Source organism: Coptis chinensis, chromosome 4, assembly GCF_015680905.1.
Source record: "Coptis chinensis isolate HL-2020 chromosome 4, ASM1568090v1, whole genome shotgun sequence".
NCBI lineage: Eukaryota > Viridiplantae > Streptophyta > Magnoliopsida > Ranunculales > Ranunculaceae > Coptis > Coptis chinensis.
Genome location: NC_141459.1, coordinates 49,526,231 through 49,598,319, shown reverse-complemented (window position 1 = coordinate 49,598,319; position 72,089 = coordinate 49,526,231). Strand labels below are relative to the sequence as shown.

The 72,089-nt window shown below is 37.9% G+C and overlaps 1 protein-coding gene across 1 annotated transcript; it reads left to right on the top strand.

Moving 5' to 3' along the window:
* The first annotated feature begins 32,013 nt into the window (after positions 1-32,013).
* Positions 32,014-65,054, top strand: LOC147503833 (condensin complex subunit 2-like). The gene is given in 10 exon segments (XM_086604973.1): positions 32,014-32,406; positions 32,494-32,611; positions 33,674-33,786; positions 33,858-33,918; positions 34,002-34,202; positions 34,307-34,599; positions 34,700-34,844; positions 35,307-35,563; positions 35,655-35,685; positions 64,921-65,054. Coding segments are annotated over 10 exon segments (1,551 nt in total). The 5' UTR covers positions 32,014-32,115; the 3' UTR covers positions 64,962-65,054.
* The last annotated feature ends 7,035 nt before the right edge of the window (positions 65,055-72,089 follow it).

Here is a 72,089-nt window from a genome sequence, read left to right as displayed (position 1 = left end):
TGATAAACAAGAAATACTCCTTTCTCACTCTTAATAATAATGTGAATTACTGCTAGGAATAAGAAAGATGGATTCTACAATTATATCAAAGTTTTACTCTCAAGTATCATGCAATATTATGGAGTAAAGAATTCGTTCCACTCTTAGTTGTTTAGACGTAACAATTCACTAGTTTTAACAATTCTACGTATATCAGTGAGAGCAATGGATTGTAGATGTGAATTTTACTAATATGATAAAAAGAACTAATTAAGAAGATTTAATGGTCTAGTTTATACTAAGGCAAATTACTACAAAGATTTTAAATGGGAAGAAGGGATTAGGGGGATTTGATTCCACCTAGATAAATTCCTAATATGCTAGTGTAGATTATTGCAACTTTAACCAATAAAGATTAAGTATTTGATCCCTAACTATTCATGACATCTCTAACCAACTAATAATTAGCATGAGAGCAAGTTTAATCCGTTCTCATGGTGAATAAACTAACTTCTAGATTAAAACTCTTTAAAAAGCAATAAATCTAACTAACACATTAAGTCTTCATCAAAGCTTCATCAAACCCCTCTAATGGAGGTTTAGCTAAGATTCATTAGACTATCATTAAAAGAAGAAAAGTAAGACATCATGAAGCTAAGAACAATAACTTGGTTTTATTAATAATGGAGGATAGGGTTTAAAACATAAAATAGGTTAAAACTAAAGAGAGAGAGAGAGAGAGACTAATTTAATTAAGATAGTTCTAATTAATGGGAATGAATCTAAAAAATAAAAACTATATATTTTGAGTTATGCCTTAGTCCTTTTTATATAGGAGAAGGCTAGGTTTATAATTTCGTGCAGGTCTTTGGAGACATGTTTTGGGCCATTAAATTAAGCCCCAAACCTAATTACTTAAGTCCAAAAAGGGTTTCTCTATTGGAAATTACTGCAACAACCTTTTCATCCACTTTTATTCCTCCGATTGGACCAAGGCCTAGACCATTAGAAATCTCTTTCCGAGCCGGTCGTTTTAACATATAGTAGGCCCAATTTCGAGGTCTGAGTCCAAAGATACGGTCTACGAAAGTTCTGTTGACTTTTATGTTCTATTACTGCCACGTTGACTTTGACTTTTCTTCTTTAACTGGGCTTTACAAAGGCTTTTCCTCCTTAAAACTTGGCATTTAATCATAGACCTTCTTAGCAACCAACCTTTGCTCCTTTCTCTTGCAAAAATGACATATTTCATCACATGTTTGACTCCAATACCTAAAATACACAAAAGTACGTAAACAGTACTAACTCTTATTTATTATACACATAATTGGTCTAAATGTAGTATTATTAAGGGGTTATAACTACAGTTTTGGGTTCTTATCAGCTATTTAAAATTAGGTCTTTATATTCTACTATTCAACAAGCGTGAATCGATGAACGCACTTAACGGGTGTTTAAAGTTTTAATTCATATATTTGATGGCTATTAAGGGCATATTCGACATTTCATCAAGGGAGTTTGTGATTATTATTATTATTATTTTATTGGAAGAAAGTAGAAAACATGGACTAACGGTTAATGATAGTCAAACCTAATTGACCAGCATCAAGCGTTAAAGTGGGGGGAATGTCTAAAGAAAATTAGAGTGAGGGAGTTATGTCTAATTCCTAATTATAAATGGGGAGGGGGGGGGGGGGGTGGGGTATTGTCGGAAAATCTAAGTGTGAATAGAAAGTAGTCCCATATATGAAAGATGATGTACTTGAACAACTTTAAGAAGTTAGTCTAGTGGTACACATTTTGGATTCCAAATTGGATGTGAAGGGTTCTGATAAAAGGGAAAACGATAGTTTTACCTACGAATAAGTAACGAAACTCAAACGTAAGTAAAACTAAAACTATTACGTGCTTATATTATCAAAGTTTTCTACTCTCGATGCTATTACAATATAGTTGGAATAGAAGATTCGTTCCACTCCTAGTTCTTTAGAATTCTAAGTTAACTACGATTATCAGTCTATCAAAATCAATGAGAGTAACGACAAAAATATACTACGATGGGAAACTACTACTCAATATGCGAATAATGAAAGGACAGAATTCAAATACTAACTTGACAATAGAGAATGAATTAGGAGAATTCGATTCCACCTTGATTCGACTTAATCAACTAATAAAGAAATGTCGTAATCCAAATTTCAATACTTTCGCATAACAAACTGGTATTTCTAATCCCTAATTATTCATGGCAATCTCTACCGAATAATAACTAGCATGTGAAGCAATCAAACCCATTCTCATGGTGAACTAATTACTTTCTAGAATTAAATAGATTATCATGACGATTTCTTAGCTAACAAAATCAAGTTTTCATCAAGGCTTCCTCAAACCCCTCTAATAGAGGTTTTAGCCTTGAGTCATTAAACTATCATTTCTATATGAATTTAAGTAAGACATGATATAAAGATTATAAATTTACTATAATGATCTAATCAAGAATTCAAAACTAAATTAACAACTAAGAAATGATTAATAACTGAATGATCGAAATTAGATCTAAGTTGATTTAATAATTAAAACTAGGTTATGAGTAACAATCTAACTTTATTGATCTAATGAAATAAAAGAGTATTGATTCAACAACTGAATTAAGAACAAGTAAATAAAACTAATTAATGGAGTCTAAGGTAATTTATTTTCTAATCTAGGTCTAGTTAATGAGTCTGCCTCCTTTCCCCTTTTCAAGAAGAGAAAGAGATTCCCAATTTCGTGCATGGGCTTGGAGCCATGTTTTAGGCCGGAAAATCGAGCCCAAAACCCAATTTCTTCAGTCCACAGAGGTTTTTCCAGTTGGATTTGACTTCAACAGAGTTTTCATCCATTTTTGCTCCTCTGATTGGGTCAAGGTTTGGACCATTGGAAAGCTCTTTCCAAGACGGTCGTTTTGACATTAGGTAGGCCCACTTCTGAGGTCTAAGTCCAAAGATACAGTCTTCGGAAGTTCTGCTGACTTTTGTGTGCTATTTCTGCTCATGTTGACATTGAGTTTTCAGCTTTGACTGGGCTTTAAAAAGGCTTTTTCTCCTTGAATCTTGGCCTTTATTCATAAAACTTCTTAGCAACCAACCCTTGCTCCTTTATCTCGCAAAAGTGAGACATTTCTGCACATAATTGACTCCAATGCCTGAAATACATAAAAACACGTAATCAACATTAACTCTTATTTATTACTCGCATAATTGGTCTAAAAGTATTATTGTTAAAGGGTTAAAACTATAGTTTTGGGCTCTTATCAAACCAGCCCCAAACAGCATTTTGCTTGTCCTCAAGCAAATATGAGAAATTAGAATAAGTGACAAAAAATGGAGTTCTAACTAATCTTGTTTCGCCGAGTGTGATTGCATTGACCATATGCAACAAGGCCTTAAACCACTAGGAATTCCCTAGTGGACGAGTTATAGCCTAGTGAGAGTTTTCCAGTGAAGGTACTCACAAACTTCATCTATACTACAACAATTAAGAAATAAAACTATTGTTTCCTTATTTATGTCTCAATTATCTATACATCTCACTAGTAATGAATATAGAATAATCAAGTCGAAACCTAAGATAATATATGCATAATAATCAATCATCTACGAATAAACATATATACAATGAGTAATACTATGAAATGCACTAGCAGGTCCGTTTCTGAAACTTTGAAATAGCGTCCTTAAGTAGGCCCTCACAAAAATATCAAGACAAAAACACTCGATTTTTCCGCTCAAGTTTAGCTACTCGGTTAATGCAGTGTGGGCACACTTTACCTTACAATCTCAATGACACACAAGGAAGCCAAAGTCGATCAAACACATCTGCCACTTACTATCACACTAACCTATTCCTAATTGAGCTAGAGGTCTTATTTAGGTGTTGCGGAGATTAGGAGATGGTTTAAGAAGGAAGGAAATGGATATTCAAAAAGGACAAGTCTGAGTTAATTGGGTTTTCATATTACGTAACTAGAGAAACACTTGTTCTTTTGCTTCTACACTTTGTTTCCATCCTTAGCCTTTTTATTTTGGCTTTTTGACTCATTTTATTCTATTTTTGGAGTTTTTATTTTGTTTTTAATTTTATTTTTATTTTCTTTTCTTTGGATGGAAACTTCTTTTCTTTTTCTTTTCTGAAGCAACTAACTAATTTTTGTTTACATAGATTTTTCCTTTCTCTTTTCTTCATTCATCCTATTCTCAGACTCATTCTATAATGGGTAGGTTGATTTTTTTTTGTTTTGTTTTTGTAAAAGGGTAAAGGATTTGCAGTTTATGAAAGGCAAAAGAAAGGCTCAGAGGGGGGACTAGCAGAAAATAATTCATAGGTTTGAATTTCTGGCTATATCGATCTAAAGAGGGCCTAAATTCTCACTTAGGATATGGTATAGTGATCAAGCAAGTGGACGTGTGATTTCTCTATCCGGATTTTACTTCTCCCTTGTGTTATTTCTCAATTTTTTCACTCATATAATGCTTTAGGCTATATTCTCACAGGATTTGTAGAATAGAAACTTACAGCCAAACAATTATAGATGCTCATGCAATATATTTATAGATTGATGCAAAGATTATTACCTACATATGAACCTAAGTTTCTAAAAACTATTCTAATGCAAAAGCTTTGTGAGACTCTAGATTATTAAAAGCATAGAGAAAGGAAACAATACCAATATTCCTAAGTGTATAACATAAAATTTTTATTTATATTTTTTGAATTTTTGAAATTTTACTAGAAAACAAGTGCATATTGTACATATCTATATGCTAACAGATGCCTTAATTACACGTGTTTCTATGCCACCCCCAAATAAGAAGCATGCTTTGTCCTTAAAGTATTGAAATAAAAAAGGTAGAAAAATACCATGGAAACGCGTGAAATTCTGGAACATCTGCAAAACAAGGTTAAAACATACTAATATAGAAAAGAAAAATAGACGTAACTCTATATGAGTTCCACCCGTTATGGGGTTACAAGAAGGAAAGTGCTTGGGACGTAAGTAGACACTAACTGAAACTAAAAACTTACCTTATCTCCTGCGTTTAAGCTTCATCCTCATCCTTATCTTCATCCTCATCCTCTTCATAGGACCAAGGCTCTTTTGCGTCCTGCCACACTATAATAACTTGCCAATCCCTTCTCCGTGTGTCATCCACCCGTGCTAACCTGTCGAGTGCTACTCAGTCTGATAGGGTGTAAGGAGCAACCAAATGAGGTTGCACCTGCCATCCCGGCCAAGTCATAACCCGAAATGAACGAACCACGCAATTGGTGGGTCTCATGACTTCAACCCTTTTCCAATCCGTGAACTGGGTACATAATATAGGTAAACAACCGCGCATGATGCGACAAACCAAAACATGCATAAGAAGATACTTATGCCTCATGCTATGGGCTCTTTTTAGACTAGCCACTAAAACTCAGGGAATGTCATATAGGCGACGTCCCTCAGCTAAAGCAAGGAAAACATCACCAATGGTACTATTTGCCGAAGTAAACTGCCACTCCCGTAAAATATTCATCAGGATGAATAACATGGTGGTGCTTACATTCAGGGACAGGCTACCAAGGGCTATGTTATATCGCCCTTGGTCTATTATACGAAACACCCGTCCCCCATAATACTCGTGGAAATATGCATAGTCATAGAGATATGTATTATCAGTCATATATCCCCACGTGTGTGTAGGATTATGCAAAGGCAATCCCAAAACTAAAGCTACCAAATTCTTAATGAATTCTAGTGGCGTGTCATCAACTATGATGGAGAATTGTTGTTCTCCATCTTGGTTACAGTAGAATTTAACATTATTGTAAAAATAAGCAGTAAGCTGAGGTGAGTACGAGTTGTCGTCACTTACCAGTAGATGCCTCCATCCTAACTGCAAGATCCTGTCGCGGAAGCAACCTCCATAGGTTTCGCTTTCCAACAAGTCTTCGAAAGATTGATCAGGTATGACTATAGGAGATGTCATCACAAAACTACTCTCAAGAAAAGCTGCAACCGATCCTGGAACAACCCACAAAAAATTGGAATTTTTTGTGCCTACGGAGGTCAGAGCGCGGGTGGCGCTCAAATTATGCCTTGTATGGGCGCGGGTCGCGCTCAGGTGCAAATGGAGTAACAGGCGTGTCAGCGCTAGGCGCGCTCACAATTTGTCTTGGGAGGGCGCGGGTCGCGCTACATGTGTTCTGAGCAGGGTGAAGTGAAAAATAAAAGGAAAAATTGGAGGTTTAAGGTGAGAGATGAAAGTGAGATGTGTGGGTTTTGTGTGGAGAATGAAGGAAGTTTATATAGGGTTTTAGTTCAGAATTTAAGGCAATTGCTGGAAACAAAATATTTCCAAAACCTAAAATAGAAACAACCCATATTCCTTATTCCAAAACAAACCTAATATCTTTTAGGTTGAATTTAGAATAGCAACTTTCTAACTCATTGAAATTTCATCCTACCACAATATCTAATCATAGCCATGCCAATATCGGCAACATTCCCAACACTCATCGCAAAATTACTTCTAAATTTGTGGATTATATAAAAACAATGCTAAAAGAAATAATACCACCCCCAAACAATTCGGGAAGGTGGGATTAATGTTAAAATTATCGCATACGTAGAAAAGAATCACATTAACTTAAATCAAAATTCAAAATACAATTAACTACCGAATTCAAATTTAACTACTGAATTTAACAACTTAACATCCGAACTAATAAAAAACAATAAAAATTAACATCAAAATAACAATTTTTTCTAAACAGCTAGCCACGAGAAGAAGATGGACCATGAGATGAAGATTGGGCCTAGGATGAAGATGGGCCTGAGCCATCCGTCCTTTAGCAATGACGCTCATGCCTCATAGATGCCTCCTCAGAAGAAGAACCCCCCCATGGGTGGCATGCGTTCTAGAATCTTTACTCAGAATCGGTGTTGTGCTTCCATCTTTGCCTTCATTTCTACCCAATGCGCATCCTGATGTTGAACTAGAGTCTCCATGTTATATTGGGGATCCTTCCCACCATCGTTGAGCTGTTCATAACTCATCTGAAGGTTCTTTTGTTTATTTCAAATTATAATCTGCCTAGCTCGTAAATCTTCACAAATACCATAAATGCAACGCAAGCCACTATGCAGCACTGACATGCGTTCTAAATAAGAAGTATACCTCTCCAAGGCATTTTCATCCAAACATGTCATATCCTCCATTTTCTCATCCAAATCAACCACCCTATCCTCCGGCAACTTCCAAGTCTTTTGGATACACTCCATATAAATAATTGCATTTGAATGCAATTTTATCATAATACGAACAGATTTTGTAACAGCTCTAAAAGACAGCATGATCTTAGTGATCAATACCGAAAAGGGCGCAACACTCTTTCCAACGCCTCTAATCATATTTAAAATAATTTCGAGGATGCAGAAGTTATACCTCTTCCAGAGAACGTGCAGACATGTCAGACTGATGTCGCTGACTTTTTTTTTCCCGATGATGTTGATATTTTCATTGAGACATGTAAATTTGGTTAATTATGTGTTTAATAATCATGAAATAAGTATATTTTCATACTTTTGTAGGTCTTCGCAGTAAACATGAAAATATTGGTTAAACCTGCTTTAAAGTACAGGGAACGATGTATATATGAATTCTTCCAAATCAGCCATGTGAACCTAAACAAAGACGGATCAAAGCCGGGAACTCAGACATGACAAAATCGAGTCAGAACGGGACTATGTAAAGAAAAGTGTAAACTTTCGGAGCTCATATCTCGTTAACCTGGACTCTGATTTCGGCAATTAAGCTGCCCTGATGATCAACATGAGTTGCTCTACCTTAGGCTAAAAATTATAGAAATTGAAGTCCGGACCCACCAATGGAGATAGCACATGGACCCACCTTTCGGGCCCACAAGAAGAGATGAGTCATAAATCATGAAGCATGTCAAGACAAAAGTGCCAAATTATTGGTGCAAAGTTGACACCTTACATGTAATTAATAATATTAGGTGTTAATAGTGAAAAAAAAGCAAGGTGTCACTTTGTTTTAATGTGGTGGATAAAAGTGAATTAAATGTGTGTGTATGTTTTCACATGGGATGAGGGGGAGAATTCCAAAAGGAAGGAAAAAAACAAAACAAGGGGGGATGCACTCCATTTACACCCTTGACTTCTTTTCCTTTATCATGCATTATTTTTTTTAGTTCCTTAGTAGTGAGCAGGAGTAGGAGAAGTATAACTTCTTAGTTTAGTTTAGTTATGGAGTTTTTATGAAAAAGCTTGTAATAGTTTTAATGGTAGAACTTTTTATGCTCTTGTTCTAAATAAAAATCTAAACTTCTTAATGCAAGTGAGTTACTTTATTATTATTCTTCTTTTTCTTTCTCATTTTACATATCTATTTGCTTCTTTCATTTATATCCCTAGGTTCATGAGTTAAAACCTTCCCTTTGTGGGGGGTTAATGATGCTCATGTGAGAGATAACCTTTGTGATGTGATTTTAGCAAGTTGTTTAGGAAGAACAACTAGACCTACATCCCATCCCAAAATGGTAGTTGGTGTAGAGTCTAGTTAGGAATCAAGGTGATGATTTTAGAGATAAGTCATTGCTTTGGTTCTATATGCTAGCAATATGAGCTTAGAGATGAGTCAGAGTGCTAGGGATCAAGTTAATCTTATTTAGGACTTGTCTATGAGTTCTAGGAAGGTTAAGATGCAAGAACCTAAAATCATACAATAGATGTTATCTTCACATGAGGAGAACTAACTCTCCACACCTATCTAGAAGTAAATTTTTATCTTTGTTTAGTTGCATGATTACGTAACTTAAAGTTTTTAGTTTTTGCATTAAAAGAAACCAAGTAGTTAGTATCAATTAAACTATAGCTTAAAACTTACTCACTAGTTTCCTAAAAGAGCAAAAACAAGTTGTAAGTTGTCTTAGATTTAGGATGGTTCGAAATCCCTACTCAAAGCTATACACACGAATATCGTGAGTAAAGAAAAATCTTTGTATTCGCACTTTGTCAAATTAGAGAATCAAATCTCTAACATACGCAAAAGGTGAACATCAAAATGGCGTCGCTGCCATCCTAAGGACCAAAAGACATTCCATTACAAGATGGAATTTGCTCCAAGGGGAAACCCCCTCTCTCATTCCTATCCATCATTTTTTTTTTTCGTTTTCATCTTTTTTTTAAAAAAAAAATATTTCCCGCGTTTCGCTACTGATTCGAGTTTGAATTTTTGGTTGCACTTACACGAACAAAATGTTAGGACTTGGAATAGAATCTATACACTAATATAAGATTGTTGTGAAAATTTAGGCTGACTGCGGAAGACTACTACGCGTGTGTGATACTGGACACGCGTCCGCTGGTTGAACTCGCGTGCACGGGTGTTTACTCTCTGTTGGTACTCCTGTTTCATCTCCAGCATCCACTGTGAAATCTTGTTCCATTATCAGGCCTAATTATCTGGAACTGTAACAAATACTTCAAATATCTTCTGGGATTAAGGACGTCGACGGGTTGAAACGTCTGTTTCATTTCTTTGGAAGACTTACGGGGCGTTACAGGTTCCAAATTTTATACTATTTTGGCATGAATACCATGTATGTAGTTACTATGTACTAGTTTATAGATTATTATTTACGTATTAGGCTAGAAATATGCATGAATCATGTTAATACGCCTATAAATATATATATGCGATTAAGTGGGTATGAATTGCATATTAATGTATATATACATACAAATGGTATTGTTTTGCATGGTTATCTCTATCTATACATATAAGTGTCTATTGTTGCATGTTTAGTATTTCTCTACGTATAAGTACACGGTCTTGTTTAATAAGTTGATTTTGTCAAGAAAGAGGAGAACATTCCAACGAGGGTTAAAATCTGAGTTGGGTAAGTTATTTCTAAACCCTACGGGGTGAAGCTGCTCTCTATATGACACTTACAATCTCAATGAGTATTGACGAAATCGAATTATTATGCAATACAAGAGTCGTATTTTAGTTTAGGTATAATACGTTGCATGTTTAGTTTACATTTTTGTATCATCGTATTTATCCCGTATAGTATCTTCGCATGCTAATGTATCTAGATACATATGAGTGATTACAATTTGCCTGTTAGTGTAGATATATGTATACGAAATATATATCTACCTATTTGTCTACTTGTACATATTACTGATGTGTATTTGCCTATATGTATCGAAGTATTTATTGATGATACAACCTTGCCTATTCGTATTGCTATACGTATTCGTATTGCTATACGTATGAGTAGAGTATCTTTACATGTTACTGCATCTAGTATTATATGAGTAGGTCATATTTGCATGCTTCTACTTTCTCCCTTGCATAAATCCTTTAAAAAATATATATATATATATAAAATAAAATAAAATAAAATAAAATAAAAATTAATTAGGACCTTGTATAAACTTTAATTCCATAAATCTTAATCATATTCCAACAGTGTCTAGGAAACTTGAAAGATTGAGGTTACTTAATTAGAACCGTGCTTGCACGGCAAGCCTCCCTCATATCTCTCTTGTGACCTGGCTGTTGGTTTATGCACACGTATTCCTAGCTTCACTGCTACGTTAGCAGCAGCTTAGGCCTACGTTGTTCAACTCTAATGCTTGAAGATAATCATAAAATTCAAGAAATAATAAGTTCCTTCTGTCAATTAGATCTAATTTTATGCTTGCATGAGATTAAGGTCTGGTTCTACTAAACAATTTGAACATACTTATCGTAGGAGAAAATACGATAAGCATTTGCGTAAGTTTTCACCTCCACAAAGTTCTTCATCTATTAATCCAAATCAAAAAGATTCGTCACCATTCCCATCATTCATTATGGCTGACAAAAATCCACCAGCTGAGAAGCCCCTTTTGGACTTCTATATAGCATTACAAGAAGGACCTTCTTCCTGCATCAAACTAGAGGACATTGTCGGTGATTTTCGAATTCCGCCAAACGTTTTTAGTTTGTTACCTGTGTATCATGGTTTGGATCATGAAAAACCGTAAAACCATCTTCGTAAGCTTCAACAAGTGGCCACAACATTTCACCATCCAGCTGTCTCTAAGGAACAACTCTTGTTGCGGCTGTTTCCATTCACTTTAGCAGAAAAAGCGTCAATTTGGCTAGCAGGACAACAACAACAATCCATAGATACATAGAATAAACTTGTTCAAGCTTTTATGCTTCAATTTTATACTCAGAAAAAAAACTACTGAAATGCTTCAGAAAATTCAATTCTTACGTCAAAATCCTCATGAATCCTTTACGGAAGCATGGAGTCACTTTACTGATCTTCTTTTAGAATGTCCTCATCACCAACTAGACAAAGATGTCCTTGTTCATTCATTCTTTAATGGACTTTCTGATCATCAAAAAGAAACTCTTGATATAATGAATGACGGTTGCTTCATGGACAAAGGAACTACTGAAGCATATACTTTTCTAGAAAAACAAGCGAAAAAAGTTACATATTGGGGTAACACTAATTCTTCTAGGTCATCAAAGGATACTGTTACAAAAGCTAAGTCTATTTTTAAGGTAAAACCGGATCCCTAATTAAAAAATTTGATAGAATCCCTCACTAAAAAAGTAGATTCCCTTGCAGTTCAAGTAAACGATCAACTCCCAAAACAGGTCATGAACGTTGACACATCCCCATGTGTGCTTTGTCTCAGTCCTAAACATCATGATGCTTATTGTCCCTTGTTATATGCCTCCCCTTCTCAACCATCAGAAGAGGCATGTGCATTCAACATTCCTAATGCACATTGGCAACAACATTCGAATTTCGCTTGGCCCCCACATCCACCACAGATGGCTCCTCCAGGTTTCGCTAATCTGCCTGTTCGACCACCCAACAACTTTATTCCATACCGCCAAGGAAATAATCAGCAATACCAGCAAAGTCAAAATCAATTTCAAAATAATTCCAATGCTAACTATCAAACCAACCGCAGTCTTGTTCCAGCCAGTCCAAATCCCAGCTATAATTAACAACTTCTAAGCAATAATCGTGAACTAGTACCTATTGCACAACCTGCGCCACTCGTTACGGATAGGACAAGCGAGACATTCTTAGCTTACATAAACCAACAATCTCAAATTTTAACGTCTATCCAACAATCACTTCAACAATTGGCGCAAGAAAAGAGTCAGAAAGGCGTGTTTCCTGGACAAGCAGCTCCAAACCCGAAGCCAGCAAACACTACCTTTGAACTCACCAATGCACCTGGTACAAGTACTCCAAACTAAGGTGATGTGCACGCAATCACTACTCTTCGATCTGGCAAAACTATTGACAATCAAATACGTATGCCAGATGATCAACCAAAGGTATCCGAAGGTTCCAATGAATCTATTTCCAATAATGAACCTATGGAGGATTCACCAAATCCAACAAAGTCAACATCTCAGAAATTAGGAAACGAGCAAGTAGACACCTATGCCAAATTTCGGCCTAAGGCACCATTTCCTGCACGCTTGGTAAAGAATAAACCTGATGAGAATTTTGATGAAATTCGAGAAAGTTTTCAAAATTTGACAATCAACTTACCTTTTCTCAATGCCCTAAAGCTATTGCCCAAACAAGCAAAATTTCTGAAAGATATCTGCACCACAAAAAGGAGAACTAATATTCCTCAACAAGCATTCCTCACCGAATAGTTTCCATCCATCACTGAACACAATGGTATAGTCAAATACAAGGACCCTGGTCGACCAATAGTTCCATGCACTTTAGATGACAAATATACGGCTACTACACTACTAGACCTAGGTGCTAGTGTGAACTTACTTCCATATTACTTATTTAAACAGCTAGGTCTTCATGAGCTTAAACCAACCACCATGACTTTACAGTTAGTTGATCGTTCTATTAAGTATCCAAAAGGAATTGTGGAAAACTTCTTGTAAAAGTCTAAGATTTTTTCTATCCTGTAGACTTTGTTATTTTGGATACATAAGTTGTATGTGATTCCATTCCTATCTTCTTAGGACATCCGTTCCTAGCAACTGCTAATGCTTTCATTAACTGTAGGGATGGTTCTATGACCATGTCCTTCAGAAATCTTTCGGTCGAGGTGAATGTGTTCAAGTTGCTGAAACAAATTCCAGAGCTTGACATTGATGGTGAAGTGAACAGGGTTGACAGCATTGCGCAAGAGTATTTAACAAAATCTTTTCCTGAAGATGAAGTATACCAATTTCTTTCCTTTAGCGATTCTAAATTTGAGGACAATGATTATACACAAGAAGTAAACGAGTTATTAGAGTCAATACCACTATTTAACCCTACGACCGTGATGTCCAGTGACATGGATGAACATCAATCTGTTTACTCCATGGAAAACGACTTTCCTCAAGAATCTTTAATACCCACTCCACCCTCCCTTGATTTAAAATTGCTTCCTTCGGAATTAAAATACGTACATCTTGATCCAGATGGTAGTCATCCAATTATCATATCATCACAATTGACTGACGATCAAGAATCCCATTTAATAGATGTCATTCAACAACACCGTTCTGCTATTGGATGGTCCCTCGATGACATTAAGGGCATTGACCCTAGTGTATGCACCCATCACATACATCTTGAAGAAAATGCTAAGACGTCGCGTGAACCGCAGCGTCGTCTAAACCCAACCATGAAAGATGTGGTACGGGAGAAAGTTTTAAGATTACTCGATGCGGGTATTATTTACCCTATCTCCGATAGTGTTTGGGTGAGTCCAGTACACGTTGTTCCAAAGTAATCTGGCATTATAGTTGTGTGCAATGATAAGATGAATGCATCTCCGCTCGTTTTCCAGTGAAATGGCGAATACGCATTGACTATCGCAAAATTAATGCAGTCACTCGTAAGGATCACTTTCCACTGCCCTTCATCGATCAGATGCTTGAACGGTTAGCCGGTCATGCATATTACTGTTTTCTTAATGGTTATTCAGGATATTTTCAGATAGTCATAGATCCTGCTAATCAAGAAAAGACTACGTTCACCTGTCCTTTTGGTACATTTGCTTATAAACGAATGCCTTTCGGCCTTTGCAATACACCTGGTACTTTCCAACACTGCATGCTTCACATTTTCAGTGATATGGTTGAACGTTTTATGGAAGTATTCATGGACGACTTCTCAATATATGGAGATTCTTTTGATAGCTGTCTATCAAATATGGAAAAAGTTTTCACACGCTGTGAGGAGAAAAACCTCGTTCTTAATTGGGAAAAATGTCATTTTATGGTTACAAAAGGAATAGTTCTAGGACATATTGTTTCAAAGGACGGAATCGAAGTCGATAAAGCTAAGATTGAAAAAATTGCTTCACTTCCTATACCAAAAATAGTTCGCGACATTCGCGCATTTGTAGGACACGCAGGTTTCTATAGAAGATTTATTCAAGATTTCTCAAAGGTTGCTCGACCTTTAACCAATCTCCTGCTTAAAGATGCCGCTTTTGACTTCACTTTCAATTGCAAACAAGCTTTTGAGACCTTAAAATCTGCCCTAACTACCGCTCCCATAATTCAACCACCTGATTGTTCTAAACCTTTTGAATTAATGTGTGACGCGAGCGACTATGCTATTGGAGCTGTACTAGGGCAACGCCGAGAAGATAAGCCAATTGTCATTTACTACCGAGTAAAACCCTTAATGAAGCTCAACGTAACTATACCACTACTAAGAAGAGTTTCTCGCCGTTGTATATGCCTTGGATAAGTTTCGTCCGTACCTAGTGGGTTCTTCCACAATTGTCTACACCGACCATGCGACTCTTCGTTACCTATTAGCGAAAAAAGATGCAAAACAGAGGTTGATCCGCTGGATTCTCCTTTTGCAAGAATTTACTCTAGAAATTAGAGATAAAAAGGGTTGCAAAAATGTGGTTGCAGACCATTAATCAAGACTTATCAGTGAGGTCGATAATGATACCGAACCCATCTGTGATTCCTTTCCTGATGAACACTTGTATTCTGTCTTTTCGTCTCCTTGGTACACTGACATAGTAAATTACTTAGTTACCGAGGAAGTTCCTTCATCTTGGTCTCGTAATGACCAAAAAAAGTTCTTCTCCACTATGAAATTTTATTTCTGGGATGATCCTTACCTCTTCAAGTATTATTCCGACCAACTAATCTGCGGTTGCATTCCCGACTGGGAACACAATGATGTGTTATCCTTCTACCATGAATAATCTTGTGGTGGTCATTTCAGTGGAAAGAAAACAGCGGCCAAGGTTCTACAATGTGGATTTTATTGGCCAACACTATTTCGAGATGCACATGAGCATTGCAAAGCATGCAACCGCTGCCAGCAGCTAGGACGCATTACTCAACGTAATATGATGCCTTTAAATCCCATTTTAATTATGGAAATATTTGATGTATGGGGCATCGACTTCATGGGTCCCTTTCCAAATTCTCATGGCTTCCTATACATACTAGTAGCCGTTGACTACGTGTCCAAATGGATTGAGGCTTTGCCATGTCGTTCTAATGTTCATAAAACGGTCGTTCTGTTCGTAAAGGAAAATATTTTCTCACGATTTGGTGTTCCCAAAGCTATAATTAGTAATGGGGAAAAATATTTCTGTAATAAAATTTTTGAATCATTAGTAAAGAAATATGGAGTCACGCACAAAGTGGCAACTTCGTATCATCCTCAGACCAGTGCCCAAGTAGAAGTCTCTAATAGAGAGATCAAATCCATTTTGGAAAAAAATGTTAATCCATCTAGAAAAGACTGGTCTCTAAGATTATCTGATGCCTTGTGGGCAACTTTTAAGACACCTATAGGGATGTCTCCTTATCTGTTCGTTTTTGGAAAACATTGTCATCTGCAAGTTGAACTTGAGCATCGTGTTCCATGGGCCATCAAAAACCTCAATTATAATACCAATGCGGCAGGCGAGAAGCAAAAATTGTAGTTAAATGAGCTTGAGGAAATTTGGAGCGATGCCTATGATCTCTCGACGACCTATAAAGTCAACATGAAAAGAGTGCATGACAAGCACATATTGAGAAAATATTTCAAAGTTGGTAAAAAAGTTTTGTTGTACAACTCGAGATTACATATTTTTCCAGGAAAATCTTGATGGTCTGGTCCTTTCACTGTCTCTGCTGTCACCCCTTATGGGGCTATATCGTTGAAAAATTTAAACGATAACAGCGAATTTGAAGTAAATGGCCAACGTCTAACACATTATCATGAGTTGCATTCTCTAGATGTTGAAAAGACTTTTCTCCAAGATCCAGTCTACACAGACTAACAGATTCGCTGGTGTACTTCCTTCCATGTGATTTAAACAGGGAAAGTACGCCATTAGTGTAGCCGGGCCCTCTTCTATTTTCTTTTCTAAAAATCCCTAGAGTGTGTGGTTGCAAGCGCCGGAACCTTAGTCCACGAAAACTCTAATCAGAACTGAGTATAAATGTCTTCTGTTAATCGAGCAAACATGCCTTCTGGTAAACAATGGGTACCCAAAATTTCCCCTCCTTCCTTCTCTTCCCTTTTCTATTCTCTTCCTCGCGAACTTCAACTAATCATTTGGTGTAAGTCTCACCCATCTTGAATAGATAATGGTCGTAGTACTTTTACTCGAAAGCGACGTGCACGAAAGATGGGGTAGTGTATAAATTGTCAAACACCTTTCTGTCCAGGTCTTGAATTACTATCCGATATGAGCCGGAGCCGGTATAAGGTATATTATTACCTGACACCAGCTCAGCAGGACAAACTTCGACATCGTCCCGTTGCTCCCACAGGTTGGGATTCATCTTGAGGATCTGACGTTAAAAGACTCACATTCGTCTTGAGGATCTGACGTTAAAAGACTCAACATATATATACTCGTGTCTTTTATTTTCACCTTTGCACTAAGTGTTGTGCACAAAGAGAGTCGTGATATGCAACATCGGATGGTCCCTCGTTCGCACAGGCAATGGATTTCACCAGGCCAACCCCGAATAGTTTTCTATTTGATGACAGTTCGGGGCGGTTTGAGGCTCTACCATATGTACTAAGGAATATTATTATTAAACCATTGCACATTGGTCAGGGATGGTACTGTCCTGAACCCTAGGCCCCCAAAACATAAAGGTTAAGCCACAGTCTGGCTAGATTGGGTTCGCCCCAGAGCCGACATGACAGTTGCCTGATTTTACAGTAATGGTTTTCTTTTTGAAGTCCGAGGTTGTTGACACGTTCATCTCCCTTTGTAAATTTCAAAAAAAAAAAAGTGGGGGGGGGGGGGGGGGTTGCGTTCTGTTTTTACAAATTCAACCCCCCAACAATAAAAATAAATATAAAAAAGGATTGGATGTGCCTTAGCCATATTCAATTGGATGGTATTTTTAATGCCGATCGTTTTGACATCTCGCTCGTTCAATTTGGAGTTAAAATGAATAGAAATTTCGCATTTGAAATTTCGGGACATAAGGGGAATTTCTGGAAATCATTTGGGCTTGGGCCAAAAATTAGAACCCGACCCAAACCACATGTCCAGTCACAAAACCCAACACGCGAGGCAATCCACCCGTCAGCCTCTCCCATTTCTTCCCCCCGAAATTTTGGATCTTGCTCACACTCAAACCACCCTCGCGCACGCGGTATCCCAGGTCTAAAATCGACCAGCGCACGCGGCCAATTCACCACCGATTCGACCAAATTTTTAACAGCACCATCCCCTCACTTAGCGAAACCAATATAGGCCCTCAGAAATTCATTTCGATCACTCTATGGCTGGAAATCGGAGAATCACAGTTGAGCGAAATTTTACAAATCTCTATAATTTCAGAATGTTCCATCCATTTTTCGATGAGGAAATTGCTAGTAGAGAGTGGGAATACCTTTTGCATCGAATTCCAGCTCATTACTCCGAAGATTTAGTGTTGAAGTTCTATAACAATGGAGGTTTTCGAGGGAATGAGTATTAGATTACGGAGGATGGGTTGGAACGTGAACTCATGTTAGAGTTGATATCGACTACGGCGAATATCCCAATCAACTCCGATAGTCCGAGACTACTGATATCGGAGTATCCGAATACAATGGAGTTGATGTTTGACACACTTCTCGAGGGCAAATACAATGATGGCTCGAGATGCGTGTACCAACATTTCCTCCGACGGAACTAACTGGCAGTCACGCAATGGCTGGCCTACAACGTTATCGGTACATCAAAGACTTCTGACGTCAACAAGACATTCTTGCATCTTCTCTGGATACTTTAGGAGAAGAAGGAAACTTTCTGCATGGTCCATTTCCTTGGCCATGTACTTACGACTATTTCTGACAGGTCAGCTCCTCTTGTTGTACTTGTTACACAGATTATGATAAATTTAGGGTTCCAGTCCGCTAGTCCTTTAATTCAAACAAGGTCTTTCGAAAATTTTGCGATTTTCGAGACTTGTGTCATGGACCACTAGGAACCTATAGTGAGAGATGATATTAAGCATGATAACATACCACCTCCTCCTCCTTCACCACCCAACTATTTTAATGAGGATAACATGCGCCGAATCAGCACTCCCATGGAAGCTTTGAGACACATAAACTCGGGAATGCGTAACATGTTTGACCGCCAGGATAAGTTTCAGTAGGAATTACGTGATCGTCAGGGCCATTTCCAGCACATGATGATGGCTAATCAGCAACAGTGTCAAGAACAGGTGGTTAGGTCTTTGGCAACCATACAGGAACAATTATCTCAACCAGGAGTTCGCAGTACTCATCGTCATCGGAACCCTAGTTCATCATCAGCTAACCCTGAGGATTCACAGTAGCAGCTTGTTCCTCTTAGTCTAAAAAATGAGTGTCATTTATTTCCCTTATACACTGTATTTTTATTTTTCTAGTGATGAAAAATGATATATCATTTGATTTCTCATAATTTTGTATCTCCATCCGGTTTGAATGAGAAATTATTTATGATTTGCGATTATTGTCATTCCTAAAATGGTAGCTTGTTCCTTGATGCATTGGGCCTACTCTCTAAGCCCAACGGTCAATACCCAACAAATTGATCCAAACGGTCAGATACCCAATGGTCAGATACCCAACGGTTAGATTTTCCATTATAAATCCAACTTTCCTCTTCAACCTTCACTCATCCCCTTCTCTCACTCTCCTCAAATTCATCTTCACAAATTCTCATTTTCTTCAACATAATGAATCCAATCGAGCGATCGGAAATGGAGCAACACGAATGGGCTATCACATTATTCATAATAACAGTGTTAATCATTGTTCTATTGTCGCTCATGCATAACATGCTCCAAAATATCTATATCTATATAACCGACATCTCTATTTCCCTATGTCATTTTGTATATTAGTATGGTGTGTTAAATAATTCTCACACATTTGTACGGTTTACGTATTAAATGGAGAAGTTCCCTATTTTATATTTGTGTATATTAGTTGTATTTTTAAACTTCTAAAAAAAAAAAAAAAAAAAACAAATAAGAAAAATTAATAACTCACCAAAATAATTCAATCTCAACTCATGGTGTTCATAGAAGATCGCACACGCTACACGATACACCTAAAAACCATTGAGCACGCTGCTCGATTATTCTTTTCATCTTCCATTATTGAGGTATGATCAACAATTCAGAAATTACCTGTAGGTCTAACAACACTGTGAAACCTTCATCCGTATTTTCTAACAATGAAACATCTCATTAATTGTTTTTGGAAATTTGACATGAAAAGACTTACTATGGATACCTATATTGGCTGTTCATAAAGGTATGTGTCACAACAACACATGAGTCACTTGTGTTTTCACGTATTAATTCCGGATTTAACTACACTTGGAATCTGGATTGGTATAGACTCATAGATTGGCTATAAATCTCTTATTTTCAGCCATTCTCATTTCAAGCATTCTTCACTATCCTTCCCTCCGTAATACTTCCAAATGGATCACCCAAGAAAAATAATACCTGAGAAAGACTACCTGAAAAATGTTTGATGATGGCCGATTTTCTCCTTATTTTGACACAGAAATTGTACGTCAAGGATGGATGCCTCTTCTATATCATTCAGCAGCTGATTATTCCCGAGAATTGGTTTTGATATTCTACCAATTTAGCGGTCCTGAAGATGGAAAATTCTACTTCAATGCCTATAGACAACGATTTGAATTGACTAGGGAAATTATCTCTGACATACTTCAAATTCCAATGAATACACAAGAGTTCCTTTTTCCAGAGTCAACATTTGATTCCGTCAAAACTTTACTACGAGCTACCGTATCTCGTGGTGAAGTCAGAAATAGACATCATGTTGTTCTTCAACGCTCTTTGAAACAGAATCAACGAGTTGTGCTCCACTGGTTGGGACACAATGTGGTAGGTACGTCACACCAATCAGAAGTCACAAAGCCTCAACTTCACTACTTTGGATTTTGTAGACTCAAAGGGATGATTTTTGTCTAATCCAACATCTCTGGAACGCGATCACTAGGAAAACGAGAAGGTTAGCACCTCTACCTACTTTAGTCACGAAAATTATGATGATCCAGTAATTTCTCTTGAGACACCCCTTCAAAGAGCAAATATTAGTGCATTCCACACAGACTACTCTGTTGGTTATTGGACTCTTGATACTTTGACAGATGAACAGAATGACCCAAGCTTAAACTCTGAACATTTCTTTGATGAACATGTTATGCTAAACATTTTTAATCCCATGGAAGGCATTCAATTTCTTCATCAAGGCATGCGGGAACTACACGCTCGTCAGGAAATAATCATTAAAACTCTTAAGGATTTCCAAGAACGTCAAGCAATGCATAATGTTGAACAGGAGGAAATCTTGGAAAATCACTCTCAGTCCTTGTAATATCACGCTCTCCTAATGGAGAATCAAACTACACTCTCTGCCAGCCAAGGGGACATTCAGATGCAGCTCAGCCAACAAATTGAAGAACTAAACAGTGTGGCACGATATGCGTCCCCAGAATCATCATAATAATCCATGATTTTCTTATTGAATAAAAATAGAATAATAATATTAAGTCAATAAATAAATAATCGAATATATCATTACATTTTTCGTCATATTATGAATTTTGTTGTTATCTTTGTGTATTCTTTTGTAAGAAATGCCTACTAGACTTGTCATAATTCATGTTGTGACAAGAACAATTTTAACATGTGATTTTCAATGTCATTACAGGAGGGTCTATTTTCTTCCATACTCATTTATCCATCCATTTTGCCATTATCCTTACCCATTTCTTTACTTCATCCAACATGGCATCTTCATCAAACATGGCATCTTCATCAAACATGGCATATTCATCAAACATGACACCTTCGAAACTTATTCCTGAGCAATCCTTTCAGTCTATGATGGATTCCAATACTTATGGGCATATCTTCCATGACTACATCACTAACATTGGGTTGTCTTCCCTAGTTCTTCAACCTGACCAAACTTATTTACAAAGTTTGGCTGCATACTTTTATGCTAATATGGAAGACACACCAGCTTTCAACCATGTGCATGGCATTTTTTTAGATGGGTTCACAATCATAGTTGGTGGCACACGTTATATTTTTTCTAAATAACAGCTTGCCCTAACTTTGGATCTTCCCTATCCGGATCCAGCAGAAGCATGGTATTACAACTTCCATAATTCTCACATGTCCTTTCGTTGGCCAGCTTTTCGCGTAGCATACGGTGATGGTCTTGGAATTAAACAAGTAGGAACTGGACCGATACAATGGCGAGCCATCACCATTCCCTTAGCAAGCATGACCATGAACAAGGGGACTGCGATGTTGTTTATACTCCTGAACATCATGGGAGATTGGCATTTTTCTGCGGCCAATGAGGCTGCCTACGTAGTATTCAATGCACTTGCTCAGCGTCATTCACTATTTGATATTTCAGGTCGTGTCATCTCCAATATGAAGCAAGCACGCGCCGCTCGGGGATCGATATATCCGTTATTACCGAATCGCTTGTCGAATTATGAGGACACATTTCCCGCAGTTTTCAGCTACATTTCATGACTGGGTTAAGGTTGATTCTATGTGCCCAGCAAACAAAATCATTCGGTCATTGAGGTTTCGACAATGGAAACGTCCTGCTAGGTACCTAAGGCATGTTCGTTGTTACACGAGCGACGAAAAATTGTTTGCACATTTGAACAACTCCGGAGAACAACGATGGGTAGAAATTTGGCAGCAAATTATCTTTTGGCATGATGCTAAGGAAATGCATTTCATTCAAGAAGACGCCAGACCAACAAGTCCTACTGGATGGTGACTTTGTAGGACATTGTACATATATCTAGCTATAAATAGTTATGTTTCGTGTGCTATTGTTTTTCATTTTTTTTCTGAATAATATATTATGTTCTCCAACCTTTCTGTTCCAGCAATCCAGCCCTAATTTTGCTCAAGGTTCTCAGGTACTTTCTTTCTTTATCTATTGATATTTCGAGGACTAAGCATCATTCAGTTTGGGGGTGCTTTAAACCTGTAGCAAAAATTAGGCAACTTGTAGGTTGTATATAATTTTTATTTTCTTGTTAATAATTGTACTTAGTGACAAAGTCTTGTTTCCTTTTCAATGATGAAAATTGTCTAGAAATCTCACATTAATATCTGAATTAGGATTGTTTTTAAGAAACTTAAGATAATACATATTCAATAGTTTATACATCTTTTCATGAACATTTATGCACTGAGTATCATCGATTGTACATAGTCGTAAGTTTCTGGAACCCACGGTTAGTTGCTTAAACGATCAATCCTGTGATAATCTAACAAAAAAGGCTCGATATATGTGATATGTGAGTAATGACATAGAGGAGTAGTTTTTCCGAATAGAGAAAATCACGCGTTAAAACGTCTGAACCCTAGGTGAGCATTCAGGCCATCTTTGGATCGACATAGCCAAAAATTCATATCTGTTAAAATTTTTACCACTAGTCAATCTACTGTACCTTTCATCAAACCTTTAATTTTCACCAAAAATCCCTTACCCGTCTAGTAACCCTAAATAAATTAAACCTACCCAAATAAGGAGTATGAGAAATATAATGAAATGTAGAAAAATAAAGAGAAAGACTTGTTCCAAATAAAAGTCAGTTACCTGCTTCAAAAAAAAATCATCATCAGTATCCATAGGCTTAAGAGCAAGGTTGGGAAACTCAGTTAGAAGCAGGAAAGAAAACAAGGATTTCTCTAGTGTAAATATCTTGAAGACCCTATTCTCTCATACTTGTCAATTTTGATTATCCATTTCCATTTTCTTCTACACCATCACCTAAGCCCTAAAATACCTAATAAAAACCTCTAGCTCAATTAGGAGTAGGAAGGTGTGATAATAAGTAGTAGACGTGATTGATCGACCTCGGCTCCTCTGTCTGTCATTGTGTATGTGAGGAAATGTGTGCCCACTGCACACTGGAGTTAGCAAAACCTAAGTGGAAAAATTATGAGCGAATTTGTGTTTCTACACACACCTGTGAGAACCCATTTAGGTACGCTCTCCAAAGGATCCAGAAACGGCCTTGCTTGTATATTTCAATAAAGAGTTCACTGTATGCATGATCATATGTAGATGTTTTAATTATTGAATGCATATTAACTTGAGTTTCAAAGTAATTAATACTCGTTCCCTGCTAAAGAGATGTATGGATATCTGAGATTAATTTGGGAAATGAGTTTTTGTCACTGAGTCATTGTAGTATAAATGAAGTTTGTGAGTATCTTTTCTAGAAAACTCTCATGAGGCTATAACTCGTCCACTAGGGAATTCCTAGTGGTTTAAGGCTTTGTTGCATATGGTCAATGCAACCGCACTCTGCGAAATGAGAATTAGTTAGGACTACATATTTTTGGCCACTTATCTGTTTTAGTGTCTCTTATTTGCTTGAGGACAAGCAAAGTGTTGTTTGGGGGTAGTGTGATAAACACCCAAAACTGTAATATTAAACCCCATTGAGACATGTAAATTTGGTTAATTATGTATTTAATAATCATGAAATAAGTATATTTTCATACTTTTGCAGGTCTTTGCAGTAAACATAAAAATATTGGTTAAACCTGCGTTAAAGCACCTGGAATGATGTATATATGAATTCTTCCAAATCAGCCATGTGACAGAATCGAGTCAGAACGGGACTATGTAAAGAAAAGTGTAAACTTTTGGAGCTCATATCTCGTTAACCTGGACTCCGATTTCAGCAAGTAAGCTGCCCTGATGATCAGCACGACTAGCTCTACCTTAGGCCAGAAATTGCATAAATTGAAGTCCGGACCCACCAATGGACATAGCACATGGACCCACCTTTCGGGCCCACAAAAAGAGTTGAGTCATCAATCATGGAGCATGTCAAGACAAAAGTGCCAAATTATTGGAGCAAAGTTGACACCTTGCATGTAATTAATAATATTAGGTGTTAATAGTGAAAAAAATCAAGGTGTCACATTATTTTAATGTGGTGGATAAAAGTAAATTAAATGTGTGTGTATGTTTTCACGTGGGATGAGGGGGAGAATTCTAAAAGAAAGGAAAAAAAACAAAACAAGGGGGGATGCACTCCATTTACTCGCTTGACTTCTTTTCCTTTATCATGCATTATTTTTTTAGTTCCTTAGTAGGAGTAGGAGTAGGAGTAGTAGAACTTCTTAGTTTAGTTTAGTTTTGGAGTTTTTATGAAAAAGCTTGTAATAGTTTTAATGGTAGAACTTTTTGTGCACTTGTTCTAAATAAAAATCTAAACTTCTTAATGCAAGTGAGTTACTTTATTATTCTTCTTCTTCTTCTTTCTCATTTTACATATCTATTTTCTTTTTTCATTTATATCCCTAGGATCATGAGCTAAAACCTTTCCTTTGTGGGGGGTTAATGATGCTCATGTGAGGGATAACCTTTGTGATGGGATTTTAGTAAGCTGTTTAGGAAGAACAACTAGACCTACATCCTATCCCAAAATGGTAGTTGGTGTAGAGTCTAGTTATGAATCAAGGTGATGATCTTAGAGATAAGTTATTGCTTTGGTTCTACATGCTAGCAATATGAGCTTAGAGATGAGTCATAGTGTTAGGGATCAAGTTAACCTTATTTAGGACTTGTCTATGAGTTCTAGGAAGGTTAAGATGCAAGAACCTAAAATCATACAATAGAGGTTATCTTCACATGAGGAGAACTAACTCTCCACACCTATCTAGAATTAAATTTTTATCTTTGTTTAGTTGCATGATTATGTAACTTAAAGTTTTTAGTTTTTGCATTAAAAGAAACCAAGTAGTTAGTATCAATTAAACCATAGCTTAAAACTTACTCACTAGTTTCCTAAAAGAGCAAAAACAAGTTGTAAGTTGTCTTAGACTTAGGATGGTTCGAAATCCCTACTCAAAGCTATACACACGAATATCGTGAGTAAGGAAAAATCTTTATATTCACACTTTGTCAAATTAGAGAATCAAATCTCTAACATACGCAAAAGGTGAACATCAAATGTTCTTACCAATCCACCGAAGCTCTGACCCGGTTGGTTGGTTCATAAAAGACGATCGAAACACAATGAGAATTCGGATTGTATTGACCCTCCATGACAGTGTCTTTCATCAATGCAGGAACTCCAGTATACTGGGATTCCTGCAAGGTGGCTTCGAGGTGGCGTTCAGGCGTAATGCCTAAAATCTCAGCCAACAACTCTCTCGATACTTCTCTCATCGTCCCAGCCACCTTCACAAAAAATTTCTGACCCTCCAACTCCCTCTTCTTATAGAATTGTTCAACCAAATCGGAGTGGTAGAAATCATCTGTCGAATACCACAACCTATTCCAATCCCTCCTAATGATCTCGTCACGAAAAAACGGCGTAAAGCGGGCGGCAGTAAAAGCTTGTTCTGGCAAAATTCTTCGTCTTTGAGCCATTGAAGTTTTGAAACGATTTGTGGATAAAGACAATGTAGGGAACGAGTTTGAAGCAAACTCACTAAATATTTGGGAGGTGGCATGGTGGTGGCAGTGGTGGTTCAAAATTTTTATAGTTTTGGAATTTTTTTTTTTTATGTTTTGGGGGTGCAAAAGGTTGGAAATGGTGGTGGAGATGTTGTGGAGAAGTTTTGGAGTGGTTTAAAACTGTTGGCATGGTGGTATTTATGTTTTTTTTTTTATTATGGTTAGGGTTTAAAATTTGGTAATGGCGGAAGTGAGAAGATGAAGAAGAAGAACGCGATGCGTTCTTGCGTTGTACTGTTGACTTGGGCCCAAGCCCAATTCGATTTCTGAAATTTTTCGATTTTTTTTCGCGCAACTTCAAACTAAATTTTTTGATTCGTTACAGGTCCGATTTTTGTGAATGAAATATGGAAACGATCAGGAGAGAATTTCCAATCCAATGATCCATAAAACACTCTATTCTAACCGTGGGTGGCATATAAAAAGATGGAAAATGCCTCGAAGTGCGTGCGTGATGTACGTTATGTGATCAAATGAAATCTAAATTCATAGATAATGTCAACCCGAATCAAAATACGATTAAACAACATAAGCAACACAAATGGAAAGTTTAGCAATCACTAATGGAAAGACCGACACCCCACCCCCAAACAAATTTTAGACAACAGAGTTTAGAAAATTTGCTTTAAACGTGGGTCTTTTAAAGTCAGATTCCCAAGACTTCCTAGATTATTATTTTTATGATTTTAATATATTAGAAACTTCTACTTGTCTGCTAGTTTGTGGATGATATAGAGTTACTATCTTATGTGTAACTCCATACTTTTTCACTAGAGATGCAACAACTCTATTGCAAAAATATGTTCCACCATCACTAATGATAGTTTTAGGAATGCCAAATCGACAAAAAATATACTCCTTAACAAAAAAAACAACTGTCTTTTGGTCATTGCTATGGCAAGCTATGGCCTCTATCCATTTAGACACGTAGTCCACGACAACTAGAATATATATAAAATAGTGGGAAACAGGAAAAGGACCCATGAAATCAATGCCCCATACGTCAAAAACTTCTACCACCATGATTGGATATAATGGCATCATATTATGCTTCTTGATTCGCCCAAGTTGTTGGCAACGAACACACGTCTTGCAATGCACTTGGGCATCTTTAAAAAGAGTAGGCCAATAAACCAACATTGAAGAATTTTAGCAGCTATTTTCATACCACTAAAATGGCCACCACACTCTTTGTCATGGCAGAATGATAGAACCTCATTATATTCCCACTGGGGAATGAATACAACGACGAATAATCTGATCCGCACAATACTTAAAAAGGTAGGGCTCATCCTAGTAATATAGCTTAACTCTGGCCAAGAACTTCTTACGTTTATTTCTTGACCAATAATCAGGAAGAATATCATACGCTAAATAATTCACAATGTCAGCATACCATGGTGCAGAAAAAATAGCATACAGATGCTCATTAGGAAAAGAGTCCGATATGGACTCACAATCACTATCATCGTCATTTGTTAGTCTAGATAAATGGTCGGCAACTACATTTTCGACCCCTCTTTTGTCCTTTATTTCTAATGTGAACTCTTATAGGAGGAGAATCTATCGGATTAATCTCTGCTTAATATCCTTCTTTGCGAGAAGGTACCTAAGGGCTGCATAGTCCGTGTAAACTAAAGTCTTCGAACCAACCATATAAGGATGAAACTTATCTAAAGCATAAACGACAGCTAAGAATTCTTTTTCCGTAGTTGTATAATTTTTTTGAGCATCGTTTAGAGTTTTACTAGCATAATAAATAACAGTGTACTTATTATCTAGTTTATGTCCCAAGACAGCACCAACAACATAATCACTAGCATCACACATGAGTTCGAAAGGTTTAGACCAATCGGGAGGCTGTATAATGGGTGCAGAGGTTAAGGTGGCTTTTAAAGTTTCAAAAGCCTGTTTACAGATAAAATTAAAATCAAAGATGGCATCCTTTAAAAGCAGTTTAGTTAAAGGCCTAGCTATTTTTGAAAAATCTTTGATAAAACGCCTATAAAAACCTGCATGGCCTAGAAAAGCTCTAATATCACGGACAGTCCGTGGTATAGGTAAAGATGCTATCTTATCTAGTTTGGCCTTATCTACTTCGATGCCATCACTAGATACAATGGGCCCTAGCACTATTTTTTTTTTCACCATGAAATGACATTTTTCCCAATTTAAAACCAGACTCTTCTCTTCACACCATGTCAAAACCTTAGTCAAAACCTTAGACATGCAGTCAGTGAAACAGTCTCCATAGATAGAAAATTCATCCATGAATACTTCCATGAAGTGTTCTACCATGTCACTAAATATATGAAGCATACACCGCTGGAAGGTATTAGGAGTGTTACAAAGGCCAAAAGGCATTCGTTTATAGGCATATGTTCCAAACGGACATGTGAAGGTAGTGTTTTCTTGGTCATCAATATCAATAATAATATGAATATAGCCAGAGTAGCCATAAAAAAAAACAATAAAAAGCATGACCAGCTAGACGTTCAAGCATCTGATCTATAAATGGTAAAGGAAAATGATCATTTCGTGTCATGGCATTTAAACGTCTGTAATCGATACAGATTCTCCATTTCATAGGACCATGCGTTGAAACATATTCATCCTTGATTTCTTAGGAACTACATGAATGGGACTTACCCATTGGCTATCAAAGATTGGGTATATGATACCCACATCGAGTAACCGTAAGACTTCTTCCCTGACCACCTCTTTCATGGCAGGGTTCAAGCGACACGGAGGTTCGCGAGAAGTCTTTGCGTTATCCTTCAAATGGATACGATGAGTGCAAACATTAGGGTCAATACCCTTAATGTCGTCTAGAGACCAACCAATCGCAGAACGATGTTCCCTAATTACCCTAATCAAACGTGTTTCTTCCTCATCAGATAATAAAGAAGATATAATTACCGGATGACTACCATACGGATATAGTTGAATATACTTTAACTCAGAAGGAAGAGGTTTAAGCACCAGGGTGGAAGAAATGTCGATAAATGCTTCTGGAGGCAAAGACCAAAATATCGCCGATATATATCATTTTTTTGGTACACTGACATTGATATTTCCAACATATATCCACCGAATATTGAACCCTTTTTTTTCGGATATATATCGGAATTTCCGATATAAAACTTTATGTCGCCAATATAATCGATATATACGATATTTACGATATATATCATTTGACTTTTTGACCATTTTTAATATAAATCTGATATTTCCAATATATTTTTGATATTTTTGATATTATATTTCAGATATATCCGATATTTTTGATATTTTAAATAGTTTGGACTGGTCACAAAAAACTTGGATATATCTGATATATCCGATATATATCAGTTTTTTGGTACACCGATATATTCACTGATATCGATATTTTGGTCCTTGTCTAGAGGGTCCTCATCTTGAGTAGTGAAAACTTGCTTAGGCAGCAAGTCTTCAAACTCAGTAGATGGAGCAACAGAAAGGTCTACGATAGTGTAGACTCGAAGATGGTGTTGACTTCCTCTAAGTAGGAGTCATCGGCAAAATCTGAACTTCCAAAAGAAAGGAATTTATGCATCTAGTTTTCGGGAAACGTGCTATTAAAATAGACTTGAGCTAAGCTCTCGATCATGCTAACCTCCCCATCTATAGACTAATCTGGTAACTGTTTCATCATTTTAAAAACATTTACCTCAACAGAAAGATGGCCAAAAGACAAGGACATCGAACCATTGCAGCAATTTATAAGTGCGTTGGCAGTTGCCAAGAAGGGACGCCCTAAGATGATCGGAACAGAGTTGTTAATGACTTCCATATCAAGGATAACAAAATCAGCAGGATAGTAGAAATCCTGAACCTTAACAAGCATGTGTTCAACCACACCCTTAGGTTACTTAATAGACCGATCCGCTAATTGCAACGTCATTTTAGTAGGTTGCATCTCTTGTAGACCTATTTGTTTGTATAGATAATACGGGAGTAAGTTAACACTCGCCCCCAAGTCTAATAAAGCGGTGGTCGTGTGGGAATCTCCTAAGGTGAATTGTACAGTAGGACGACCAGGGTCCTTCTACTTAACGATTCCATTATGTTTTGATAAAGTTGGAAACTATTCAATTAGAAAGGCGTCTTTAGGAATATTTGTCTTACGCCTAGTAGTGCACAACTCTTTAAGAAACTTAGCATGGTGAGGTAATTTTCTGGCTATATCGATCTAAAGAGGGCCTAAATTCTCGCTTAGGATATGGTATAGTGATAAAGCAAGTGGACGTGTGATTTGTCTATCCGGATTTTACTTCTCCCTTGTGTCATTTCTCAATTTTTTCACTCATATAAGGCTTTAGGCTATATGCTCACAGGATTTGTAGAATAGAAACTTACTACCAAACAATCATAGATACTCATGCAATATATTTATAGATTGATGCAAAGAATATTACCTACATATTAACCTAAGTTTCTAAAAACTATTCTAATGCAAAAGCTACATGAGACTCTAGATTATTAAAAGCATAGAGAAAGGAAACTATACCAATATTCCTAAGCGTATAGCATAAACTTTTTTATTTATATTTTTTGAATTTTTGAAATTTTAATAGAAAATAAGTACATATTGTACATATCTATATGCTAACAGATGCCTTAATTACACGTGTTTCTATGCCACCCACAAATAAGAAACATGCTTTGTCCTCAAAGTATTGAAATAAAAAGGGTAGAAAAATACCATGGAAACGCGTGAAATTCTAGAACATCTGCAAAACAAAGGTTAAAACATACTAATATAGAAAAAAAAAACAGACACAACTCTATATGAGTTCCACCCGTTATGGGGTTACAAGAAGTAAAGTGCTTGGGTCGTAAGCAGACACTAACTGAAACTAAAAACTTACCTTATCTCCCGCGTTTAAGCATCATCCTCATCCTCATCTTCATCTTCATCCTCTTCATTGGACCAAGGCTCTTTTGGGTCCTGCCACGTTATAATAACTTGCAAAGCCCTTCATCGTGTGTCATCAACCCGTGCTAACTTGTCGAGTGTTACTCGGCCTGATGGGGTGTAAGGAGCAACCAAATGAGGTTGCACCTACCATCCCAGCTGATAAAACGTAAAAAATGAATAATTCTACTCACGAATAAAAGATTAAACTTCTAAACGAAAGTAATACTATTTCTTTACGAAGACAGTGTTTATCAAAGATTTCTACTCTCGAATCTATTGAAATAGAGTGGAGTAAAAGATTTATTCCACTCCTAGTTCTTTAACATTCAAAGTTTTCTACAACTATCAATCATATCAATGCTAATGAGAGTTTTACAAAGGGAATTATACTACCATGTCAATTCAAATACTAAACAAGATATGAATAACGAAAATGACGGAAATGCTAATTTGATACTAGATAAAGAATTAGAGGGATTGATTCCACCTTAATTCGACTTAATTCACTAATGAAGAATAGTCGTAATCCGAATTGAATTGCTTTCGCATAGCAATTGGTTCTTCCTAATCCCTAGTTCACTACTACAGAATGACATATATACCACGGTCAATAAGAACATTTATACCACGGTTCTTTCAAAAACCGTGGGAAATACTTATATACCACGGCGGAAATTTCTTTGGTCATTGGTTTACTAGTATATGCCGCAGTTACATGAAAACCGTGGGATAAGTTGGGCCATATACCATGGTTAGTTTTTTTTTCAGCATGAGAGTACTCCACATCCCCACTACCTTAAACATAAACAGTGGTATATAAATTTTTCACTTTCTACCGTGGTTTATGACTTTATGCCAAATAGTCAAATACGAAAAAAAAAATACACAGTTAATGGATTTAATCCATTGTCTATTAAATTGGGCCTCCAACTCGCAAGCCCAACCCGAAAAGCTTCTCATATTCAATTTTTGAGGAGGGAAAAAAAACACACACTGAAAAAACTCAAAATCATTTCCTCTTCTCTCTCTTGAAAAAACGAGACCACACCTCAAAATCAAAAGCAATGACAGAAACCCAAAAAACCACCCCAACACGAGGAGGAGGATGAGGACCAATGAGTCCATTATTATTCTCAAACAACGACCAACTCGAACGTGCACGTGCAGCAGCCATTCGTCGCAAATCCATTCTTGTCGTTTCTCCTCCTCCACTTCAATCTCAATCCGACCCTTTATGTTTCAGTAAAGAGCAAATTACTGAACTTTTCACAAACTGTATTAAATTAGCAAGTGAGAATAAGATTAATCAGAAGAATACTTGGGAGTTAAGGTTGATTGATCATATTTGTGAGATTATTAGAATTGATACTCAAGATGATAATGACGTAGAAACTAATTTCCAAAAGGTGCGCCCCACTCAAGTTTTTTTTTTTTTTTTTTTTTATTAAATGTTGGGTCTTTTTTTTATTGTTTTGTTTTGTTTTTGTGTGTAGGCAAGTTGTACATTGGAGGCTGGTGTTAAGATATATGCTTCGAGAGTTGATTCGGTGCATTCGGAAGCGTATAAGGTTCTTGGTGGGATTAATCGGGCCGGGCGAGATGATGTACAAGGTATGATTGTTGTTGTTTAATATGGTTAACTACAAAGAAGCCTGCTTTGCTTTTATACTTAGGAGAGAAAAATGATTTTAAAATAACTAGAGGGATACTGACTTAAATCCTCACTTAGACAATTGTAGAATGCTTGTTTTTCCAGATAAAAGAACTTTGATCTTCTGTAGTTTCCTTGAGTAGGGATCAAATTGTCAAAATCATGTCTTTTTAATATTATGATTTTATGAGATCAAGATTTATTTGGGGGTCAAATTTATTATGTATTAAAAAGTGCAAAAGTTTTACTCGTAAAATTGATTGCCCACTGGCTTCCTTTTGGAACACAATGCTTTTGCAACTATTCCCAATCAGAACTTGCCAATTTCCATGACTGAAAGAATAAAAATTCTTAACAAGCTAAGGATCAAAGTGCAACTGGACAATATGAACCTTTGCCGATGCTGAAACACCTCATGTATATCAAACAAATGAAATGAGACACAACAGTTTACAAACCTAGCAGTGAGAAACAAACAAGGACCACAAGACATGATTAAAGGTATACTCTTCTTTTTTAAGGAGTTTTTATGTGGTTTGACAATTTTGCTTAGTGCATTATTGAAATTTCAATAGATGGGACTCGAGAGAAAATAAGTATAGTATAATCTCATAAAGCTTAATAGTCTCTCCAAGGAACTCCAGGAAGCATACATCTGTTTATGACTGTTGCAAACCTCCAAGTTTTATTTAGGTGAGACCTAAAAATAGAGGACGTAGATTTAAACAGAGAAGAAATTACGCTCAAACTCTAATCTTGACATCATTGAATTGTGTTTGATCCAAGCCAAAAATCTAGAACATCTCATATCCTGGATTGACATTTAAAAATTCCACGTTAACTTTGTAAGCCCATCTAAAACTTGTAACAACTCCAAAAACATGGTTTCTTAACTGTGCCACTCTGGTAACCAATCCAGGCCTTAGGAGCCTCTAATATTAGTTATTTTGCAATGATGACTAACACCATCCATAAAGACACCTCTTAAAGTATTGGCATATTGTGCATGAGTTATTTCCTAGTTCATACTCCTGAGGTACCTGATCTTTATATTATCACCACAGAAAATATCCTGGACGGTGATCAAAGGAGCGGACAAGGCGAAGGACATTCTAAGAAGGATGTCGACAGGAAGGTTGGTACTTCTTTAAGCTATGAAGATGTTGATACATGAGACTTCTGGCTAACAGGATACACCATTTGCAGATGTCACCTTTATCAACTTTGGAGTCTTCTTTCGAGGCTCTTAATGTAAAAAAGTTTGATGGTAATATAAACTTATACTTTTATTTCCTTTTTGCAGTGATTAAAGTATAAATGGTAAAATGGTTTGTTTCTTTTGTGCCCTAGTTGTATTTGTAGTAGATCCTTTGTATCATCAAACATCTGCACAATTTGACGAAGGTGGTGCCAAGGGTCTCCTCTTGAATAACCTTGGAGTATATGGTGGTTGCCGCGTAGTTTTTGATTCGTTTGAAGTACCAGGGAAGAGTATGTACTGGGATGGTCAAAGTGATACATCAGATAAGATTGATGTATCTTTTGCGAAAGGTGTGTTGCATTCACAGACTCAATATTTTCTGACATTTGCGTTAGCATACACAGAAATGTTAAAAACACCTCCCTTGCCCTCTTATTCCCTCCCCTGTATACAGATTACATTGAGCAGATGGTTATCAATGTCCGTGCAAAGGATGAGATATCACCGACTCTCAGGAGTATAATTAATCAGTTTGATGAAGATAACAGAAGGCCATTGAATACATTTTGCATTGACCAGAGAGAAAGAGGACAAGATGATGCAGCCAATCAAAACCATGCTAATTCAGATGGTAATGCTGATGCATTTGACAATTTTGGGGACTCGGGCCTTGATCAAGATGATCAGTCAAGTGTGGTTGATGAAAGCTCTAACTATGGAGAACCTGTTTTTCCGAATCATCAAGAGGTAGTATAAGTTGCATGTTTAAGTATATTTATCATCAAATATTCTTATAAAAAATAGCAATCGCCTTTCATGAATTATATATACAAGTTTACATTTTCAGGAGAATTATTCCCATGCATTTCATGAATCTGAGATTGTTGATAACTCTTAAAATGTAGCGGAATTCCTATTTCTAGGCTTGGGCTTTAGTTCAAACAGAAATGCCTGGGCTGGTCCTGATCATTGGAAGTTTCGCAAGGTTAAAGGTATGTATCTAAGCATAAATTGTTGATGGGCTGATTTTTCCATTTTTTTAATCCTTCCATGTGTTCTAGAGAGGAAAGTTCTACTTCTTTTGGAAGATGATCTCATAGTGATGATCATCCTTCCGTATCAGTTTGTGCAAACATTTTTAAGCTTGTCAGAAGAGAATGTCAAATTGGAAAGTCGTGCTTGTTGTGGACAGTCCCTTTTACTCACAATTTTCCACTGTGTGTATATAATTGTTGAGGATGATAACTAACAACTAGTAAACTTGTAACTCGTGTCCATGTCGATCCTGTTAGCGAGTGCCAAAAGGGATGTGTGGAAAAAGAGGTGTCATACTAACCAGTACACACCTCCATACTTATGTGACTGGGTGAACATATATGGATATCTGTATGCATGTTCAAGTATGTCAAAACATAATTATTTAATTCTAGTGATTTATATTTTGTCATTTGAAGGTCCTGAAGGAAACACTGTAACTGAAAGTGGATCAACAGTAACAGCTAAGAAACCAAATTGCAGAAAGCAGGTTGAACCCGATCTAAATTTCACAAATTGTTTGGAGAAAGAAATGCCTGACATCTTTGCCCCACCGAAAAATCTGAAGTCATTATTGCTACCTGCAAATCGAGTGCCTTGTAAAACCACACTTCCCGAAGATTGCCATTATCAACCAGAAAATCTTGTGAAGTTGTTTCTTCTTCCTAATACTCTGGTAATACTTTGTTGAAAATTTTATGTCAAGATCCTTTGTGGGATGTCTTTGTATTGTTTGTTTTAATAATGGGTACCTGTTTTATTTGAAGTGTCTTGGGAAAAGAGCAAGAAAACCCTCAGGTAATGCTGGTGCATCCTCAAGATTACTTTTGTTGTTTTATTGGTACTGTAGGATTTATGAAATAGTGACAATATTTGGGTTTTTTCATGTCTTAAGTTAATTGTGTATCGTTGTCTACTTTAAATTAGTACTTGACTCTAGGAAGCTCTTAAATAGATGTTCTGTCAGCCATTCTTACTTTGGCATCTGGTCTAGTGATAGAACGCTCTTTACACACGTTTGTTTATTGGTTTTCAGTTACTTATTTTCTTAAGTCCGAGGTCCATAGTCCAAAGTCCGAAGTCCACAGTCCAAAGTCCAAAGTCCAAATTCCAACGTCCGTATAGTCGTACGTTTTAGTCAAGTTACCTTACTCACGTGGGTTTGGTAGGATAGGTCGAGTAAGGGATCGTCCAAACCTTAGGGCTCGGATAGGTTCACAACTGGAAATTACAACTTTAAGTGAGTAGGATTTTTAGGTTTCTTTTTAGTTGGTTTTTAATTAAAATAACGGTAATGCAAATAAAATAAATTACTACGGCGATTATATATAGGTAAACAAAATGTAGAGAAACAAGGAGAGAGTTAATCATGCTCATGCAAGAATCATTTTTCAACAGTTTTTATTACTAAATCACTACATCTCTAATTGCCTCGCTTTGAGGACGGCGCCGAAAGTATTGATCCCTAGTGCATGCCCACATCTCTAGGTCGCATTTCACTAGCATAAGGAGTTTCGATAATACCTCATCTCGGTATATTATTTCAGCTCCGCCGCACAAGTTCACATCATTTGGGATTTAATTGGAGAGTCATCGACACTGCAGAGTCGGCGTATGCAGACATTTTGTCGTAGCGAAGACCTGTTTCGGAGCATCGGCACTCTAACTTTTTACGATCTCGATCATTTTGGGACCGGATGTTAATTCTATGCCTACTTCCTAAGTAGTGATTCTAGAATATTAACAAGTCAATCGGATTTTCACATCGAAGCAAAGATAACCCTCCCCGAGGGGGATTAGCTAAATCATCATAGAAGGAATAATAAAACTTGCCGTATACATTAAGTAAATAAATGCGGGACGAGAAATTAAACAAGAAAAGAAATAAGCTGTTATTAAGGGTAAAATAACCATTGTATTAAGCTGCTGAAATAAAAATGGCGGAAGGTAAGTCTTGAAGAAAGAAAACTAAACGTAGCTAAAGCATTAATATCTTTGAAGAGGTAATAATGAAGGTGACCCCCTCATATATATAGGTGATGTGTCGTGAAGCCTTTAATTGGGTTTAGATCTTTTGCTAATTTAGACATTCAAAACTTTGAATAACAAAGTTTTCTCTCCATGTAAATCAATTTGATTCAAAGTTTTGTTCTGAAACAAAACTTTCATTTAAGGTTTTGTCCTTTTTGTGTTTTGGTTTTGTCTTTTAACCCAATTCAATTCAAACATTGAATTGGTGCGTGTCTTTCCTCTTGCAAGGTGGCACCAAATTGAACCCATCACTTGCCACCTGCCTATATCCGACTCGTCATGCCTTTGGGCCCTTGAGTGGGTCCACTTAGTGTGTCCAGTGGCTACGCCGATTTTGTCGTTTTTACGACTTTTTGTCCTTGCGCAGAGTTCGTCGCCCGGGTCGCTATGGCAGCTTCACTAGCCAACGTCGACACCTAGATTTATCCGATTTGAGCTTCGGAAGTTTCCTGCTTCTTTATATGTGGGCCCGTTCTGCACTGGTTCTGTTCTTTTGGAAACTTCGGCTCTAGTCAGGCTTTGTTGGGCTTCACGGGGATTGAGTGGGAATTCCAAATATTCCCGTATTCCTGTACTTAGCAGCTTCACTAGCCAATGTCGGCACCTAGATTTATCCGATTTGAGCTTCGAAAGTTTGCTGCTTCTTCATATGTGGACCCGTTCCGCACTGGTTCTGTTCTTTTGGAAACTTCGGCTTCACGGGGTTGAGTGGGAAACTCCAAATATTCCCGTATTCCTGTACTTCGATGCAGGTTTTATCACTATATTCATTTTAATTGCGGAAACCTGCAAAAGTACGAAAATATAATTATTACATGATTATTAAACACATAATCAACCAAAATGCTATGTCTCTGGGGGTTTAATATTACGGTTTTGGGTGCTTATCACACCACCCCAAACAAAGACTTTGCTTGTCCTCAAGCAAAGAAGAGACATTAAAACGATAAGTGGTCAAAAATGTGTTGTCCTAAGCTAAATCTCATTTCTCAGAGTGCGGTTGCATTGACCATATACAACAAGGCCTTGAACCACTAGGAATTCCCTAGTGGACGAGTTATAGCCTCGTGAGAGTTTTCCAGAGAAGATACTCACAAACTTCATTTATACTACAATGACCCAGTAACAAAGGCTTGTTTCCTTAATTAATCTCAGGTATCTAGACACCTCACTAGCAAGGGAAACAAGGATTTTATTCTTTCGAAATTCAAGTTAATATACATATAATAATCGAAACATCTACGTATGAGCATGCATGCAGTGATCTAATAATGAAATGTACGAGCAGGGCCGTTTCTGGATCCTTTGGATAGCGTCCTTAAGTAGGTTCTCACAGGTATGTGTCGAAACACAATTTCTCTCTTATTTTTCCACTCAAGCTTTGCTATCTCCGGTGGGCACGCGTTTCCTCACATACTCAATGACAAATGAGGAGGAGAGGTCGAGAAGTCACAACTACTACTTATTATCACACTATCCTATCCCTAATTGAGCTAGAGGTCTTTATTAGGTGTTATGGGGCTTAGGTGGTAGTGTAGAAGAAAATGGAATGGAAAATAAAAAATGCTAAGTATGAGAGAAGAAAGGTCTTGAGATATTTATACTAGAGAAATCCTTTTTTCTTTCCTACTTCTAGCATGGTTTCCATACTTGGATTTTTCAAGCTTTTGTATTCCCTTTTGATTTGATCTTTGGGGGGAATTCTACCTTGATATTTCTTTTGATTTTTGGAAACATATTTCTATTTTCTTTTTCTTTTCTTCTGAAACAGGTAACTGATTTTGATTTGTGACAAGGTTTTTCTCTTCATTTTTTTGCACTTCATCCTATTTCTCATACTCATCATCTAGGTAGGATTATTTATTTGTGGTTACTAGATGGGTAATGATTTTTATTGGTGAAGTAGAAAGGATTAATGAAAGGTTTAGTGGGCGACTAGCGGTAAATTTTTTTTTTTACAGGTGTGAATTTTTTTTGGCTATATCGATCCAAAGAAGGCCTAAATTCTCGCCTAGGATTTGGGTAGTGATCAAGTAAGTAGACGTGTGAACTTCTCTATTCGGAAGAACTACTCCTCTGTGTCATTACTCATATATCACACATTTTGAGGCTTTTGGTTAGATTCTTACAAGATATGGAAACTAAGTTATCTAACCGTGGGTCCCAGAAACTTACTGCTGTGTACATTTAATGATAGTCAGTGCATGAATGCTTATGAAAAGATGTAAAAACTATTGCATACGTATTAAATTAAGTTTCTAAGAACAAGTCCTAATTCTGATGCTAGGGTGAGATTTCTAAACATTTTTCATCATAGAAAGAGAAACAAGAATTTGTCACTACATACGTTTATTTAGACATTAAGTAAACTATATACAACTATGCATGCCTAATTTTTGCAAAAGGTTCTCACCACCCCCAAACAGTTGGACACTGTGTCATCAAAGTGTTAAGAGGAAGAAAGAGTATACCTGAGAGGCTTTGAGCAAAAATAAAGCTGACATCTTCCACAGAAATTTATTGTAACACACTATATATTATACATCATAAAAGTAGAAACACACTGTTAGAGTAGCACACTGTTAGGTTATTTATTTATTTCACATCAAAACATAAAACAAATATGTACATGCATCAACTCACATTGCCCCATCCTTGAACTGGTTGATAGTCCCTCCTTGCCTCGTCCCTGTAGAAATGCCATTAAAGATGGAGTGGTGAAAAAAGATTATTTTGGAAGAAGGGAAGTTAAATTTTTAAGGTGTCTATCCTTGTTATAAATAGGCATTCATCCGAAAATGTAAAAGATACGTTTCGAGGTGTCACAGGGTAATTAGACCATGTGTATCTTGTAAGATATGCGCAAAAGTGGATATAGTGTGGATAAGAAGGATGGGGCATGTGACAAGGAGTGCCCCCTTTTTTTTTTTTTTTTTTTTTTTTTTTTAGAAAAACGTAAGTAGAAGGACAAGGAAAATGTAGGTATACGATTACAATAAGATGTAAGAACGTACAATGGTATGGAAACACAACATAATGATACGATGACTTAAATACAAACCTAAATGTTAGATAGAACTATATGCCACATTAACAACATGACTATAATAAAACAACCGAGCATGAAGACTTGAGTAGCATATTCAATCTGCTGTTGCTCAAACTTTTCTAGTGCATCCATGAATCTTGAGCTTGGAGTGATCTAAAACGGTTTTTAGAATAAGAAGTGTAGAGGGAAGAATATGAAATGAGTGAATATGGAGGAAGAGTTGAACTTATTTATAGAAAGAAAAATTGCCGTTTTTTTTCTAGATGTGGTCATGACCGTTTTTAGATGTGGTTCATGACCGTTTTTTTTTATGACCATTTTTTTTTTCATTTTTCGGTTTCGAACGTGTTAGTTACGTTAAAATTTGTTGTTTAAGTATGACATGTGAAATATATTTATATATATGTATATAATTTATTATTACCAATATATGTTCCTACCTATATACTATAATATTAGATATAGCTAATATATCAAGATAGAAATATTTAGGAACCATCTACTATTAAGCTAGAAAATGCAAACACATAAATAAAATATCTTATATAAATATTATACAAGACCGGAAAAAAATAAATCTAGCTACTGATGATCCTCCAGTGTGTGCGAGAATCCTGGGCCGAGGAAGAAGAACCGGGGAGTCCTGCGACGCCGCGTGCAATCTGAGCTCCCCGTGGAGGCTAAGCGCTCTGGATATCACCAAGAGTATCCATCACCTTTGAGCTGGCCCGATCTTTGGCTCGCCATGAACATTCGCTGAAACTGGTTCGCGAGTAAGCATATCTTGTCTGAAATGCAGATCATGGAGGCTCTCATTTCCTCTTTGGAATTCACCCATGCCATGCATTATCGACTCGTGGCGAAAGTGGTCATATCTGTCCTTAACTCGCCCAAGGTACGTCTCATCGATACCTGGTGAGTGTACATGTCTCTCAGACCAATGTTCACTACACGTAGGGCCTCTATGGGTTGGGTGATCTTACTCATGGCAGTCTCATCAAAGTATGGTGGGTGAGAGGATCCTACGCTAGCGTGCTCGGCAGCCCTAGGTGCTGTAGGTTCCCAAGGGTCTTGTATGCATTTCTTAAAGACCAACATATTCTCATATTGTGGTATAAGGAGTAAAGGGGTGGCAGACAGAAATCCCAGATTAATCATGACTTGCGTTACTATAACGGCAGGGGGCTGACCTAAGAGTGGCATGTGTGATAATATCAAAAATAAAGGTAACGATGCAGAAGTTACCCTTTCGCTCCTAGAGGATCCAGAGAAGGTGGAGGAAGGTCTTGTTGATGTCGAAAGGCTTCGAGGTGCCAATGACGTTCATTCCCAGCCATTGAGTCACTGCTAGCTGGTTCCGTCGCACCGAGCGCTGATACGCGCATTTCCCGTCGATGTTGTACTCTCCCTCGATAAGCGTGTCGAGTATTAGGTCCTAAGTCCGTGGGGGTAACGTGAGGCTGTTGAGTGAGTCGACGCGTGGTCGACCAGTGGAATGCCCGTGATCTCGGAGAGCAACACCGGTGTGACTTCGTGGCGCACACCCTCGACGGTGACCCAAAAATGGTCGCCATTAAAGCTTCCATTGTCTTAGAATTTCATCACCAAATCCTTAGAATAAAGCCCTCCATTGGCATATAACAAACTCTCCCATCCTCTAGAGTGAATTTCGTGATCAAAGAATGGAGCAAACATCCCGTTTTCAAACAAATTTCCAAATTTTTTTTCCACACAAATCCATCTGTTTCCAGCCATTGCTGATCTAAGAGGGAGGATGGCTATTGATTATTTATGAGGGGGAGAATTGGGATGATCTGACGGAAGGAAATCTTGATCGGAAAAATGGGTCTCTTGAGACTTAGTTTTTAGTGTGGGCCTGTCTCGCGGCGAGACCTGATTCGAGAGGGGCAAGATCCGGTTTTAGGAAGGCGAATCGTGGATTTGTGGACGCGTGTGATCGGGTATTTTGGGTTTAAATGGACCGAGAAATCGATATTTGGGTTGGGCCAAAAATTTTCGAAGCCCAAATCAAGCCTAAAGCCCGATTTAAACCTTAAAATCTAAATCGCGCACTCCACGACTTCGCTTGGACTCGAATTGGACCGAATGAGATATCGAAACGATCGGCACAAAAATTCTATCCAATTGTATGAGTCATTCTTGAAATTTTGTTTTTTTTTTTTTTTTTTTTTTTTTTTTAAGATAAAGGAAAGTGTAAAGGTTTTATTTACATACAAAGGGAGATATACGTTAAAAACACTAGATGTCGGGGAGTCACCATCTTAAATCATAGACAATTGTCATGTCGGCTCCCGGAGCTTAACCCAATCCGGCCCAGATTTGTGGCTTCACCTCTATGTATTATGGGGTTAGGGGCGGGGGCGGTACCATCTGGACCATGCGGCGCACGGTCTAATAAAATTGCCCTTTTACATACGGCTATCCTCAAACCGCCCCAAAGGGACTCAAAGTAACCAATTCTAGGGTTGGTGCGGTGGAATCCATTGCCCGTTTGTGTTCCAAGTATGTAACATCGAGGTTTGACACGCGAATCCCTTTGTGAAAAACTTAATGCAAAGGGAAAAGGTAACAAAATAATCATATTTACAAGGTGAGTCTTTTAACGTCAAATCCTCAAGGCGAATCCCAACCTGTGGGAGAAACGGGTGGCGGCGAAGATTATCTAGCATGGAAATTTGGTGTTAGACAAAAGTATACCTTAAACCTGGCTAGTATCGGATAGGAAGTCGGGCCTAGACAGAAGGGTGTTTGGCAATGCATACACCAGCCCATCCTTCACGCACGTCGTTTATGAGCAAAAGAACTACGACCATTTCCTATTCGTGATGAGTGAGACTTACACCAAATGATTAGCTGAAGTTCGCGAGGTAGAGAATAGAAAAGGGAAGAGAAGGAAGGAGGTGAAATTTTAGGTACCCATCGTTTTACGAAAAGCACGTTTGCTTTCGGTTTCTGAAGACATTTATACTCGCCGGGCCGCAAAAGAGTTTTCGTGGACTAAGGTTCCGGCGCTTGCAACCACACACTTCAAAGAACTTTGAAGATCATAAGATAGAAGATGGCCCGGCTACCAAAATGGTGTACCCTCTATAGAAACAAGATTGAGTACGCCAAATGAAACATCTAGTCGATTGTAAAACTGGATTACGAAGAAGAAGAGTCCGTTCAACATCCGGTGGCGTAATTGTGTGGTAATGTTTTAGGCGTTGTCCATTGACTTGAAATTATGTTATCTTTTGGATTAAGCAAAGAGATTGCCCCATAATGTTTCACAGTGACACAATGAAAGGACTAGACCATCGTGTTTTCAATTTACCGGGAAAGATGTGTAATCTAACGGAGTTTGCAAGAAAAACTTTTGGCCAATTTTGAAATCCTTACGCCAAAATGTGCTTGTCGTGCACTCTTTTCATATTAGCTTTGTAGGATTTGAGAGATCATAAGCATCACTCGAATCTCCTCCAGCTCATTTAATTGTAGTTTTAAACTTCTCGCTGCCTCGATGATATTGTAATTGAGGCTTTTGATGGCCCAAAAGGCACGGTGCTCAAGTTCAACCTGGCAGATGACAAGGTTTTCCAAAACAATGCGGTAAGGAGACATCCCTATAGGTGTCTTAAATGTTGTTCGGTATGCCCACAAGGCATCCGATAAAGCCGGAGAGACCGATCCTTTCTTGATAGGTTGACGGTTTTTCTCCGAATAGACTTTATCTCTGTTAGAGACTTCCACTTGGCTTTCGTTTGTGGGTGGTATGGAGTAGCAACCTTGTGAGTAACTCCATATTTCTTCATTAAAAACCTAAAAATTTTGTTACAAAAATATGTACCCCCATCACTGATGATAGCTTTGGGAACACCAAAACGAGAGAAAATGTTTTCTTTTACAAATCTCACGACAGTCTTATGGTCATTTGAGCGACATGCGAGTGCCTCAATCCATTTGGACACATAGTCTACAGCGACTAAAATGTATAGAAAACCTTGAGAAATGGGGAAGGGTCCCATAAAATCAATGCCCCAAGCATCAAAAATTTCCACTATCAAGATAGGATTTAGGGGCATCATATTTCGTTTGGTAATTCGACCTAGGTGTTGACAACGAATGCAAGCTACGCAATGTTCGTGTGCATCGCGAAAATGGGTAGGCCAGTAAAAACCACATTGTAACACCTTGGCCGCAATTTTCTTTCCACTGAAATGACCTCCGCAAGATTGTTCATGGCAAAAGGATAATACATCGGTGTGTTCCCAGTCTGGAATGCAACGACGAATGAGTTGGTCGGAACAATACTTAAAGAGGTAGGGTTCATCCCAGAAATAATATTTTACAGTGGATAAGAACTTTTTATGATCAGAACGTGACCAAAAGGAGGGGACTTCCTCAGTAACTAGGTAGTTAACGATATCCGCGTACCATGGAGATGAGAAAATAGAGTACAAGTATTAGATGCAGGGAAGGAATCACCGATAGCCGGAATCACTATCGATGTCACCAACCAGCCTTGATAAATTGTCGGCTACGACATTTTTGGTTCCTTTCTTGTCTTTGATTTCCAGGGTGAATTCTTGTAAGAGAAGGATCCAGCGGAACAATCGTTGTTTTGCGTCCTTTTTCGCGATAAGTCTTGAATTGCGGCATGGTCAAGATATATCACGATGGTCGATGTTCCAACTAGGTAGGGGCGAAACTTATCCAAGGCATAGACAACAGCTAGGAACTCTTTCTCAGTTGTGGTATAATTACGTTGAGCATCGTTAAGAGTTTTACTAGCGTAGTAAATGACAACGGGTTTGTCGTCACGTCGTTGGCCTAGCACGACACTAATAGCAAAGTCGCTAGCGTCACACATCAGTTCGAATGGTTGAGACCAATCAGGGGGTTGAATGATAGGAGCGGTAGTCAGAGCGGTTTTTAGAGTATCAAAAGCTTGTTTGCAATTGAAATTGAAATCGAATACTGCATCCTTAAGCATGAGATTGGTTAAGGGTCGAGCAACTTTAGAAAAATCCTGAATGAATCTCCTGTAAAACCCAGCGTGGCCTAAAAAGGCATGGATATCACGAACTGTACGTGGGAAAGGTAGCGAAGAAATTTTAACAATTTTAGCTTTATCAACCTCTATCCCGTTTTTTTAAACAATATGACCTAAAACAATTCCTTTGGTAACCATGAAATGACACTTCTCCCAATTGAGTACCAGATTTTTCTCTTCGCAACGCGTTAAAACTTTGGAAAGGTTGGATAAACAGTCGTTAAAGGAATTTCCGTAAATGGAAAAGTCGTCCATGAAGACTTCCATATAACGTTCCACCATATCACTAAAAATGTGAAGCATGCAGCGTTGGAAAGTGCGGAGCATTACAAAGACCAAAAGGCATTAGATGCGTATGCAAAGGTTCCAAAGGGACATGTGAAAGTTGTCTTTTTCTTGATCGGTGGGATCGATGACAATTTGGAAGTATCCGGAATAGCCATCAAGAAAAACAGTAGTAAGCATGACCGCTAAACGTTCTAGCATCCGGGTCAATGAATGGGAGAGGAAGTGATCTTTACGGGTTACGGCATTAAGTTTGCGATAGTCAATGCAAATTCTCCATTTTAAAGGAATGCGAGTGGAGGAGATGCACTCACCCTTTTCATTTTGCACAACTTGAATGCCGGACTTTTTGGGAACAACGTGGACGGGACTAACCCATCCACTATCCGAGATAGGGTATATGATACCCGCATCAAGTAAGCGTAGAACTTCCTCTCGCACTACTTCCTTCATTTGTGGGATTAAAGGCGTTGTGGTTCTCGTGATGTCTTTGTGCCGTCATCAAGATGTATAACGCGCGTGCATATGCTAGGGTCTATTCCCTTGATATCATCTAAAGACCATCCGATAGCGGAGCGGTGTTCACGAATGACATGAATCAAACGTGCCTCCTTGTCTGTAGTCAAGTGAGCAGAAATTATTATAGGGTGACTACCATCGAGATCGAGATGCACGTACTTCAAATCAGGGGGTAGAGGTTTTAAATCCGGAGTTGGAGGATTGGGGATCAAGGATTCGTGAGGGATCATCTCTTCAATGGAAAAGAGCGAATCCGGTTCTTCTGAATTAGTTTGTACCGAAGCATTAGGGTCAAATAGTGGTACTGACTCTAATAATGCATGGACATCCCTTATGTATGAGTCATCGTCAAACTCCGGATTATCAAAAGAAAGAAATTGGTGTATCTCGTCTGGGGGAAAAGAGTTTGTGAAATAATCATGTTCCAGACTATCAACCAAGCTAATCTCGCCCTCCATTATAGGATCGGGAAACTGTTTCATTAATTTGAACACGTTGAGTTAAATGTAAAGGTTTCGAAAAGACAATGTCATTGAACCGAATCCGACAATTTTATGAGGCGTTGGCAGTTGCAAGGAAAGGACGTCCCAAGATGATAGGGATGGAGTCACAGGCTACTTCAGTATCTAGAATGACAAAATCAACTGGATAGTAAAAATCTTGGACTTTTACTATAACGTTCTCTATTATGCCTTTTGGGTACTTGATGGAGCGATCCGCGAGTTGCAGAGTCATATTGGTAGGTTTCAATTCATGAAGACCTAACTGCTTAAATAAGTAGTAGGGAAGTAGGTTAACACTGGCACCTAGGTCGAAAAGTGCAGTAGCGGTATACTTGTCGCCTAACGTGCATGGTACAGTTGGTCGACCTGGGTCCTTGTACTTTACCACACCATTGGTAGTGGTAATCGAGGGAAACTGCTCAGTGAGGAACGCTTGTTGATAAGAGCCCAAAACTGTAGTTTTAACCCCTTAATAATCATACTGTTAGACCAATTATGTGAATAATAAGTAAGAGTTAATACTGATTACGTGTTTTTATGCATTTAAGGCTTCAAAGTCCATTATAATGCGTAAATGTGCCACTTTAGCGAGATAAAGGAGCAAAAGTCGTGAGAACTTCGAATGCCATATCTTTGGACTCAGACACCGAATTGGGCCTACCTTATGTCAAAACGACCGGCTCAAAAAGAGCTTTGCAATGGTCCAAGCCTTGACCCAATCAGAGGAGCAGAAGTGAACGAAAAGTCTGTTGAAGCCGAATCTAGTGAAGAGGCCTTTTGAATTTGAAAAGAATTGGGTTTGGGCCTGATTCTCTGGCCCAAAACATGGCTCCAAGCCCATGCACGATTTTTGGATCTAGATGTATAAAATCAAAAGCTTAGCTCTTTATTAATGGTAGATTATTTAGTAGAGAATTAGGGTAGATAGCTTAGAATAGAAAGTAGCCATTAAAATAGCTTCTAGATCTAGTTTTATTGAATTGTTTTAATTAAGTTTAGTTTCAAATCAAATTCTTGTCTTAGATTAAACTATTAGAATCATAGTTCTTCATTAGTATTAATAAATAAATAGCTATTAGTTAATTTCGATTTTTTGTCATTTCCATTTCTAGATCTAATTTCAATTCTTGTGTTTATTTCATTTTAGTCATTAAATTAGATTTCATTATTGTTTAATTAAGTAAATTTCAATGCTTTATATTATGTTTAGTTTTAATCTAAATGGAAATGATTGCATAATGATTCAAGGCTAAACCTCCATTAGAGGGGTTGATGAAGCCTTGATGAAAACTTAGTGGTTAGTATGGAATTGGTTGTAGAATCTATTCCACTCTAGAAGGTCGTGTTTAAGCCATGAGAATGGGTGGGCGACCTCACATGCTAGTTAGTATGTGGTAGGAATGCCATGAACACTAGGGATTAGAACTTCGAAATTCTCGCCGTAGTAATTGAGAATTGAGATACAACATTCTACGCTTAGGTCATTAAGTTGGATTCGAGGTGGATTCAATTCCCCCTATAATTTCTTTATCTAGATTCAAACAATCAGTATTTCCGTAGCTTTCGTAGATTAACTTTAGTTTATATTTTATCTTGTTATTTCTTATATCTTGTTATTTAAATTAACGCGTCTTGTTAGCATAACATTTCGTAAAGCTCTCATTGACTTAAGACTAATTTCTTAGACTTAGAAAACAATCCATGCTAGGGAACTAGGAGTGGAACGAACTTCCTACTCCACTTAGTGCAATTCGCATCGAGAGTAGAAGCTTTGATAAAGATAGGATAAAACGATTAGTTTTAGTTTACTTACGGATTGAATTCATCGTTCATTTCGTAGGTAAACTATACATTTTACAGTTATCAAATGGCGCCGCTGCCATCTTAGTTGCACTTTAGCATTGTTTTCTTAATAGAATTAGTCATTTTTAAGTCCCATTTCACCCACCCACCCTTGTTTGATTCATACTGTGGTTGTCCATTTCAAAGTTGAAAAATTCCGGGTAAAAATTACACCGAGCGACCCGCCCCATGTGGAGCTGACCAGCTTAAAAACTCTTGTAATTTGAAAATTACTTTCGGGCCTTGGCGAAGCGCCGTGTTAAATTTTTCGGATTTCGACAGTTTTGATTCGAACTTTGATCTTTCATATTTTTCAGTGTTCTAACCTGCTATATACACTGAACAAGCGTAAACAAGACGCAATTCATAAAGCGAAGCAAGGACCAATCAGTATTCCTTTCTTCCACACCTCGCATCTCCGGTTAGAGGTTTCTACTAGTATATCGAATTTTTTGGAGTGTTGCATGTTTAGTTAAGTTCGACTTAGTCTTGCATGAGATTAAGGTCCGGCCGAACAAAACACCGAGCGTAAATACACAACAACATCAACAATCAAATCTATCTAGTATACCACCCACTACACCTCTAACTACTATTTCACACACACCACCGATATAATGGGGAAGAAAAGAGACTCCTCTCTCGGACTTCTACAAAGCCTTGAGCGATAGCCCCAAATCTTGCATCGTTCTAGCGGACCAGTGGGGATTTCAGAATCCCTCCAAATATTTTTAATTTGTTACCCGTTTTTCATGGTTTAGACCATGAAAAACCTTATCGGCTACATCGTAGGATTGAACAAGTCCTAACAACATTCCACCATCCTACGGTTGGTAAGGAACAAATTAAATTAAGGGTATTCCCTTTCACCTTAGCCGATAAAGGCGTCTTGGTTAACTGCCCCAAAAGCGCTAATTCTCGTGGACTCGTGGGCTAAACTTGTTCATTTGTTTATGGAACATTTTTACCCACCCCTAAAAAGACGGATGAGATGCTTTCCAAGATTCATTTCTTTCGACAAAATCCTCATGAATCATTTTCAGAGGCTTGGAATCGTTTCACCGATCTGCTTATAGAGTGTCCACATCATAACTTAGCGAAAGACACGTTAGTTCGTGCCTTTTTCAAAGGACTTCTACACCACCACAAAGAAGTCCTTGACATAATGAATGGGGGTAGTTTCTTAAGCAAAAGAGCCTCGGAGGCTTATAAATTTTTAGAGGACCAGAGTAAGCGTAATAATAATTGGGGGTAGTGGACGATTACTCGCTCCGCTAGTTCTTCTTCTTCACGATTAAAGGCTACGGTATGTTTGAGGTTAAATCAGATCCTGAGCTTAAAACTCTAATTGAATCCCTCACAAAAAAAGTAGAGGCCATTTCTGTAAAACAAAAGCCAATTCCCGTCATTAATTTTAATTCAAACCCATGTAGTTTCTGTTGGAGTCCCGAGCATCCCGACTCCCCATCCCCTATAGCCTATGAACGGGCTTGTTCCATTAATAGTGAACCTAACGCCCTTGGAGACAAAATCCCAACTCGGTTGGAGAAATAACCAACAAGTCACACCTCAAGGGTACAATAATCAATATGTTAGGCTCCACGCACGGCTTTAACCAAGCTCCACCACGACAAGGGACAGTGGTCGGGGTAATTTTAATAATTATAACAACCAAGTGCAACCTCGACAAGGTCAAGCACAAGGTCAAGGTAATTATAATAATTATAATGCTAATAGAGGTATCGTCCGGTCAATAATAATTATCAAAATCCACCCATAAATAATTCACGTGAAATAGTTCCATCCACACCACCCGTGACTACTACACCCACACAACCGGATCGCCTTTTGACACCTTCATACAAGTGAGCCAAAAATTTTCCAAACCATGGCTCAATCTAACCAACGGCTTCTACAATCCGTTAATAATTTAACCCAACGGTTGGCTCAAGATAAAGCCCAAACCAAAGGTGTGTTGCCAGGTCACGCAATACCTAATCCTAAAACAACAAACACGACCTTTGAGGTAACCGATAATACTAGTAATGAATATGAAAATGTAGGTGAGATAAATGCCATCACCACTCTCCGCTCGGAAGAGTGGTTGATAACAAGGTAACTATGCCTATAGTTACCCCGATAACCCTACACCTACTATTTTACTAGATACCAAAAAATAGAAACCGAAGAGCCTACCACCGTAGAGGTACCCGATTCACAACACAACCTAAGAAACAGAAAGCCACGGTTAAACATCCAGGTGATACCATTGTTAAATATAGACGAAACCACCGTTTCCACAAAAATTAGCCATGTTAACTAGGGATACAAATTACGAGGAGATTAGGGACGTTTTCAAGAATCTAACTATAAACCTTCCCTTCCTCGAAGCTATTAAAAAGCTACCACATCATGCTAAGTTTCTTAAGGAATTGCGGTACTACTACTAGGCGTAAGACAAATATACCAAAAGACGCTTTTTAACGAGAACAATTCCCAACCTTATCCGAACATAATGGAATTGTTAAGTACAAGGACCCGGTCGCCCTATCAGACAATGCACCTTAGGAGATTCCTATACGATTTAACGCGTTATTAGACACGGGGGCTAGTGTTAACTTACTCCCATTTTATTTGTATAGACAAATAGGTCTAGACAAGATGCAACCCACTAAAATGGCGTTGCAATTAGCTGATCGGGTCTATTAAGTATCCTAAGGGTGTAGTCGAAAAAATGTTTGGTAAAAGTTCAGGATTTCTACTATCCGGCTGATTTTGTAGTCCTCGATACAGAAGTCGCTAACGACTCTGTCCCGATCATTTTAGGGCGTCCTTTCCTGGCAACTGCCAATGCACTCATTAATTGCCGTGATGGTTCAATGTCCATGTCTTTTGGCCATCTTGCTGTTGAAGTCAATGTTTTTAAAACAAGGACACAGTTACCCGATTCGTCTATGGATGGAGAGGTTAGCATGATCGAAAGCGTTGCTCGAGATTATTTCAACAACACGTTCCTTGATAATAATATGCCCAAAATTCTTTCCTTTGGAAAGTCAGACTCCAACATCTTCATTCCTACACTAGTCGATACACATATTATTGATGAGGACGGGATAGATGACTTTCTCAAAGATGTAGAGGACTACTATAGTAATGTGGATATGACCAATCTAGATGAGGAATTCGATGAGTTTCTTCGAGTAGGTGACAATTCACCCTATCAAGAACTAACTTGCACAACATCCACCTCGACTCCCCTCCTTCCACCCTTTCAAAGGAATCTCGAGTTTGCACTTTCGATCCTTTTGTTTCTCCGTGCTTCATAATTTTTAAATCCTCCTAGCAAACAAATACTTGGAAGGACAAACTATTTGACACCTTCATTTTCAGAATTGAGGCAGTCCCTACACACACAATGAATGAGTTGGTGCTAAAACCACATCCTCATCATTATGCAGTGTCGTCTTTCTACAACTTATCCATATCCACCATATTCTCCACAACCATTCACTTTTCCACACTTATTTAATAGAACACCCACTCATTCAAAAATGAAAAAGAAGCTGCATGCTAGGTTAAGTAAGAGGGTTATCCGACTTCGTTTTCATTCCACTAGGCTGCGTCGTAGGAAATCTTGGTGCTTGATTGTGTTTGGATATATTTTCTGTGATATTTATTTATGGAATGATCCACAACTGTTTCGGTTGTTGATATATGATCAACTGCATGTTCATACATATGTTTTGGATGAAGTCTCGAGTATCTGACTATAAACGACTCAATTTCTGTGTTTGGTGCACTTTCTTTCACTTTAATATATTGGTGAGTGCACCATTAAGGTAACCGGGCCCTCCCTATGGAGTGTCTGGCTGTAAGTACCGGATCCTAAGTCCACGGTTCACATAGTTCACGTTTTCCACTCTTGCATGTTTTTCTCGGATTTTTGAGTCATGTTTCTCTATGGTGTGAATTATGTCCTTATTGCTTATTGTTTTTCCTTCTAAAAATAAAATAAAAAATAAATAAAATAAAAAATAAAAAATAAAAATAAACATAGTAATCTAGGAAGTCTCGGGAATCTGACTTTAAAAGACCCATTGCTAAAACAAATTTTCTAAGCCTTTGTTAAAAAAATTTGTTTGGGGTGGGGTGTTCGTGGTTCCCGCATACTAAAATGTTTTATGTCCCATTAGAGTTGCTTAGGCCATTTTATTGTATTACGATTCGGATTGACATAATCTATTAATTTAGAGTTCATTAGATTCAAGATAACTTACATCATGCACGCACTTCGAGGCATTTTCCACTATCTCGTATGTCATCTGAAGTCAGAAGAGAGTGTTTTATGGATCATTGGATAGGAAATTCTCTCCTGATCATTTCCATATCTCATTCGCAAAAAATCGGACCCGGTAACGGCGGCAATTTTGATTTGAAGTTCGCGAAAAAAATCGAAAAAAAAAAAAATCAAAATTTCGATTTTGGGCTTGGGCTAACCAACCCCAGGCATTGCAGCGCCAAGACCTACCTCCACCACGATTAACGTTTCTTCTTCCTCCATTCCGCCATTAACGCCAAAGCTTAAACCAAAACCTAAAACAAAATAAAAATTAAAAAGAAAATACAATAAACCCACGCCCAAAATCAAATCCCAACCCAAATCGACTCCAAACTCCACCCACCACAAACACCACCAATTCAAACCACCAAAAACCACCGAAAAATTCGAAATTCAAAACTGCCGCGCCACCACTCCACCACCACCACTGTTGCTTCAACCGGCCTATTAAAATCCCACCACCACATCACATTTCAACCCTCACTCCATTCCAAACACTAGATGGCTTAACAACGCCGAATTTCACGGAGCCGGTACATCGCCGACCACTTCGCGCCGTTTTTACGGTGACGAAATGGCTAGTAGAGACTGGAGTAGTTTATGGTACTTTCGACGAAGCCTTCTACCACGAAGACTTGGTCCGACGGTTCTACAACACCGGGGAGTTGGAGGGAGTAGGATTTTGTGTTGGTAAGGAAGAAGAGGAAGGAGTTGACTACGGATCGTTGGTCGAGATTCTAGGCATTCCGCCTAGAATCCATCCGATGCCACTTTACAGAGCCCCGGTTTGACGGGTAGAGCCTTTGATGGGCGTGGATCGTCATCAATGGGAGCTACAATACAAACTCCCATTGTGTTCGCGGGACATCCCTCGGGACCAACAACCGCTCTATTTCGGTGGATCGGGTCGGAATGTCTTAGGGAAGGACAAGGTCGGGACATCGGCCCCGACCTGCCTCCACATCTTATGGGTACTCCAGAGCAAACGATTTCTGTATCTTGGAGTTTTTCTTTGAGCATGATTAGGGGGTCGGAAAGTCTTTGGCACCTCTTCCGTGTTAATTACCAAGATCATCTTTGAAGATGAAAGCAGCTCCGCCCGATAGGATTTACATTACCCCGCACCGTAACTTCGTGATCTATAGGAGAGTGTCCAACAAGTCTGGAAATTGCCCGAGGATAGGGAACGGGATGAGGTAGAGGGAGGAGGATGAGGATGATTCGGAGGAGGATGAGGAGGGCGTGACTTGCTTTGATACGGATGCCTTCCGGAGGTGTTGGTGGGATGCGTAACGCATGGTCAGTGCTTCATAGGGGCATCGTTCACTAAACACTATCTGTGAGACCTCCGGACTCGACAGGCGACTATTCATCACAACCGAGATCCGCACCCGCAGAGAGGATGAGAGATGGGAACAGGCGAGGGGGCTGAGATGGAAGCCCCCGGTTTAGAGTGGATATGCTTGCACGCTTCCCACCTCATATAGACTCGCCTCGAGGACTCACCACGAGGCATGGCGCCGTCGACGAAGGGCGATCACTGCTGGACAACCGGGGAGCCCGGGAGCCACCACTAGAGAGTGTGCCCGCCGCCACCCGATGGCGAGGTTTTAGAGAGTGTGAGGATTGATAGTGGTTGTTGTTTTATTTATTTTTGTTGTTTTATTGTAATGTAACTTTTATTTTCGTAATTTGAATTTTGTAGTGAAAGGTACTCCGAATGAAAATTTTAATATAAGGGGTTATTTTCAGTATGTGTGGTTGTTTCATATTGATCCCACATTCCCAACTTGTTTGGGGGTGGTTTTATCAATTCAAGCTTTATTTTTATATAACCCTAGTGTTAGAATATATTGCGGAGTAAGGTGAAATTATGGCCGTTTAGGCATATCTATGATTGAGAATCATTGTAGGATGAAATCTAGATTAAATAGGTACATTCAATCATAAAATCAACCTACAAGATACTGGGTTTGAATTAGAATCAAGAAAATGAGTTGTTTCCGTTTTCGGGTTTGGAAATTTTAGGATTTCCGGAAACTGCCGTAAATACTTTTTGGCAACTTCCCGATCTATTTTAGCAACTTAAAACCTATATAAACTTCATACATTCTACACTCACAACTCACACTACATCTAACTTCCATCACGCGCCCTTCACCCCGCGATTCCCCGTTCGCGTCTCCATTTTCGCAAAATGCAGCTTCGGGGCGCCGCTTCGGAGAGGCCTTCGCCTACACGCCTCGACAGAAAATTTTGCTCGAAGCGCCCGCGCCAAGTCAAAGCGACTTCGGCCAAACACTGGAATTCCAAAATACAAAGAGCGACTTCGCTTCTAGTTGAAGCGCGTTAAGCGCCCGACTTTCGTGGACCAGAAAAATTCCAGTTTTCCGCGAAGTTGTGCCCGTTGTTTTGCACCGCTGTTCCAGAACGTAGTTTTGAGATGACATCTCCTATAATAATACCGAACAGTCTTCGAAGATTTGTTCCAAAGCACTACTTACGGTGCTTGGTTTGCGAGGTGATCACACACGTTGGTTGGGAACCTCTTATGGTAAGACCGGCTGAACTTTATTCTCCAAAGACTTGCATCTTATTTTTATAATAACTGCATTTTCTTTGAGAGACCGGATGGAGAACAAGTGTTCTCCATCAACATTGACGATGAACCAATGGAAATTACCGTGTTCTTGCTAGCATTTGTTCTTGGACTTGCTATGCCCCGCTGAGATACAAGACCCATGGTGCTATTGGGTCGATAATATGCATGTCTACACTTATGAGTTTTGCACGAGGCTTATGGGGCAGGCATTTTCCGTATTGAGGACAAAGGGGACTATAACGTTGCCCTTGGTAGCCCGTCCATGAACATAGGAACTGTTATGTTTTGGATTATGCTAAACATTTGAGGGAATGGCGTTTTCCGTGAATGACGCCACTTGCAGCGTTTTCCTTGCTTTAGCCACGGGGCCGGTTCTATGACCTTCCTTAACTTTGATGTCTAGTTTAGCACGAGCCCATACCATGAGGCATAAGTACCTTCTTATGCCCGTTCTAATTTCACGATTATGCTATGTTTCTTTCCTGTTTTTTGTACACGTTTCACGGATTGGATTAGGGTAGACACGGTGCGACCCACCAATAGTATTATTCGATCTTTCCATGCAATGACTTGGCAAGGGTGGCGGATACAACCTCACCAGGTTGCACCCTACACCCCATCAGACCAAGTCGCACTTAATAGGTTAGCAACCATAGATGATAAATGGCGTGAAGCCTGGCAAATTATCATAGCATGGCAGGACGCGAAGGAGCCTCACTTCTTTATAGAAGTAGAGGATGACGAAGATGACGAATAACAAAGGGAGTGCAGGTAAGTTTTAGTTTCGCTAGTGTGCGCTTATGTCCCAAAGAATTTAATTCTGTTAACCCCATAATGGGTGGAACTCTTATAGAGTTGTGTCAGTTTTTATTTCCTATATTAGTACGTTCTAACCTTGTTTTGCAGATGTTTCTGAATTTCACGCGTTTCCATGGTATTTTTCCTACCCTCTTTATTTAAATGCTTTGAGGACAAAGCATGCTTCTTGTTTTGGGGGGGCATAGAAACACGGTAATTAAGACATCCGCTAGGATATAAATATGTATAATATGCATTTGTTTTCTAGTTAAAATTTCAAAAATTCAAAAATATAAATAAATAAGTTATGCTATACACTTAGGAATATTGGTATTGTTTCTTTCTCCATGCTCTTAAAAATCTAGAAGTTTCAACGAGTTTGCATCGTAATAATTGTTAGAAACTTAGGTTAATATATAGGTAATAATCTTTACATCTATCTATAAATATATTACATGAGTATCTATGATTGTTAGCGAGAAGTTTTTGAAATCTAGGCTAGAGTACTTATTCTACAAATCCTGTGAGAATATAGCCTAAAGCCTTATATGAGCGAAACATTTGAGAAATGACACAAGGGAGAAGTAAAATCCGGATAGAGAAATCACACGTCCACTTGCTTGATCACTAAACCATATCCTAAGCGAGAATTTAGGCCCTTTTTGGATCGATATAGCTAGAAATTCTGACCTAAGTATATTTTTCGCTAGTCGCCCCACTGAGCCTTTCATTAGCCCTTCCATAAACCACAATTCTTTACCCTGTTACAAAAACAAAACAAAATAAAAAAAAATAAACCTACCCAATTTAGAATAAGTCTGAGAATAAAATGATGAAGAAAGAAGAAGAGAAAAACCTGTGTAAACAAAAATTTAGTTAGTTGCTTCAGAAAATAAAGAAAAGAAGTTTCCATCCAAAGAAAAGAAAAATAAAAATAGAAATAAAATAAAAACTCCAAAAATAGAATAAAAGGGAGTCAAAAGCCAAAGAAAAGAAAAAGAAAAATATGGCTAAGGATGGAAACAAAGTGTAGAAAAAAAAAGTAAATAACAAGGTTTCTCTAGTTACGTAATATGAAGACTCTATTATCTCAGACTTGTCCTTTTGAATATCCATTTCCTTCCTTCTTAAACCATCTCCTAATCCCCGTAACACCTAATAAAGACCTCTATCTCAATTAGGAATAGGTTAGTATGATAGTAAGTGGCGGATGTGTTTGATCGACTCGCTTCTGTGTGTCATTGAGATTGTAAGGTAAAGTGTGCCCACTTGTGACACCTTTGGAGTAATAAACTTGAGTGGAAAAATCAGAGTGTTGTTTCTTGACTATTATTGTGAGAACCTACTTAAGGACGCTATTCCGAGTTCTCAGAAACAAACCTGCTAAACATTTTATAGTACTACTCATTGTGTATATGTTTATTGTAGATGATAGATTATTATGCATATATTAACTTAGGTTTCTGACTTGGTTATTCTTATTCAATTGCTAGAGAGATGTATAGATAGTTGAGCATGAATAAGGAAACAATAGTTTTATTTTCTTAGTCGTTGTAGTATAGATGAAGTTTTTGTGAGTACCTTCATTGCAAAACTCTCACGAGGCTATAACTCGTCCACTAGGAATTCCTAGTGGTTTAAGGCCTTGTTGCATATGGTCAATGCAATCGCGACTCAAATAAACGAGAGTAGTTAGAACTCCATTTTGGTCACTTATTCTAATTTCTCATCTTTGCTTGAGGACAAGCAAAATGTTTGTTTGGGGTGGTTTGATAAGAGCCCAAAACTGTAGTTTTAACCCCTTAATAATCATCTTGTTAGACCAATTATGTGAATAATAAGTAAGAGTTAATATCGATTACGTGTTTTATGCATTTCGGGCTTCAAAGTCCATTATGTGCATAAATGTGCCACTTTAGCGAGATATAGGAGCAAAAGTCAGCAGAACTTCCGAATGCCATATCTTTGGACTCAGACCTCGGAATTGGGCCTACCTTATGTCAAAACAACCGGCTCGAAAAGCTCTTTGCAATGGTCCAAACCTTGACCCAATCAGAGGAGCAAAAGTGAACGAAAAGTCTGTTGAAGCCGTATCTAGCTGAAGAGGCCTTTTTGGACTGAAAGAATTGGGTTTTGGGCCTGATTCTCTGGCCCAAAATATGGCTCCAAGCCCATGCACGATTTTTGGATCTGGATGTATAAAAACAAAAGCTTAGCTCTTTGTTAATGGTAGATTATTTAGTAGAGAATTAGGGTAGATAGCTTAGAATAGAAAGTAACTATTAAAATAGCTTCTAGATCTAGTTTTATTGAATTGTTTTAATTAAGTTTAGTTTCAAATCAAATTCTTGTCTTAGATTAAACTATTAGAATCATAGTTCTTCATTAGTATTAATAAATAAATAGCTATTAGTTAATTTCGATTTTTTGTCATTTCCATTTCTAGATCTAATTTCAATTCTTGTGTTTATTTCATTTTAGTCATTAAATTAGATTTCATTATTGTTTAATTAAGTAAATTTCAATGCTTTATATTATGTTTAGTTTTAATCTAAATGGAAATGATTGCATAATGATTCAAGGCTAAACCTCCATTAGAGGGGGTTGATGAAGCCTTGATGAAAACTTAGTGGTTAGTATAGAATTGGTTGTAGAATCTATTCCACTCTAGAAGGTCGTGTTTCGCCATGAGAATGGGTGGACGACCTCACATGCTAGTTAGTATGTGGTAGGAATGCCATGAACACTAGGGATTAGAACTCGAAATTCTCGCCGTAAGAACGTGAGAATTGAGATACAACATTCTACGCTAGGTCGTTAAGTTGGATTTGAGGTGGATTCAATTCCCCTCTAATTTCTTTATCTAGATTCAAACAATCGTATTTCTGTAGCTTTCGTAGATTAACTTTAGTTTATATTTTATCTTGTTATTTCTTATATCTTGTTATTTAAATTAACGCGTCTTGTTAGCATAACATTTCGTAAAGCTCTCATTGACTTAAGACTGATTTCTTAGACTTAGAAAACAATCCATGCTAGGGAACTAGGAGTGGAACGAACTTCCTACTCCACTTAGTGTAATTCGCATCGAGAGTAGAAGCTTTGATAAACATAGGATAAAAAGATTAGTTTTAGTTTACTTACGGATTGAATTCATCGTTCATTTCGTAGGTAAACTATACATTTTACAGTTATCACTTGTTGAGGTACATTCGTACGTCGTTTGGTGGTGCACATGTCTTTCAAAAACTTGGCATGCTTGGGCAAATGCTTTAGCGCATCTAGAAAAGGTAAGTTTATGGTCAAATTTTTGAAGGTTTCACGGATCTCATCAAAATGTTCGTCATGTTTGTTCTTTACCAAACGGGCAGGGAACGGAGCTTTTGGACGGAATTGCGTACAAGGATCAATGGTATCTTTTCCTAGGGACGTAGGTGTAGATTTTGATGGTACAACTTTGTCCGTTATAGGTTGCGAGGTAGGAGTTGGAAGGACGTTAGTCATGGCTTCCGTCGATTCCTCGTCTGGCATACGTATATTATTTTCGATGGTTCGGCCAGAACGAAGAGTGGTAATGGCATTTACCTCACCCTGGCTTGGATTACTAGGTCCTGGTGCATTGTTGAGTTCAAAGGCAGTGTTTGTAGGCTTAGGGTTTGGAACTGCTTGGCCAGGGAACACGCCCTTTTGACTTCTATCCTGAGCTAACAGCTAAAGAGACTGTTGGATAGAAGCTAGGATTTGATTATGTTGATTCATGTATGTCAGGAAAGTTTCAGCCGTTTTATCAGCTGTGGATTGTACCAAGGGAGCAGCAGGAACTAGTTCACGGTTATTATTCACGGGTTGATTTTGGTAGCCATATCCTTGGTTAGCGGGAACAAGGTTGCGGTTGTTTTGGTATCCCATATTTGCGTTGTTGGGAAAATTACTTTGCCCTTGCTAAAATTGTGGAGGATTTCTTTGACTATAGGAATTGTAGTTCGCGGGTGGTCGTACAGGAACGTTGTTGCCACCTGAAGGAGCTTGTTGTTGGACAGGGGGTGCCCAAGCTAAATTCGGATGTTGTCGCCAAGGTGCATTAGGGACGTTGAAAGCACAAGCCTCTTCAGAAGGTTGGGGAGGACACTCGTATACCAAAGGACAATAAGAATCGGCATGCTCAGGACTTAAACAAAGAGGGCATGGGGAAGCGTTGGCAGCCATGACCTATTTGGGTTTTTGTTCATTTACTTGTACCGAAAGAGCATCAACCTTTTTGTTTAGGGACTCGATTAAAGTTTTTAATTCCAGATCTGGTTTGACCTCAAACATAGACGTAACTTTGGTAGGAGTATCTTTAGAAGATCTAGAAGAATCAGTGTTTCCCCAATGGGTGCTTCGTGAGGCCTGTTTCTCAAGAAAAGTGTATGCTTCAGTAGCGCCCTTGTCCATGAAACAACCGCCGTTCATGATATCTAATGTTTCCTTTTGATGGTCAGAGAGACCATTAAAGAATGAACGGACTAATACAGCGGTGTCGAAGTTGATGATGGGGACATTCGAGAAGTAGATTAGTAAATCTACTCCACGCTTTCGAAAAGGATTCCTGGGGGTGCTGGCGAAAGAATTGAATCTTTTGAAGCATTTCTGTAGTTTTCTTCTGAGTATAGAATTTTATCATGAATGCTTGAACAAGTTTGGCCCATGTGTCAATGGATTGCGGCGCTTGTCCGGCGAGCCAAACGGAAGCTTTATCAGCTAAGGTGAAGGGAAACAACCTAAGCAAGACTTGTTCGTTGGTAACGGTCGGATGGCGGAAAGTGGTGACTACTTGTTGCATTCGACGAAGATGATTGTACGGTTTTTCATGGTCTAAACCATGGTAAACGGGTAACAAACCGAAAATGTTTGGCGGAATACGAAAATCACCTACAATCGTCATCGAGTTTAATGCAGGAAGTAGGTCCTTCCTGTAGGGCAGTATAGAAATCCGAAAGGGGTTTCTCGACTGTGAGATTTTCTTCAGCCATAATTAAAGGAGATAATGGAAATAGAGATGTTTGACGAGGTTGATTTACGGAGGAGGAACTATGCCTAGGAGATAACATAAACAGTTGTTTCTTGTATTTTCGACGATGATATGTAAGTTCTAATTCCTTATGTTTACCAGACCGTAGTCTCATACAAATATGAATTTTAATTTAGTGCTCATAAGGAACGAATAATGACTGGAGGTTTTAGAAGTTAGGAAAGAGGGAGTTGAAGCACGTCTTCCTGAGCTGTTGCTAACTCGAGCAGGGAAGCTAAGATAACGTGTGAATATTCCAGCAGCCAGGTCACCTGAGAGAATTGAGGGAGGTTGTTCGTGCTAGCACGTTCCTTAATTAGGCAACCTCAATTTTTTTTTTCAAGTTTCCTAGGCACTGATGGAATAGGATGATTTATGATGGTGTATTATGCGGGGTGTTATTAAGATGATTTAGATGAAATTTTTAATTACTATGATTTTTTAATTTTTAATTTTTTAATTTTTTTTTTAATTTTTTAATTTTTTTTTTATTTTTTTATTTTAATATACGTAATTAGTGTATTATGGAGACGTGATTACGAAATATGCAATTAAAAATGATAGATGCCAAAATAGAAACTAACATATACTAGTTACGCAGAAAGTCTACCCATACAAATCTATATTACCTATACATGCAACTATGTGTAAGTTATACGTGAGCTAGGGGAATGTCGAGAACAAACTCATGCAATTGAATACCGCGTACGTGAATTGATGTAACATACACATACAAAAATATTCTAAGTAGGTGGTTTGACGCTACGCATATATCAAAATATATTCGAATCATATTAATTGTGTTACGTGAATATGTGATGACGAACCACCTTTACATGCACAGAGTTCTCATTCCAACATACAAATATACGAGGTAAAGCAGGTTATAGCAAATAATATCCTCGACAAAGTTTGAGGAGTTTAAGAGTTTGAAACCTGGCGCCCCGCGATTCCTCGTATAGCGGTCGACTACTCCCAAGCTTATGCTTACTAGAAAAAATAGGACCAAAGAGCCCAAAAGAGTATTGAAAAGGAAAGTGGTCTGTACCTGAAAACCGGAGTGTTAATACTCCAGGTTAGTTTCGCTTGCTTACTAATTCAGTCTCGTCCGAGACTCTTTTGTCTGTTTAGTACTTCAAATTCCTACGGAGTACTTAGACTGTGCTAATGAAAATAAACAAACTTGGCTCACAGTTATTTGTTAGTAGAAAAAATTACGGTAAAGAGTTAGTATTGTAACAGAAATGAAAATTAAAAAGATGATGAGATAAGGGAGGGGTTTTTATGGATGTATTCCAGTTATTATGTTAAGTCTAGAGTCCTTCGGCGTGCAGCGGCGCCATTTGATAGAACGCTCTTTACAAACGTTTGTTTATTGGTTTTCAGTTACTTATTTTCTTAAGTCCGAGGTCCACAGTTCGAAGTCCGAAGTCCACAGTCCAAAGTCCAAAGTCCAAATTCCAACGCGTCAGATAGTAAATGACGTTTTAGTCAAGTTACCTTACTCACGTGGGTTTGGTAGGATAGGTCGAGTAAGGGATCGTCCAAATCTTAGGGCTCGGATAGGTTCACAACTGGAAATTACAACTTTAAGTGAGTAGGATTTTTAGGTTTCTTTTTAGTTGGTTTTTAATTAAAATAACGGTAATGCAAATAAAATAAATTACTACGGCGATTATATATAGGTAAACAAAATGTAGAGAAACAGGGAGAGAGTTAATTATGCTCATGCAAGAATCATTTTTGAACAGTTTTTATTACTAAATCACTACATCTCTAATTCGTCTCGTTTCGGAGACGACGTCGAGTATTGATCCCTAGTGCATGCCCACATCTCTAGGTCGCATTTCACTAGCATAAGGAGTTTCGATAATACCTCATCTCTAGTATATTATTTCAGCTCCTGGCACAAGTTCACATCAGCTGGACGAATTGGAGAGTCAGTTCGACACCAGAGAAGTCGCGAGAGGCGTTTCGAGCATCAAGCACTAACTTTGTACGCCTCGATCATTTTGGGACCGGATGTTAATTCTATGCCTACTTCCTAAGTAGTGATTCTAGAATATTAACAAGTCAATCCGGATTTTCACACGAGCAGCATAACCCTCCCCCTGAGGGGGGGGGGGATTAGCTCATCATCATAGAAGGAATAATAAAACTTGTCAGATACATTAAGTAAATAAATGCGGGACAAAAATTAAACAAGAAAAAGAAATAAGCTGTTATTAAGGGTAAAATAACTTCGTATTAAGTCTTTGAAATAAAAATGGCGGAAGGTAATCAAGAAAGAAAACTAAACGCGTAGCTAAAGCATTAATATATCTTTGAAGAGGTAATAATGAAGGTGACCCCTCATATATATAGGGTGATGTCTCGTAAAGCCTTTAATTGGGTTTCGTCTGTTTGCTAATTTAGACATTCAAAACTTTGAATAACAAAGTTTTGTCTCCATGTAAATCAATTTGATTCAAAGTTTTGTTATGAAACAAAACTTTCATTTAAGGTTTTTTTGTCCTTTTTGTGTTTTGGTTTTGTCTTTTTAGCCCAATTCAATTCAAACATTGAATTGGTACGTGTCTTTCCTCTTGCAAGGTGGCACCAAATTGAACCCATCACTTGCCACCTGCCTATGCTGACTCGTCATGCCTTTGGGCCCGCAGAGTGGGTCCACTTAGTGTGTGGGTGGCTATCCGATTTTGTCGCTTTTTTACGACTTTTTGTCCTTGCTTGTGAGAAGTTCGTCGCCCGGGTCGCTATGGCAGCTTCACTAGCCAACGTCGGCACCTAGATTTATCCGATTTGAGCTTCGGAAGTTTCCTGCTTCTTTATATGTGGGCCCGTTAAGACCGGTTACGTTCTTTTGGAAACTTCGCTCTAGTCGGGGCTTTGTTGGGCTTCACGGGGATTGAGTGGGAATTCCAAATATTCCCGTATTCCTGTACTTAGCAGCTTCACTAGCCAACGTCGACACCTAGATTTATCCGTTTTGAGCTTCGGAAGTTTGCTGCTTCTTCATATGTGGACCCGTTCCGCACTGGTTCTATTCTTTTGGAAACTTCGGCTTCATGGGGTTGAGTGGGAAACTCCAAATATTCCCGTATTCCTGTACTTCGATGCAGGTTTTATCACTATATTCATTTTAATTGCGGAAACCTGCAAAAGTACGAAAATATAATTATTACATGATTATTAAACACATAATCGACCAAAATGTTATGTCTCTCGGGGTTTAATATTACAGTTTTGGGTGCTTATCATCTAGTTAAGAAGAGAAGCCGTCAAAGAATTTTTTTGTCTAACTGTTCTTCTATTTGTGTTAATTGGATCATCCTCACCAACACTATTGGTCTTTGATCCACAAACTATATCACCAATATAGTAATTAAATGGAATGGCCTAGGGTGGTGCGTATTCACTTCTGCATGCTTTTACTTGTCTTGTGTTTGTGAGTCTTTTGAAGATGATATCAAGAGCGAGGAAGATTTGTATGACGGCAACCAACTTTGTCACCTTTCATTTTCGTGGAGTCGATTTTAGTCTAGGTTTCCCAAGATTTGATGAACTTTAAGATGAGAACACAATAGGCTTTTAGAGTTGACACTTGGCACTAAATATAGAAGATAGAATACAAATTGAATCTATTTTTAGTTTTTACTTCTCATATGAAGATATTTTTGTTGGAGTATGTAGACTAACACCCTCATCCCCCATTTTCATTAATGTCATCCACTATGAAACTTGGACATCCTTTAATCTCTTTAGGAATGGTGAATTTTGACAACTCTATTGAATGCAAAAACATAAAGACCAACAGGTACAATCTATATCTACTAACACTCCTTTTTAGACCAACATGTATGATAAGGAATTTGAAGGTCAGGAGATGCTTCATAATAGCACATTCTCTCTCCTTTATTCTTATACAGTAACTCTCACATGTTGTGTTTTAACTCATCCAGATGACAAATTTAGAACTGAAGGAGACGTACACACAAGATGAACTTGACGATGTTCGACTCGATATTATTCAGTTCATCCAGGAAAATGGGGTGTTTCAGCCGGAAGCGAATGAGGATGAGTTTTAGTTATGTTCGGACCCTTCCAGTTTAATTTATGAGTCTTACCTTTTTAATTTTTAAAAAGGAATTTGAAATTTGTTTTCTTAGTGCACTCAAAAAATTAATGGAAGTTTTTTTTATTATTATTATTATATTTTTTTGCAATGTTTGATAGTTTATTGTACATTTTGGAATTTGTTGGGAAGAAGGAAATGTTGTATGTAGGCAGGCTGTGTAAATTTTGTTATGCAGGTTCGGTTTTTAAGTGGAAGACTGTTACTAACATTATTATTAAATAAAATACATATATATATACCATGGTTTGGCATAAACCGTAGTGTTTAGTATAACTATATACCACGATATTATAACGCATACACTAATATAAACCACTGTTTCAATAGTTTATATGCCACGGTTTTGTTGACAATTATGGTATATAATGGGCATACAAACCACGGTGTTTTGAAAAACCATGGTATCCATTAAACATATATACCATAGTTTTGTTATTATCATATACCACACCACCTATTGTCATGGTTGCATAACAGTGGTAAATATATTTATACCACACTTAAAAACAGTGGTATAAGTGTGATTCTATAGTAGTGGTTGTTCATGGTAATCTATACTAACTAACATCTAGCATGTGAAACAATCAAATCCATTCTCATGGTGAACTAATCGTTTTCTAGAATGGAATGGAAATTACGACTAATCTACGCTAACACAAATCAAGCTTCATTAAGGCTTCTTCAACCCCCTCTAATGGAAGTTTAGCCTAGAATCATTATGCTTTCATTTCCAATCGAAATTAAACTAGACATCATATAAAGATTCTAACTTTACTAATTTAACTAATCAATAATTCAAATCTAAATTAAACAACTAAGAAATAAAATTGATTCTAATGAATTTAATAATTGAACTAGATTATGATTAACTAATTATGAAATAAAGACAACTAATTTAAGAATTTAACAATACTAAACTTAACAAGACTTTAATCAATAACTAAATTAGAATGAAATTGAATTCTTTATTATAAACTAATATTTTATTCTAAAATAACAATCTATTTGTTCTAATACTAAATAATTGAAAGGGAAAACTAGATCTAAAATAATAATTGAAAACTAATTAATCAAAATAAAACTCAAAACTAGATCTAGAAATCTCTAATGGCTACTGTCTATCTAACCTCAGTGATTCTTAAGAGCTAAGTCTTGTGTGTGGAAATGGAGAAGACCAGATCCACATTTTCGTGCATGGGCTGAGAAGCCATGTTTTGGGCCGGAAAATCGAGCCCAAAGCAAAATTTCTTCAGTCCACCGAGCTCTTTTCAATTGGCTTTTACTTCAATAGACTTTTCATCCACTTTTACTCCTCTGATTGGGTCACGGTTTAGACCTTTAGAAAGCTATATCCGAGCTGGTCATTTTGACAGAAGGTACGCCCAATTCCAAGGCCTGAGTCCAAAGATACGATCTTTAGAAGTTATGCTGACTTTTGTGTGCTGTGTCTGCCCGCGTTGACTTTGACTTTTCAGCTTTTGACCGGGCTTTACAAAGGCTTTTTCTCCTTGAATCTTGGCCTTTAATCACAGAAATTCTTAGCAACCAACCCTTGCTCCTTTATCTCACAAAAGTGGCACAATTCTACACATAATTGACTTCAATGCCTGAAATACATAAAAACACGTAATCAGCATTAACTCTTATTTATTACTCGCATAATTGGTCGAAAAGTATTATTGTTAAAGGGTTAAAACTACAGTTTTGGGCTCTTATCAAACCACCCCCAAATAGCATTTTGCTTGTCCTCAAGCAAATATGAGAAATTAGCATAAGTGACCAAAAATGGAGTTCTGACTAATCTCGTTTCGCCGAGTGCAATTGCATTGACCATATACAACAAGGCCTTAAACCACTAGGAGTTCCCTAGTGGATGAGTTATAGCCTCGTGAGAGTTTTCCAGTGAAGGTACTCACAAACTTCATCTATACTACAACGACTAAGAAATAAAACTATTGTTTCCTTATTTATGCTCCCAATTATCTATATATCTCACTAGCAATGAATAAAGAATAATCAAGCCGAAACCTAAACTAATATATGCATAATAATCAATCATCTATGAATAAACATATATACAATGAGTAATACTATGAAATGCACTAGCAAGTCCGTTTCTGAAAACTCGGAATAGCGTCCTTAAGTAGGTCCTCACATAAATGTCAAGACAAAAACCACTCTGATGTTTCGGCTCAAGTTTCGCTACTCCAGTGTGCAGTGGACACACTTTACCTTACAATCTCAATGACACACAAGGAAACCAGAGTCGATCAAGCACATCTGCCACTTACTATCACATTAATCTATTCCTAATTGAGCTAGAAGTCTTTATTAGGTGTTATGGGGATTAGGAGATGGTTTAAGAAGGAAGGAAATGGATATTCAAAATGGACAAGTCTGAGATAATAGAGTCTTCATATTATGTAACTAGAGAAAACCTTGTTCTTTACTTTTGCTTCTACACTTTGTTTCCATCTTTAGCCATATATATATATATATATTTTTCTTTGGCTTTTGACTCCTTTGATTCTATTTTTGGAGTTCTAACTCTTTATTTTCTTTTTTCTTTTTTTATTTGGATGGAAACTTTCTTTTCTTATTTGGAACGACAAACAAATTCTTGATTTCAAAGGTCTTTCTCTCTTATATTCTTCATCTCTATTCTCAGACTCATTCAAAGAATGGGTAGGTTGATTTTTTTTATTTTGTTTGTTTTGTTATAGGGTAAAGGATTTACGGTTATGAAAGGCTAAAGAAAGGCTCAGAGTGGCGGCTAGCGGAAAATAATTCATAGGTTTGAATTTCTGGCTATATCGATCCAAAGAGGGCCTAAATTCTCGCTTAGGATATGGTATAGTGATCAAGCAAGTGGACGTGTGATTTCTCTATCCGGATTTTACTTCTCCCTTGTGTCATTTCTCAAATGTTTCACTCATATAAGGTTTTAGGCTATATTCTCATAGGATTTGTAGAATAAGTACTCTAGCCTAGATTTCAGAAACTTACTGCCAACAATCATAGATATTCATGTAACATATTTATAGATAGATGCAAGGATTATTACCTACATATTAACCTAAGTTTCTAAAGACTATTCTAATACAAAAGCTACGTGAGATTTCTAGATTATCAGGGGCCTAGAAAAGGAAATCAATAGCAATATTCCTAAGTATACAACATAAACTTTTTATTAATATTTTTAAAATTTTTGATTTTTTTAACTAGAAAACAAGTGCATACTATACATATTTATATCCTAACAGATGCCTTAATTACACGTGTTTCTATGCCCCCAAACAAGAAGCATGCTTTGTCCTCAAAGTATTTAAATAAATAGGGTATAGAAATACCATAGAAATGCGTGAAATTCTAGAACATCTGCAAAACAAGGTTAAACATACTAATATCAAAAATAAAAACTGACACAACTCTATAAGAGTTCCACCCGTTATGGGGTTAATGGGAAATTAATTGCTTGGGACATAAGCAGACACTAACTGAAATAAAAACTAACCTTAACTCCCGTTTAATCCTCATCCTCATTTCCCTCTCCAAAGAGAGGAGGTTCCTTCGCATCACGCCACTTATCGTCACTTATCGTCTACTATATCTAACCTGTCAAGCGCCACTTGGTCGGATGGGGTGTAAGGTGCAACCTGATGAGGTTGTATCCTCCACCCTTGCCAAGTCATTGCATGGAACGATCGAATAATATAATTGGTGGGTCTTACAATGTCGACCCCAATCCAATTCGTGAAACGGGCACAAAAAATAGGGAAGAAACATAGCATAATACGACAAATTAAAACAGGCATAAGAAGGTACTTATACCTCTTGCTATGGGCTCGGGCTAAACTAGACTTTAGGGTATGGGGAATATTATAAAGTGTACGTCCCCAAGCTAAAGCAAGGAAAATATCACAAGTGTCGTCATTCACAGAAGAATAACGTCATTCCCCTCTAATGTTTAACATGATCCAAAACATAACAGTGCCCACGTTCATAGACAGGCTACCAAGGGCGACGTTATAATCCCCTTGGTCTTCTATCCTAAAGATTCCCTCCCCATAATGCTCATGCAAATCCTCATAGTTATACATGTACATATTATCTACCAAATAGGCCCATGAGTCTTGTATTTCGGTGGGCATAGCAAGTCCAAGCACAAAGGCTAGCAAGAACCTAGAAATTTCCATTGGTTCATCCTCAATGGTGATGGAGAACACTTGTTCTCCATCTGGTCTATCAAAGAACTTACAATTATCATAAAAATAAGATGTAAGTGCGAGAGAATAAAGTTCATTAGGACTTACTAAGAGCGGCTCCCAGCCGGCTAGAATGATCACTTCGCGAAACCACGCACCATAGGTGTCACTTTGGAACAAGTTTTCAAAAGACTGTTCCGATATGATACGAGGGGATGTCATCACAAAACTACTCGCTGGAACAGCTACAAACGATCCTGGAACAACCCACAAAAAATTGGAATTTTTGTGTCTACGGAGGTCAGGGCGCGGGGTACGCTCAACCTATGCCTGGATAGGGCACGGGGTGCGCTCTGAAGAATTTCGAGTTCCAGGCACTAAGGCGTAGGGCGCGCTCACTTTTTGCCTGAGATTGGTGCGGGTTGCGTTCAGGATGAAAACTGGAATTCCAGTGTTTTGGGCGCAGGTCGCGCTCAGCTCTGGGCTTGGTAGGGCGTGGGTCACGCTCTAATGAAATTCTGATTGACAGTGCTAAGGGCACAGGTGGCGCTCCATTGGGGCGCAGGCGCGCTCTGAGATGCTAAAATGCGAAAGTGAGAAGGAAAAAGAAGGAAAAGTTGGGAGTGAAAGGTGAGAGATGAATGTTAGGTGTAGTGTGGGTTGTGAGTGTAGAATGAGGGAAGTTTATATAGGTTTTAAATTGCTAAAACGAATTGGGAAGTTACTAAAAAGCTTTAAGGCAATTGCCGGAAACAAAAAAAAAAATCCAAAACCCAAAACGGAAACAACCTATATTCTCTATTCCAAAACAAACCCTATATCTTTTAGGTTGAATTTAGGATAGAAACTGCATAACTCATCGAGATTTCATCCTACCACAATACCTATTCATAGTCATGCCCATATCGGCAATATTCCCGACAATCATCGCAAAATTATATAATAAATTTTGGATCATATAAAAATCATGTTAGACTAAATAATACCACCCCCAAACAATTCGGGAAGATGGGATTACAATAAAATCAAAGAACAATTTGAAAAAAACCAAATTATATTAAAATTCAAATTCAAATACAATTAACTACTAAATTCAAATTTAACTACTAAATTCAAAAAACTTAATATCCAAACTAATAAAAAGAATAAAAACAACTAAATAGCATCGAAACAACAACTTTTCCTAAACCACTAGCCATATGATGAAGATGGGCCCTGAGATGGAGATTGGGCCTGGGATTATGATGGGTCCTGAGATGAAGAAGGGTTTGAGCCATCCGTCTTTTGACAACGACGCTCATGCCTCTCAGACTCATCTGAAACAGAACCCCCCAGGGGTGGCATGCGTCGTAGAATCTCTACTTGGAACAGGCGTTGTGCTTCCATTGCTGATTTCATCTCTGCCTTCATCTCTATATATTGCGCATGGTGACACTGAAGGAGTGTCTCCATGTTACACAAGAGATCATCCTGACCCTTTTTGAGGTTTTCAAAACTCGTCTGAAGGTTATTTTATTTATTTCGAATTATAATATGCATATCTCGTACATCTTCGCAAATAGCATAAATGCAACGCATGCCAGTATGCAACACTGTCATGCGTTCTGAATCAGACATACACTTCTCCAAGGTATCTTCATCCAAACATGTCATGTCCTCCATTTCCTCATCCAAATTAACCACCCTATCCTCCGACAACATCCAAGTCTTTTGGATACACTCCATATAAATAATTTCATTTGAATGCAATTTCAACATAGTCTGCTCAGTTCTTGGTTTCCCCCCCAAGACAACATTATCTTCGTAATTAAAGGAGGAAATGGTGCAATACTCTTCCCAACTCCTCTAATCATATTTATCAAAAACTGGAGGATACAGAATCCATACATCTTCCCTCGCAATATCCAAATAACGTGCAGACATGTCAAACCGATGTCGCTCACTTTCTCCTTCCCAATGACGTTCTTACCAATCCACTGAGCTACAGCCAGTTGGTTTGTTTACAAAGTTGACTATCGAGCACAATGAGAATTCATATTGTATTAACCCTTCGTGATAGTGTCTTTCATCAAAACAAAAACTCCAATATACTGGGATTCCTGCACGGTGGCTTCGAGGTGGCGTGCAGGCGTAATGCCTACAATCTCAGCCAACTTCTCTCTCGATAATTCTCTTCGCGTCCCGGCTACCTTCATGAAAATTTTCTATCCATCCAACTGTCTCTTCTTATAAAATTGTTCTACTAAATCAGAGTGGTAGAAATCATCTGTTAAGTACCACAACCTATTCCAATTCCTCCTAATCATCTCGTCACCGTAAAACGGCGCGAAGTGGTCGGCCGTAAACGCTTGTTCTAGCAAAATCCTTCATCTCTGAGCCATTGAGATTTTGGAACGATTTGGGGGTTTAAATGGAATGTGGGGATAGAGTTTGGAACTCCCTAACTAACAAAGCAATGGTGGTGGTGCGGCAGTTCGAGTTTTTTCAAAAAATTTACTATTTTGGCAGTTGCAATTGTTGGAGATAGCGGTGGGGAGGTTGTGAGGAAGGCTTAGAGTGAGTTTAACTTTGGGCGTGGGTGTATTTAGGTTTTTTTTTATTTTTTTATTTTTTTTATTTTTTTTATTTTATTTTGGTTAGGGTTTGGAAGCTTTGTTAATGGTGGAAGTTTAAAAAAAAATATCGCGATGCTGTTTTAGAATTAGAGGAAGGAGCCGCACGTGCGTCACATGTGCATGCTTTTGGCCCAAGCCCAAATCGATTTTCGAAATTCGTCGATTTTTCGTGC